At 39.5% G+C, this 72,089-nt stretch overlaps 1 protein-coding gene across 2 annotated transcripts; it reads right to left on the reverse strand.

The window, feature by feature from the left end:
- Nucleotides 1–3,836: 3,836 nt before the first annotated feature.
- On the reverse strand, nt 3,837–46,333 carry PCSK1 (proprotein convertase subtilisin/kexin type 1). Of its 2 annotated transcripts, XM_027607209.2 has the most exons (14): nt 45,885–46,333; nt 42,963–43,067; nt 39,383–39,493; nt 36,839–36,985; nt 35,443–35,519; nt 30,082–30,170; nt 27,002–27,174; nt 25,713–25,925; nt 23,116–23,216; nt 14,962–15,195; nt 12,332–12,489; nt 10,529–10,662; nt 8,629–8,790; nt 3,837–6,945 (listed from the first exon to the last, which is right to left on the reverse strand). In XM_027607209.2, exons 1-14 carry the CDS (start codon nt 46,062–46,064, stop codon nt 6,568–6,570), a joined length of 2,262 nt encoding a protein of 753 aa, XP_027463010.1. In that variant the 5' UTR covers nt 46,065–46,333; the 3' UTR covers nt 3,837–6,567. The 2 variants fall into 2 exon arrangements, with proteins under 2 accessions (XP_027463010.1, XP_027463011.1); XM_027607210.2 differs by lacking the exon at nt 25,713–25,925 and having other exon boundaries at nt 45,885–46,283.
- Between the last annotated feature and the right edge of the window lie 25,756 nt (nt 46,334–72,089).

Consider the following 72,089-nt stretch of genomic DNA (forward strand, 5'->3'; position numbering starts at 1 on the left):
TTCAAATAGAAAAGAGTTGATAGTGTAAGATGTACAGTGCTCATTTGATTTATCATAATATAAATATCTTTTAAAATGTTACGTCACCTTTGTCTTGCTAACATAAGGTATACAACCTGGATTCTGGAATAACTGCCCAGTTAAAATCTTGTCTCTACCACTGAGTATCTGTGTGACCTTGAACAAACCACATTACCTCTCATTGCCTCAACTTTCTTTTATACAATTCAGGGACAATAACATTATTTATCTCCTATTTGTTTTATAATCTTTAAGAGAATTCGGTTAGAAAAGGTACTGTGCTGTGAATATAGTTAAGAATTCATTACTTTTCATTGTTTTTAATATCAATACTTCTCAATGCTGGATAAAATGTTTATATTTGAAAACTGATACTCCAACTCATTACACAAGAAAAAGATTGAAAATAAGACAAAATTAAACAAATGACTTCCTTTTCTTGATACCTCCTTGTTCTTTACTTTTCAGCTCTGGCTTTTCCTGGCCTAGGGTAACTGCTCTTTTAGTGCCAACTGTCACTCTGAGCACTCTCTTGTCATTGCAGTCACTCTACATTGCTACTATTAAATGGATTCCAGTGTGACCTTAGGAGAAGTTTCGCATTGGAATGACAGTTGCCCAAGCAACACCATCTTGACCAGTGATGGTATTCCTGCCTTTTTCACTGATGCCAATATTTTCTTTTGTATTGAATTTGTAGATAAGAGCTACAAATTCGAATCTGTTTGGCTCAAAGTCCATTTTCTTTTCATGACACTACGATAATAAGAGCAGCAGTCTCACTAATAATAAAAACTAACATTTATTGAACTTTTACTAGGTCCAGGAGCTGCACTAAATTATTTATCTGCACTGTCTTATTCAATCCTAATAGCAAACCTCTAAGTGGTAGACTTCTTTGTTATAGATGAGGAAATAAGGCCCAGTGAGATGAAGTAACCTGTTCAAGGGCACACAACTGGGAGATGAGAGAGCCAGGATTCAGATTCACTTGTGGCTGGCTCTAGAGCCCACACCTCTAGCCACTTTGTGTTGGTGTTACATTTTCAGACTTTTGGGGGGGCCTTTAATGATTAGAACAATATCATTTACATCAATCAATTGATAAGCTTAAGGCTGATGGCCTTTTGGTTTCTGTAAGTAAATAGAACATCATTAGCCAAGTGGCAGCAGATTCAGGACCATTCATTCATGTTTAGTAGATGCTAGTGAGGAATGATCAGAGCCACAGAGTGAATGTTCAGATAAACAAGGTGGGCTTGATCTACCTGTTAGAACTCTGTTGGAAAAGATAAGATCTCACCAGTGGGTTTTCTTCATTCTGGTTCTCTCTGGTAAGATAACTTGAAATAGTCCAACATTTCTCTTTCACTTCAAGTCCCTTAAAAATTTTGGTTCAAAATTTGTACTATCCAAAAAGTGCTACATCTTCCAAAACAAACTGGCACACTACTGTGGAACACCCAAGTGACACCTGCTATAAACTGAAAATTGTGCATGAAGTAGGGAGAGTGCTAGACCCTCTCCAAGAATGAGTTTTGGGCTGGGCCCTGGTGGTGTCTGGAAAAGAAGTGATGATGTGGGGCATCTGGGTGGCTCAGTTGCTTAAATGTCTGCCTTCAGCTCAGGTCATGATCCCAGCATCCCGGGATTGAGCCCTACGTTGGGCTCCCAGCTCAGGGTGGAGTCTGCTTCTCCCTCTCCCTCTGTCCCCTGGCTCGTGCTCTCTCTGTCTCATAGATAAATAAAATCTTTTTAAAAAAAGAAAACAGGGAAGTGATTTCTGCTTCCCTCAGACATGCCATGAGTAATAACTATAGTCAATTCCTTGTCATACATTGATGATAGAGTAACGCTTTCATAATATCTATATATAGTAATATTCAGGTAATGCAGACTATACAAATACACAGACTGCAAGCCAAAACCCAGGTGAGGAAAAATAACTTCATTTTTTTATAAGAGATCTTTGTTTCTATTAAGTATTACCTTTCTAATAAGTAGTGTAAACTTGATCTGAGCCAATCAAGTTTTTTTTCCTTGCCCTAAGGTTGCATCTAAATTCTGAGAGAGAATAATGGAAGCATCAAGACATTGGATGGTGTAGGAATGGGGGAGTAAGGAGAGCACAGGTGTTGGTTCTGAATTACCTTCTACCAATGCCATTATCAGTTGAAACATCAGTTCTAGTCTTTGGGAGGTCCTGGGCTGATAAGTGTCACTTCATGCAAGTCTCAGGTATGTGTGAGTCACTTCTCTCTACTATTATCTCCCAAATAAATTACCCGTACAAAAGTCATTCATTATCTTAGCTCTGATTTCAGGATGAACTAAGCTAAGGCATACCTTTTAAAAATGAAAATTTCAAAGTTTGGGCAAGGTCTTTCTTTAGTTATGGGATCAGCATTCAGAGGTGTATGATTTAATGTTAGCTCTTTTTTGTGTGTGTGCTCTAGACTCAGGAAGGCACAATTTGAAAGAGAGGGATGGTATTGGTAATAGAATGAACAAATGGAAGTTTTATTGTATTAGTCCGTTTTGTTGGCTCAGTAAGGCTGCATGACAAACTACCTCAAGACTCAAGTATTTATTTTCATTCTCCTAAGTTGCCATAGTGACAAGTTCAACTTATTTAGGCAGCCCTCATCTGGACCGCTCTGTTGCGTGCGGTGAATTGGCTGGATTTGGTTGATAATGTGGGTCTGCTCCATATACTTTTGTTCTGGAAACAGGCTGTTGGGGCAGTAATTCCCTGGGGCATATACTCCTCTCATAGCACTAGAACACTGGAAAGCAACAGCCAAGCCAAACTGTGCAAGCACATCGAAGGTCTTTGCTTGCATCACGTCCATTGGCCGGCCAAAACAAATCACAGGGTCAAGCTCAACCTAGATGGCCCAGGAAACTACACTCTGTCTGCGGGGGCTGTGTGGGGTCGAGTAAATCATTATCATCATCATATGTATTAGTACTATAGCCTTGAAAAATTAGGAGGCAGTTAGGGAAACCTTACTCTTCTTCCTTATGGATTTGAAATTGTATTTAAGAATTAACATTTATCTTAGTATATATTTGGATTTGTACTTGCAGCCTGCACATGGCTAATGTAAAAGTTACCTCATGGGCATTCAGAAGAAAATAGCTATCTTCAGCCCTCGTAGTGGGGAGACTTTGAAGATGGCTGGATTTCAAGGACAAAAGCCAGATAGAACCATTCTTCTGGAATTCTTGAAAAATCATTTAGTTTGAGTATTTATGATTTGGGAGAAAGGAATGGAGTCTGAGGAAAAACCAACCCCCCTGGGAGGAAGAGGTCAGATTCTGAAGTAGCAGGGTGGACATCCTAGTGATGGAGATTTGAAGCAAGAGAGGAATGTGGGCCTGAGGATGGGAGATCAAAGTTGGAAGTTGGAAATTTCTAATGAAGTGACCTCCAGGGAGAGTTGAATGTTGAGGTACTGTATCTGGCCTTTAAATAAGTCATTTCTGAGGAATTGTTGCAAGTCCTTTCTCTCACACATAGTCAGTCCCTTTAGTTTTCGTTTTTCTTTTTTTCCTCAACACTTCAGTGAAGGCTCAGTCATACAAGTTTGAATGTTCTGAAAAAAGTAAAAGACTGAGCTATGAAGGAAAATGAAACATACTTATTAAAGTAAATTCTTAAATTGCCTTTGAGAAAGCCCATTTTTCTCAAAAGGAATTAACATCTTAATATAAACTTTCAACTTTTCTTTTTTTACAGTTCATTTGGGAAACACAGTAAGAGGAGATCTTTGTTGGAAACATGAACTTTTTTCCTTTTTGACTTAGTGAGAAACCATTTATTCTTCTGATGTATAAGCATATTTTTACATATTCTGGTTAATACATCAAGTGTATAATGTGGGAGTTCCCTTAAAGATGCTAAGACCACACATGTTGAACTCAGCTATACACATTGTATTAGGCTATTAGACAAATTTCACTTTTAATATCACAACACATATACATATTATACTTTTTTTTTCACTGACAGAGGAACATGCCTTTCAAAAATATTTTATTGGATGAAACTTTCTTATTCTCAGGAAATTTTTGGTTCTTTAATATAATTTATTATGCCTTTTAAAATTCTGATAAAAGCATCGGTACATTATAAATACCTGTAAAGAAAATAGAGTTTAAAATTCTGAGGGAAATATTATATGTTTCCTCTTTTACATTTTCACAAAAATCCACACAGGCACTAAGAAAGACTGACAAAAATATTTTATGCCTGAACAATATACTCCAGGTTGGAAACATTCAAACATGACTTTATTTAAATATTAAAGCTTCTCTAGAGTGAACCTTTGGCTACAGTCCAATGAGTTGGTTGGGGTTTCAACCAGGAATAGATAGTTAGAAGGTTAAAAAAGAAAGCTTCATATAGTGAGCATGAGAGTAGGAAAGGGGAAACGATGAGTTTTTGTTTATTACCATTCATTGGCCTCTCTGGGCCTTAGCTTTGTTTTTTAGTTGACAACTTATCTAATAAATCTCTGATCCTTTTTGGCTTTAATAGTTTTTTGATGTGCTGCAGTTTTCAAAATTCTGTCCAACACTCTGTATCAAACAACATGTGGAACTTCTAAGGATAGAGTGACACTACAGTTGTTTTAGGAGAACATCCTCGAAGCATCCTGGGGATTGCTCTGCAAATACTTCACTTGTGCACAAATACAAATTGTAGGCTAGGAGGTGAAACTTGGTCTTACCCACCACACTTCAAGCCATAGCAAGTTGACAGACTCTAGTGTTCTCTTTCTGGTCTAGTTCATGTGTGGTTTTCTGAAGTTCCAACTTTAGGGAAGAATTACAAACAGCAAACGCAATGGGAGAATGCCGACATTGTAGATGACTGGAATCTTTGTGAGCGCCTAGAAATTGGGAAGCTAGGGGTTAGCAGTTAATGAATTCAGTATAAATGGCATCAAGGGGAGGCGAGATGAAACAAATATATCAAGCTAGATTTCAGAGGTACTTTCCGGGGTCTCAAATACCATATTTCCCCACCTATAAATTAACTGGATCATGGCAAGTTCTCATAGTTATTGGTTATACATATCCTACCTGAAAGAAGTAGATGTTTGTTTGTTTGTTTGTTTGTTTCCTGAATGCATTTACACTTCGTGTTGTTTCGTGCAGCAGTGGCAAAAAATGAAATTCTTGTTGGGTGACCGGTAAGGTAGCCACTGTGAGCAACACGGAGCAGGACACCTTGGGGACCTTGCACTCAAATCTAGCTGGGCAGATTTCAATGCTATTCAACATTAGCCAGCTGTTGCCAGGAGGGAAAATGGGTCTGAGAATCAAGTTTGATGTGAAATTTCATATTTTCAGTAATCACTCATATTTTTAAATCATTTGACATGCCGAACAAAATCTGCCTGAGGGACAAATGGGGCCTGTGGACTGCCAGTTTGTGTCCTCTTGAGTTGAATCCTGGAAGCAATTGGGTAAATATTTGAATGCTATCAGTTGTAACATTGGGAAAGAGCTGTTAGTGGTAAGGAATGAACACTTAGTTTTAAAGATCCAGAAAAACCTATTCGAATGAATACAATTTAAAACAACAAAATCTTCCCTTGGCTCTCTCCATCATAAATATTTTCCTGTTTACATTGGTTCTCTGTGTCATGAGTGGTTTCCTGTTAGTATCGTTGAAAAAATATGACTAGGAATTTGCCAAGTCCCAAGTATAAGTTTTATTCTAAGAAAGTAATATGAATTAGTTCTCTCAGTATTCAGCTTGTGGCTGAGAAAGGAAATAGGTAACAAAAAACCTCCATAAGGGGAAAGGGAGGAAGACCAAAGCACACACAAGTCCCGGTCACCTTCAGAGTCACAGTAGGCCTCTACACAGCACACCAAGCCAAGAAAAATGGTCTAAAACTGCTCGTACCATGTAACACAGATTTGGAGGACTGTTTCTGGATCTCAATGACTCAGCTTCTCCCCAAAATGACCAAATGGCCACTCCCTGAATGAGCAGTACTAGGGGGTAGAAAAGCCAAGGGTATGGGTCTAATTGAAACTCTTTCATTAGAAACTTTCCAACGCTGTTGGGCTTCACAACTCAAAGAACCACGTGGCAAAGACAGGAGACAAGTTATAGGAGCAGTTTTCTTTGCTCTCAATCTTTGCAGATTACTTCTTCAAATGAATCTCTGACCCAGGGGATGACTTTTCTTTTGAGAAATGAAATGGGAGGGTTCAAGGAAGCATTCTAGTGTGGCGTGAGGACCACAAGCGAAATGAACTGTGGGTCCAGAAAGAACAAAACATTTCACTTGTGCATGCAGGGAAGATGTGTTTTGAAGGAGTCATGATCAATTCAGGAAGTGGAATTTTTGACCTGAGCTCATCCCTTTCACATGTCTAGTTTGGGGAGCAAAAGCAAAAGTACCACAAAAGGATATTATAAGCATAAGAACCAACGGCCAAAACAACCACTTCAGACACAGGCAAAAATCTAAGGGGAAGGAGGAAGCATGAATATTTCCAACTCAGGACCACACACTGATGTCAATTTTCTTCCCTCAGAATGTCCACCAATGCCTGCAGCAGCCGGTCATCTCTGTGCTTGTAAGGTTTCGTGTTATAGAAAACATCAACATAGTCGTTATATAGACTGTCCTCAGAGTCTTTAAGCTGGGAAGGCTTGTTCAGCTTTTCCAGGGCTTCATAGAAATTTTCATAAGGGATATGGAGCTTTGCACTTGGAGACTTCTTTGGTGATTGCTTTGGGGATGAGTTTTTGCTGAAAGCACTTTGTAGGAGTCTCAGCATGGCCTCGGATGGGGCTGCCTTCACCAGCTCATCCCTTCTGCTCCCTGAACTGCCGCCACTGGGGCTTTTTGATGTGAGGGGGCTCTTTTTCAGGTTCTCTTGTGTGGGCTGCTCCTAAAACACAGAATGCCACCGGCAAAAGAAAGAAGATTCCTCTTTAGAGCCAAGCAAGCCAGATGCATTCCATGCCCACTGCCTACTCCTTGGGAGACTGTTGGAGAAGCAGACAGAGCGTGAGGCCTAAGAAACATCCTAACTCGGGGTTCGGTCCTCATTTTTATACTTACTGATGTACCCCTGACACCTGTTTTATCTCCCTGAACTTCGCCTATAAAATGGGGACAAGAATACTTTCATGTCTGGTGGTTTTGAAGACTGAATGAGATGATGTATGTATTGCTCTCCTTCACTTGTCCACCTGCTATAGTAGAATTCATTTTAGGGAATTTAATAAATTTGAATTCTATAATTTAAGTTGATAAATTTTGGATGAAAGAAAAAAAATTAAAAATAATACAGCTTCATCTTATGAAAAGTAAATAGCTGACCTTTCCCACTCCCTTTCCTCCCTGCCCATGTTTTGGGAGGAAGCTGATATTAAAATATTTAATAAGTCACACAGAAGGCACTAACCATGCTTCATGTGCAAGAAGTTTCCTGGAGGCCCCTTGTTCTGTCAGGAGCTACCCTTTCAGCCTCTGAGTTTTAAAAAGAGGTCTTGGGAGAGACGAGGGTGATGAACCGGGTAGGGCAGAACTGGAGATAGTGGAGAAGCAGCTCTTTGTCAACCATCGTGGAAGTATTCAACATTTTCACAACTACCAGGTCTTATTAATAGCCCTTAAGGAATCTTGGAGGGAGAAATACTCATCAAGTCAACTTGCCTCTGGGATAGTGAAGAGAGGCCCTTGGGTGGGGCCCCCGGTCAGGGGGAAGCTACTTTGCAGAATATAAATGGATCCAGAATCTGAGCTGAGGACTTCACACAGCTAGTTTAGAAGTTTCTTAAATAAATTTTATGCCTTTGTGTCTTCCAAAATACCCGTCACTGAGTCAGATGTCAGGAAAGCTCATTCTGGGAATTCTGATAACCTACCTCCTACATCTGAGGCACTGTGTTAGATGCTGGGGGATTAAGAGATAAAGAAAATGGGGTGCCTGCCCACTGTCTGATAAGGGAGAAGCCCATAATCTCAGTGGGCTGAGACACAGGAATGGGAATGACTGACTAGATATCCTATGAAATTTTCTCAGAGAAATTGTGATTCAGTAGCTTCCCTCAGAGCTGCCAAGAAAGGTCCGTTAAGGAATTAGTAAACAGAAGCTTACAGGACTTGGTCACTTGAGCCTTTCTGGAAAATGGTCACTGGTTTTCTTTCTGGAAAATGAACATACTAATGCCTGTCTTCTCTAGGTTACAGGGATCATTGATTAAATGAGACAATGTAAAAAAAAAAATACTTAAAAACTAAGTATAATACAGACGTTGGGCATATGTGATCGTGCATAAAGAGAGCTGGCTTTACAATTTGTTATGTCATAAATGGAGAAAAGTCATGTTAGAGAATTTCATAATTTTGAATTTAGTAATTTAAGTTTCTAAATGCTGGACAAAAGAATGAACTTAAAAATATTAGACTTTTACGGAAAATAGTTTAGCACTCCCTTCCCTTTCCTCCCCACCCATACTTGACTCGCTCCCTGCTTGAAAGTTAGATCTAGCTCCCCTCACTACATTTTGACTATGGTTCAAAGAAAGAGTGTGCCAAGAACGCTCAAGAACAGAGCCACACGGACCTGCCCTGGATCCACCATTTTCTCCACCCCTCTTCTGTCATTCTGAACGGTGTTGTAGGATGTGTACACACGAGGCTGTTTCATGTGTTCTGGCTGAGAAGAGGTCCCATGCAAAATCAGCTTCCAGTTGACAATTCTTCCTTCATTTTGCATTCTTCCAGACTAATGAATAAGCATACACATAATTTTAGGGTGTGTTCTAAGAAACATCAAACTCTGTAGGAATAACTATAAAATCTAATTTAAAAATTCAGCACATTGCATGGGTAGAGCACTATGTACAAAGAAGCAAGTCACTGGATTCACTGTTGCCATGAAAATGGCAGTTTACAGATTTAAGGATTTAAAGCCTGATTATTTGCTTCATTTGATTAAAAAAGCAAAACTCTTTATATGAATGTTCTATTCTGTTCTTGGAAAGTTGACTGTACCTTCTATAAATAGAATGATATTTAATAATTATCAACTTGTAGAAACATTCCAATGGGGGGAAAAAAGCCTCTACAGAGTCCTGTGAATAGCCTTCAATATTAACCAGCCCTTGAAAGCTGTATATTTATGGGCAGAGTAATAATTTTCAGACACTCAACAATTATGCTAAAAATAATATGCTGAAATGTAAAATATCTAAAAAAAAAAATCCAGAAATGTAGAGTCAGATTTTACAGACTTGATATAAAGTAGTCTCATCTTGATAAACAGATTTTCTTAGTTTTCTTAAAAATTGAGTTGGGGTGCCTGGGTGGCACAGTCAGTTAGGCATCTGACTCTTGGTTTTGGCTTAGGTCATGATCTCAGGATGCTGAGATGGAGCCCCGCAATGGGCTCCGTGCTCAGTGAGGAGTCTGCTTGAGATTCTGTCTTCCTCTCCCTCTGTACCCCCCTACTCCTGCTCGCTCATTCTGTCTAAAATAAATAAATAAACCTTAAAAACGTTGAGTTAAAGAACAGAGGTCAAGTTCAAGAATAGGACCACTTCCTAAGAACATTTTCTTGCTCTCCTTAGGGAAGCAGGAATTTTACAGATTCTGGTTCTAAATCACAATTTTAGCAGTCTTTAGGAGAAAGCTATTCTCAAATTAAAAAGGGAACAATGACTATAGAACTTGTATTAATTTAATGGAAATTTTCAGGAATTTAAAATAAATTCTTTTTAAATAGTTATATAGACTTTGAAATCTGGTGCTGATACTTGTAACACTTCTATCTTGGGAAGACCCAGAGCCCTATTCATTTATGTGCTTAGCCTGTAGAAAATGCTGGAGAAATGATCAAAAGTAGATAATTCAGATGTTTTTGGCTTTTTGTTCAGACAATCCTTACTCTATTTTTGTCACTGTGAGTTACAATTTTAGAAAGATACCAAAGAGTATTAGTAAACAGAGTGAAAGAGAAATGAGAAATGCTTTTCAGTTTGTTTCATAACAAGCAAAACAAGACAAATAAGTCATATTAAGTAACACATCTTGTCTAACAAGTAAACAGCCACCGCAGTAAATATTCGTAAGAGTTTCTTCATGTGACCCCAGCAGAATGTAGTAGCAAAGCTGCTGTAACATTTAACTATCTTTGTGAGTACAGGTGATTCTGGTGGCTGAGCAGGTCCTGTGGCTGGCTGCATTCTGACATTGGAACACTTGGATTTGTTACACTGTAACATTATTAACCAGTGTATCTTCTTTTCTTTCTTATAGTATGGCTTATTTATTTATTTAATCAATCAATTCAACCAATCTATAAAGCCAAGTGGGCAGAGATTGAAACACTACACCTTTTCCTTACTTTACTAGGGGGTGACCAGAGTTCCTTAGGGCCTTGATTAATGATGATACCAACCTTAAAGTACTTCAAACTGTTTAAAAGTGAGCCTGTGGTTGTCCATCTTTTCATTTATACTTACCATGTCTGTAATTCGCAAAGTCCAGGTGCCTATGGGATTCTCTCCCCACGTGTGAACAGACATGAAGTCCCAATTCTTAAAGCCATTAGGAGATGTATCCCGTTCTCTTTCAGCCAACAGTACAGTGCTGGTCCCTATTTTCATGCAACAAACATCAGTTAATGAATGTCCTAACGACTCTGAGAATAGGATCTGCTAGCATCTGCTAATTGAAAATGAAAAATGGGAGAGATTAGCCCTCCTAATTTTCCCTTTTTGTATAAGACCAAGATAGAGACATTCATTAAAAAAATGTTTTTATCCATAACAATTAGCATATTGCCTGGCATATAGTTAATTCTCAATAAATATTTTGGCAAAATATTGAATGAATTTATTGATTTAGGTTTATCTGAATAAGAAGAGCTCATAGAAATACATTTATAAACTATAGAGTCAAAGACCTTTAGTGGAACTAGCATTTTTAAATTTAAGAGGAAGTCTTGAAAATTTAACTGGTGCCTGAGCCTATAATTCAGTGTAGACCTAAAAAAATAAAGCTATATCAATTTAGTAATCTCTTGTCATATAGAAACTAGTAGTAGTTGTTAACTCTCAATTTTCAAATTCAAGGGGCTCTCTCTATATCTAAGTGAAATGGTCAAGTTAACGCTAGGGCCACCAATGAGAAGACATTCCACCCATACTTCAGGCCAACTCCAATATATCTAGAAAGCATAACTCCAAAATTAAGAGTCAAGTCCAAACCTCTAGGAAGTTTATATCCTCGAAGGAGATGATAAAGAGAGCTCATCCTTCCTCATACATAGCCTATAGCAATAAAATTTAGTCAGGTGAACCCTACTAAAACATGAAAGAGGATTAGGAAACATTTCCTGGTTGGATTATAGTTTATGGTTCATAAACTCTTCCCCATCCATGATCTAATCTGAGTTAGTACTTTCTCAGGAAAGGGCAATTGCCTGTATATAGTATCATATGGCCTTTATGATGTCATCATGGAATATTTGTTAGTTTTCTCAGTCCTCTTTCATGGATCAGAATTCCTAATTTTTCAGTTGATTCCTAGGATGTATCTGATATATCTGTCAGTGTTATTAATTAACTATCAGAGTAACTTTCACTAATGTGTTACCTAAGAGAAATGAATGATAGATCAGTGGTCTGGGAAAATGAAAACATTTTGAAAATGTGTAACTCCAGAAAGGTTTATTAATTGATATTATTTGAATAGACCTTATTCTTTGCTTATCAAAGGACCAGTGGGAATGAGGGGGCAGAGTTCTGATGCCAAGAAAAATGAAAAATAAGCATATTTTTTTAACTCCTGAAAAACATCTACTGGGAAACTCAGTAGTATAAATAAAAAGAAAATCATTGATTTAAAAATCATTCAATATAAGTCAAGCAGAGAAAGTCAATTATCATATAGTTTCACTTATTTGTGGAACATAAGGAATAGCGTGGAGGACATTAGGAGAAGGAAGGGAAAAATGAAGGGGGACAATCGGAGGGAGAGATGAACCATGAGAGACTATGGACTCCGAGAAACAAATTAAGGGTTTTAGAGGGGAGGGGGGTGGGGGGATGGGTTAGCCCAGTGATGGGTATTAAGGAGGGCATGTATTGCATGGAGCACTGGGTGTTATACGAAAACAATGAATCATGGAACACTACATCAAAAACTAATGATGTACTGTATGGTGACTAACATAATAAAATAAAATAAAATAAAAATCATTCAATATACTCTTAAAAATTTAAACAAATGATTTAAACTTGAGAAGTTTTTAAAAAGCTTACCAGCAGCAGAAGTGAGTGTAACATGAAGGTCTCCTCTTCGGGAATATTCAATCGTTGCTTCAAACTGCACATGTTCCAGGGACTTGAGGGCATTGTCTTGTCCTTCACAAGCTCTTGTTGGAATTTCAATGATAACTTCTCCATTACCTTTCAGGGCTCTAAATACATTTTTAAAAATCACTGAATAAAGTACATCTTTTCTTCTTTGCATTTTAGGCAAATATGTACACATTAGTCTTGACTAGATACTCAACTAAGCTTGTTGTCTCTCCCTGTTAATGAGTAGAACCCAATTCAGAAGTAGCTATAAATAAATTTTAAAGTATAAAAAAATGTAAGGTTCTCACAGAAATACAAAAAAAAATTCTACAATTTTTATGGATCACAGAAGACTACTAATAGCCAAAACAACCCTGAAAAAGAAGAACAAAGCTGAAGGCATTACACTTCCTCATTTGAAAATATATTTCAAAACTACAGTAATCAAAACAGTGTGGTACTGGCATAAAGACAGACATACAAACCAATGTAACAGAATCTCTATAAAGTTAGAATTATACTCATGCATATATGGTCAACTAATCTTCAAGGATGCCAAGAATACTCAATGGGGAAAGAAGAGTCTCTTCAGCAAAGGGTGTTGGGAAAACTGGATATCCACATGCAAAATAATGAAATCAGACGCATATCTAATGCCATACACAAAAATCAACTCAAAATGGAGTAAAGACTTAAACATAAGACCTGAAATTGTAAGTCTAGAAGAAAACATAGGGGAGAAGCTTCATGACATTGGTCTTGGCAGTGATTTCATGGTTAAGACGCCAAAAGCACAGGCAATGAAAACAAGTGGGAACACGTCAAGGTAAAAATCTTCTGCATAGCAAAGGAAACCATCAACCAAATGAAAAGGCAACCTACAAAACAGGAGAAAATATTGCAAATGATGTATCTGATAAAGGGTTAATTTATAAAGTATATAAGGAACTCCTCAGCTCAATAGCAAAAAAAAATAAAATAAAATAAAAAAATAACCTGACTAAAAAATGAGCCAAGTACTTAAAGAGACATTTCTCTAAAAAAGACATACCAATGGCCGATAGGTATATGAAAAAATTTTCAACTTCACTAATCATCAGGAAAATGCAAATCCAAACACCTGTCAGGATGGCTGTCACCAAAAAAAGCAAAAGACAACAAGTGTTGGAGAAGATGTGGAGAAATTGGAACCCTTGAACAATTGGTGGGAATGCAAAGTAGTATAGCCACTATTGAAAACAGTATAGAGGCTTCTCAAAAAATTAAAAAGAGAACTACCATATGATTCAGCAATACCACCTCTGGATATTTATCCAAAATAATTAAAAACAGGATCTTGAAGAGATCTCATGTTCATTGCAGCACTATTCACAATGCCAAGATGTGGAAGTAACCTAAAAGTCTATCAACAGATGAAAGGATAAAGAAAATGTGGTATATACACACAATGGAATATTAGCTTTAAAAAAAGGATATTCTTCAATGTACAATAATATGGATAAACCTTGAAGACATTATGCTAGGTGAAATAAACAGGCCACAGAGAGAGAAATACTGCATAATTCCACTTACGTGAGGTATCTAATATAGTCAAATTCATAGATTCAAAAAGTGGAATTGTGGTTGCATGGGAGTAGGGGAAGGGGAAAATGGAGAGTTACTAATCAATGGGCATGAAGTTTCAGTTAAGATGAATACGTTCTAGAGATCAGCTATACAACAACTGTACTTAGAATCAACAATAATGTGTTGTACACTTAAAAATTAAAGAGGGTAGATCTCATGGTAAGTGTTCTTACCACAATAAGATAAAATAGAAAAGAAAATGGTAAGGAGCACAGATACAAGAATACAATGCTTTTTGCTGTGGAATTGAATTCAGCCAGGTTTGCCTTGGGCCCATCAAAAAGTAGTCCATTATTACTCCAATTGACCCTCTTAAGAAATGATACTATCTCCATAATGAATGTTCCCCAGGGCTCCCACCCTCAGATATTTTGTGTGAGTGGGTCTTTAGTAAAATCATGGTTGCCTTGATAGAATCAACGAAACAATTATTCCAGATTCTGCTTCTTTGGCCAGATCTGGTAGGCTGGATATAGTCTCTGTAAAAGCAGTATGATAGAGGATCCTTCACAAAAGAGAAATCATGAATCACACAGTACTGTGGCATGAAGTGAGGCTCTTATGGAAATAGGTTTTGGATAATACTGGTTGACAAGTACTACCTTTAATCAATTCTAAGATGCATTTTTTGAAAAAATTACCATAACATCTTTGAATTTGGGATTAATCTTACAACTGATCATTGGTAATAGTTTGACAGTGATTTTTCTTAGTAATATATAAAACAATGTTACATCTTGAACTGAATATAGATAGGCCAGGAAATGGAAAATGTAAATATGCCAACATGAATTGCAGATTTCCCATCTCTCATTGATTCCCATGGACCCACAGGGAACTATGGCAAATGCTATTTCCATCTACTTCAGAAGAGTAGGTGAGAAAAAAATTAGGCAGAGTGACAAACGTTATAATCAAATATTGCCATGGGCACACATTTCTTTAAAATTCCTGAAGACACTTACCTTGGCTCAAAGTCATTGTCCTTTACCACACACTCTTTCTTCTCAGGCACACTGGTCCAGGTCCTGGGATCAGCCAAATCCACCAGAGCTTTGGCATTTAGCAACCCAAATCCAAATCGACTATTCACCATCAAGCCTGCTCCATTCTTTTTCCACCCAGGGTTATTGGCCAGTGGGTCATACTCAGAGGTCCAGACAACCAAGTGTTGCATGTCTCGCCAGGTGAGATTTGGACTGGAGGAGAAGTGACCCAGAATATTTTTCAGGGACAAAATTATGTTTCCTTGTGCAAGTAAGTGTTAAAAACAAGCATCTTCTATTTGTAGATAATGAAGTGCCTTTTGCAAGTATACTTACATAATTCTGGTATGTATTTCTTTTGGAATGTCTTTTCATTCAGAATTTAAAATACAGTACTGAAAACTTCTCCCATCTAAGTTAAGCTCCTACTATGAGTAAAATTTGGTCTTCAATAGAGTAGAAATGTGAGATTTGGTCCCTGATTTTAATTACTTAAATTTAAGTGGAACAAAAATTTTAAATGACAACACTTCCTTTATGTCTTCAGTCTTCTGCTGTCTATTAACAGCCTTGGCACTTTCAACATTATGTACCCTGATGAGGCCTTGAATTTTTCTTAGGGAGAGTCAGATTTTAAAGACACAGTCTGGTTACCTATCCTTAAATACTTTTGCCTCTTTTCCTTATATATCAAAATTAAGAGTATCCTTATCTTGATGAGCACTGAGTAGTACATAGAACTGTCGAATCACTATATTTCACACCTGAAACTCATATAACATGGTATGTTAACTATACTGGAATTAAAATTTAAGACAAACAAATTGTCAAGAAACTCTTAGCTGCTTGAGATCACTCTTGCAAGGTACTATGCTGAATACTTTAAGGATATCAAAGGAGGTGGTTCCTGTCTTTAGGAAGATTACAATCCAGCAAAGGAACTAAGTCTTTGTATAACTCTAATGTATCTACTGAATGCAGTATTCATGGAGTCATGTATTACAGGAATTAGAGGAGGAAGAGCTCTGGGGATGGAAGATCTGGGAAAGCTTTGCTGGAAGGAAGTGTTCTGTCTGAATTTTGAAGATAGGGTAGAATGTCAGGGAGTGGAGAGATGGAAAAGGGATGGGGCAAGAGAACAAAACCTACAAGGTGGAAAGTGCAGGCTGTGTCCAGAGTACAGTGAGTAGTCTGGTTGGTGGGAGCAGGGAAGAGTCGATAGAGTACTGAGCCCGATAGTGAAGACCTTGCACGCCAGGAAAAGGAGCTTATACTTTATTCCCTGGGCAATGGGGAATCAAGGATTTTTGAGCAAGGACATGGTATAATCAGAAGTTTTGGTAAGATTAATTTATCTGCATTGTAAGATACATCAGACATATTTGGGAATGTTGGGTCCATTAAAATGAAGATGCAGCCTTCCCAGATCACTCTATTTAAAATTTCAGTTCTCCTCACAAACTACTGAGCTCCCTTATCCTGGTTCTTTTCTTTTATGGTACTTATCACCTTCTAACACACTGTGCAACTCATCTGTTTTGTATTTTATTAATGTCTGTCTCCCTTGCTAGAAACAGCTGTAAGAAGGGCTGGGATTCTTATCTATCTAATTCTCTAATGTGTACCATTCAGAAGAATGCCAGGCCTAGGGTATATGCTGAATGAAACATTGGTTGGTTGAATGATTGAGTGTGCCTAAGTGTTAGGTGGCCCCAATAATTTTAAAAACTTATTGTTATTAGTCATTAGATTCTTCCAAGATCACAAGTTTTTCCTTAGCTTTGAGACCTGTGTTGTTTCTATCAAGCCAATCAAGTGTTATTTAACACATAAATACCCAAGTGTGTAGTCTTTAGGTTTTCCATCTTAGCACTAAGTTGTGTAACAACCATCAGGGGAATTTGGCTCAATTTGCTATCTTTCCCCAGAGCCCAAAATGTACTGGTTAATCAATCCCCTGGTGACAAGAAAGAGGCAGCATACCTCCTTAAACATTGAGGAGTCTGGTTCTTGGTTAAAATCCCACATGTGATTTTCAGATCTCTTTAGAGGCATGACAAAGGCTCTACCTGGCAGGCTTTATGGGGAAACTGCCCTCCCCACACCAGCCTGGATGCACAGCCCATGCATTGTGGTCTCTGGAAGGAGTTGTCATCAAGGACTTAGGCCCCTTACCCAGTCAAGCTCTTCCCATGTTTATATGCCCACCCTTTGTGCCTTCATTCCTAGGTCTCCTTATCTGAGGTGGGGGGTAGAGGTCTTCTCTACGTGTCTCCCTCTGCCCAAGGCCTCCTTATGGGGGAGGGAGGAGGAAACCTTGAAGACACTTTTACCCACTCTGACTCAGTACCCAGTGCCTTCTTTTCAGCCTTCACTCTTGCCCCACCCCCACCCTAGAGTCAATAAGACTAGCAGGGCCTTAGGTTGGGGTTCCCTCAACAGTGACATGACCCCCATGTCTACTGCTACTTCACCTCCTCCTCAACTGGTGCACTCTTCCAGGGGGGAAAATGGAACAGGGGAGTCAGCATTTCCTCTGATTTTTGACTCTTGCTTAAAACATTGTAGTAAACAATTAAAGGCTTAACTCTTTGATTTCTGATTTATTGCTTTAATAGGCTATTCTGATAGCTGGCAGCTTAGTTCTCTCTCTCTTTCCTCTCAGCTCCTGATAAACATAACAATTAACTCTGGGGAATGACTGATGGAGTGCATAGAGACTATAGGTCAGTGATTCTTATAGGTCCCAGACCACTTGCATCATAATTACCTGTTACACTTGTAAATAGTGAAAATTCCTAAATCCCACCCTAAATGTATTATATCAAAATATCTATGGGTGGGACATGATTTTTATATTTATATGTCAAAAAACTGTCCAGCCAATTCTATGTCAAAGCTAAAATAATAGAAGTAGGAAGAAAGCATACAGGCATATAACCAATTCAGACAATTAGAAGTTATTTCAAATCATGAGGTCAGAATAGGGAGTAACAGAAAGCACATCAAACCATTTCCTGCCAAAGACCTATGTGATCTTCAGCAAGTCACTTCATTTCCCTGGGCCTGAGGTGACTCCTCTGTAAGACTAGAGGGTTGAGCATGATCATCTTCAGAATTCTTTACAATTCAGACCTCCTATCTGTCCAATATCATAAATACTTCATTTAGATTGTGTTTCCATGTTGGCCAACCCACATTAAGGAATAATTAACTAGCTTAGCAGAAGTGGCTATTTTCTCAATGCAGAAACAAATTCTGTTCTATGAAGCATCTTATTAAAATTCTTGCTTCCTTCCAGTTTTTTTAAAGGAAGTTTTAGGTAAAAGCCTCTTATCAATGTGGTCAATGGGAAACACATCAATTTCCCATTTGGACCATCAGTGAGAGCAGGTGTGTATATGGAAGTTGGGAAGAGGAAGTGTACTAGCGAGGTATTAAGGAAGGCAGGGTTATAATAATCAAACACAAAGCATAGACTTTCTATAGCAGAACATTTACTGTATATTTAGTTGCAGGTTTTATTATTTTTATTTTCTTTTACCTATTCTTTGCAAAATATTCAAGGGAGCTTCGCTGTCATGCAATTAGGAAAATTAAGCTTGTTTTCCTAACAGAGTTATTCTTCATTTGTGTGATTGCATTTCAGAAATGAAAAGGAGCTGCTAACAATAGTGCATCTCATTCCTGACAGCCTTCCTTTGTTAATTAGTTCTCAACAGCATCCACAATAATTAAATTTTTTAAAACTGCATTAGGTTGCTAATCAAGGATATGTTTATAGAAAATAAGGGTTATGGAATTAAACATTGAAATTAAGCATTGCTTCTCATTAGTGTAGGTAAAGTAATCTGGAGACAAAATTCTAATGTGAAAAATCTTGCTACGTGGTTCAGCCTCTAAACACATGTAAGTACGCCTAGATATTAAAGATTTTCTAACCTGGAGACTTTCCAACATTGCACAATTCTGAGTCAAGGATTTCTTTCATGTGCTTTATCCAAAGGTTTTATGTAGCATTGAAATCCTATTTCCCTTCCTCTAGCCTTTCATGAAAACAGAAGATTGGCTCATCTGTATGTTTAATACCTCCATGGGTATAAAGGGACTCAGTGTTTTACTTCAGAATTTTTGTTCTCTATTAAAAATTATTCTGATTCCTTTGCTCTCTCTTCAGAAGACTGGGGTTATTGCCTGCTATCTTTCTTAGGTACACTGACTGCTTAACAATAATGGTGTCAGAGGCATTAGTCCAAGGAATTCCTGTCTCTCATTGTATATATCTATAAATATATATATAATACACCTATTCAGTACCTTATCGAGCATCTTTACAACCACAGCTGGATGAGATTATAGGAAAACTTCTTTACAGCAGTTTCTCGAAATTTGTGAAGGTACATTAAAACTGGCTGGGATACTTGTTAAAAATGGGCATTCCTAGGCCACACACGATACTTAGGAATCTGAGTGGCTGGCATTAGGATTTAGGAGTCTGTCTACTAATTAAACTCCTAAGGTGATTGATTATGCTGGTGTTCAAGAAACACTCCTCCAGGAAGGGAAAGTACTCCTCTACACATATTTGAGCCAGGAGCCATTCTTTCTCCTTCCTTCTCCTCTTCCCATTCCCTGGCATTCCAGCTATGTCTTCTTTAATGTAGCATAATAAGTAATCTGCTTGTGACAAGGAACCATTTATGAGAAACTCAGGAGCACGTGAGTTATGGCGGTCCTTGATCAGCATCAGTCTTCTTAACGCCCCTTTCTTTGAGGGGATGGCAGACTGCCATTGAGCATCTCCTCTCTCTTGCAGGGCTGTGGGAGGCGGTGTGGGACAGTAGTTCATGGCTCGGGTTTGAGGTGGCCTGAACTTGTACCTCTTTGCGGGCTCTTGGTTACATTCCTCAACCTCTTTAAGCCTCAGTTTCTTCTTTTATAGAATGCAACTAATAATTTCTTTTTCACAAGGCTGTTGTAAGGGTTTGAATTAGTATTGCACACAAAGAGGTTAGTGCAGTGTCCAGCCCATAGGAAGAACCTGACAAATCCTAATGTTATTATTCTTGATAAATTTAGCCCACCGTTGTTCTTCAGTATCCATAGTTGTTCCTTGAGCAGCACTTGGTTAAATTTTTTCTCCCAATCTTGTTTATCTAGGGGCACTTCTAGAAATACTGGCATTCAGAATTTCTGAAATAATCATCTCTGTATAGACAATTGAATAGGGTTCAGAAAACCATCTATTTGAGAACGGACACTTCAAGAATTTCCCTGTACTTTGGCATGAAGTATATGAAATGTAAGCTAGATTATGTCTATCTTACTAATGATTGAATACAAAAGAAAGGAATTAAATTCTTATTATATGCGCCAGGGAGATCATGGATTCTTAATCTCTCTTAAATCATGAACAGTGTGAGAATCTGATGGACCCTACAAACCATTCCTTCAGAAAAATGTCATATACACACAAACAATTCTGCATCTAGTTTCAAAGTTCATGAACTGCTGGAAACTCATCCATGTTATTTCAGAGCAATCCATGAAGCTCCTGCTTTAAAACAAACCTATTAAAAATTAACTGAAGTTAATGAGGCTAGATGATTCTTAGATCGTGTTCTCCTTGCACAGAAAAAAGTTTGAATTTTAGAAATCAGAGGTTACAATTTTAAATTTTTCGGTTCTTACATGAAATTAATATTATATCTGTTCAGTGCGATGGGTGTTTCTATTATACTGATCACTAGACAAGGATGGCTTAGGCCTGGCCAGTTACATTTACATGCATCTGATAGGTGTTGGGTAGAGAAGACTTGAAATTTTAAGGATTTTTTTTTAATAGCTCCTTGGAATTAACAGCTTATATCCTCCAATCATAAATATCCTAAGACTATTTTACCACCTGTGTGAAACTGCTTGCCTTCATTGAAACTTCTTTTCTTCTACTCTGGACTTTTCACCACCAAACTCAACAATTCATGTTGGATGATCTTTATTTGCTGATACCTTCAATTTCAAATCAGAGAATCTTATAAAGGAAAGAGGTTTGAAAAAAATGGTATGATCCAACTCCTCCATTTTCTAGATGGTCAATTAAGCCCTCAATTGGAGATTAACTTGCCTAAGGTCACATAGCTAGTGATATGCCTAGAACTTGAAGCCATGGGTTCCTTGCACTTTTGAGTGCTTAGATTATTTTTCCTTGAATCCAAATTCAAGGATCTGCTGACGCCATTTTCCCTTGTGTTCATAGACTCTGCCCCCTGTCCATTCCCTTCCTGTTACAAATAAACTCACATTCTGAATTTAGCTCTTCTGCTGGGCCCCAGAACTTCCAGTGTCCCTGTTTCCGACTGAGCCCCTGGATTTGCTCTTCCCTTACCAGACATCTTCCCAGCCCCTCCAAGTAGGTGAATTCTTGGTACAAACCTTGCTAGGCCTGTCTTTCTTAGCCACTGTGGCCATCTCATAGCTGAGGTACCAGGACAAAACTACAACTCCACAAGTGGCCCCAGGGCTCTTGAATCTACGTTGGACTCTCCAGAACAAAGACTTAGCAACTTCGGGGTTTTTCCAGCTATGGCAGCGGCTAAGGTATTCTACTTTTCAGCTATTATGAACCTTGTCTACTGAATATGACGTGAGGAGAATGCTTTGTTCTCTCTCTAGAGAATATAGATATTCTTCTAGGATAACCTTCTGATTAGGAAGGATAATAGTAACTTACAAATTTAACCAATTCCTCTATCATGCAACCAGAGCATCTGACTTGATGTTTAAAGTGTTCTCACCACCAGAAAGCAGAAACAAGGACAAATAAAAAGCTGTGGGTACACAGTGTGCAGCAGTTAGATATTTTTTCCTCTGCATTAAGAGGTGGACTACTGGGTAACCAATATGAGGAACAAAATACTGTTAAATATACTGTTAAATCCCTTTTTAACATCACACACTAAAATTCCAGGGGAATTTAAACTTAAATATGGTAAAGGAACCATAATAAAAGGCATATAAATAAATGTTTATCGAATTTGGGGTTGTAAATATTTTTCTGAGCATGAAAGCAAAGGAAAATGGCTTAAAGAAAAGGACGGACAAATATATCTGTATACATACTAACTTCATTGCAATAAAAATTACTTATAAATAAAATTAAAACGTAAATGTCAAACTAACCAAGCATTAATAGCTTCTTGAAACTAAGGCCATAAAACAAAATCAAGGTCATAAACGAGCAATCACAGATGACAAATGGCCAAAGAATATAAGATACTGAGCTTCATTGCTAGTGAAATGAAAGCATATAAAGTTGAAATACCATTTTCCCCTATCAAAATAGCAAACATTTAAAAGATGATAAAAGTAACGTTGGTAAGGGAACTGGCGCTTTTACACATACAGAGTTGGTGGGAAAATAAAATGATACAATCTTTCTGAACAGTAACTTGTCAGTGTGTACCAAAATCATTAAAACATGCCACACCCTTTGACCCAGAAATTCTAATCAGGGGTGTTTGTCCTGAGGAAATTACCAATATTTATGGATGAAAGAGGGTATCTAAACATAACTCAATGACTTTAATGTAATTTGCATTTATATAATGGGATACTACAAAAAGATAAAAATTCTGTTTTTACTTCTCATGTCCTCTGAGATGTTAGATCAGCTCTAGGACTGGGCTTATATAATCTGAAAAAAAAAAAAAAAAGGAAGTTCTATAAGCTTGTTGTTCCCAGCACTACCCACAGGAAGTTATCTGCACAAAGTCTTTCCTGGTGGGAAGAAACAGAAGTGAAAAGACCTTGCAGCTGAGTGCGAGGGAAATTGGGAGGAAGGCATGAATTTGTAAAGGTCAAGGAACATTGATTTAGCCATGAGAACGTGCTCTTAAAAGATTATAGGGTAGATTTAAAAAAATTACAATTATGTGTATGCGGAGGTCCCAATTTTGTAAGATGTGTGTGTGTTAAATCTACATTGAGAGGTTAACAGGAAGAGAGCTTATTTTTATGATTATTTTTTATAGTTTCCTAAGTTTTCTATTGTAACCATAATTCAGAAAACAAGATATGTTGTTAATAAGAAGAAGGAGAGGCAGCAAAGGTGATTACAAGTTTCCTGGACCTTACTTTGCTTCCAGCGCTAGAGCGAAGATGCCAGCAGCCAGGGGTGCCGAGGCCGAGGTGCCCGTGTGGGTCTCTGTGCAGTCGTTGTGCAGGTCAGCACTTGTCTGGGTAGCATCCGGAGGGAAAGAAATGTGGGAGAACATGTGAGGAGGGTGCCCTGGCCCTGGGGGTTAACCCTACCTATGGCCGCATATGCTATGATCAGGAAACTCAGCTGATTCGCTTCCCTACTTCCTCCTCTAAACCACAGGCGGATGTTTGCCATCTGCTGATATTTTAGTTCATGCTCCTCTATATGCAACTTGTCTATAATTCTGGCATCAGGCTGCCTTTTCTGGGGATGAAGTACTCCCACTATGAATATTTTCTCTTCCGAGTTTCCCAAACGAAACGCTGTCTGTGAAGAAGGGACAGTTTCAAAATCACTGTGAATCATGCTGGCCCATTAATCATCAGGTCCATTGTGTGTGGTCTGGCATATTTAGAAATTCTGCCTCATGCAAAATTCCCTTTTGCCTTCAGAATTGACATTCGACTGTCTCTTCGGCACAAGGATGCAAAGCCATCTGATTTGGGCCACTTGAGCTACTTGCACAAAATGTGCACAAAGTGTGTAGTTTGCGCTCACTGTTGACATGATTTGATGGCCCTGAGTTAGCATATTTGCACTTTGGTGAAAATGGTGTTTTTCAACCAAAGAGTGTGCTAGACTCTGATCTGTTTTCAAATTGTAAAACTGCTACTCAGTAGATGTGTCCCATGGGCATGTCACTTGGTTTCCCCATCTGTAGAATGAGGTTGACATTTCCTGACTCCTATTCTGAGGTCGAAATGAGATCCTGTCTGTGAAAGCATTCTTACACAATATTACTGCATGTAAGGAATTACCCGGGCTAATGTTAGCTTAATGAAGAGGTTGCCAAGACTGAAGGGAAGAAACCAAAAAGACTTCCGATCAGGCTGCCTTAAGGACCACAGTGGTGCTGGTTGAGCAAGTCACCAGGCCAAAGGATTACTAACAAGACACCCACCTGGGCTCCCACATTATCATTTTCAGCTAGAGATTTCAATGTGTGGGAGGGAGGTGTAAAAAAATAATTTGTTCTATTATCACCTCCTTTGGCTTCCCACTTGGAGTCGCTGAATTTCGCAAGTTATGGTGGCACTGCTCCTTAGAGGGCTGAGGAAGCAAGGCTGCCCTTTTTCCCTACTGACGCACGTAAGCCCCCAGAGCTGACTGAGCTGAGGATGGGGTTTGCGTAAGACAAAGGCTATGTTATTGCCAGTGTCTCAAATAGAATCCACCAGCTGTCGCTCCTCTGGCTGATGTACCTAAGAAGAGATCTTTACGAAGATGGAAACTTCCTCGGGCTTCAGAGTGCAGTAGCTCAGCTGAGGGCCAGTCTGTGCAATGCTGACCGAAATGCCTACCAGGCCATTTTTAGCCTGCAAAGCAGGCTAAAGCAAAGCAACTTTAGACACCCCCAGGGGCTCTGAAAACAAGGGGGACACATGTCTGATACACCTCTTTCAAAGGCTAGCAACTACTCCTGTCGTAAACAATTCCTGGAGAGAACATCACCATCTATTATTTGAGTAATTGAATATAAGGGCATAAGAAGGGGGCCAGTGCTTTTAAGTTGAGCCTAGGGTTTTACTGTCTAAACTAGAGTGAGTTGCAGAAATGGACAGAGTTCCAGAATAGTGATCCTGTATGAAAAAAGAGTACTGACAATTTTCTTTGAGATGCCATTCAGAGGAATTTTATACACATTCCGATGTCTAATTATTATGGGGTTCACCCACACTCTCATTGAATCATGACCTATTATTCCACTGAGATTACAATCTACAGGCTTTAGCCGGTTGTTCTTTCTATATCAGGAGTTAAGTTTGGGGCCATACATTTTAGAATTAGAAGTCCCTCTCTTTGTTCTCAGAGCCGCCGGATGGCCCTTCATCACTGTGCCCTTGAAGGGAAATCCAATAATTGCCCTTGGCAGTCTGACTCACAGAAGTGAAGGCACAGCCAAGTGTGGGCTAGAGATGCTCTCTGAGCATATAACCTTCCCGAGCTGTTTATTCAGACGCTGAGAAGTTCATCTTGGGGAAAATTTAGACTGTTATTTTCCTGCAGGTCATCCATTCTTAGGAGATGTGGCTAGTGTGTGCTCTGTATTTTTATCATCCGCTAAAGGGCAAGTCAGACAATGTCCCTGCTATTAAAGGATCACCAAGTACAAGGGTGGGAAAGCCGCTGCAACCCTGAAATCTCCTTTAAGGCTCTTTTCAGGGAGGCGTCACACAAGCAGAAAAATCATTTGGATTCTTGGCTGTATGTAATGACAACTTAGTGGCTTCTCAGGGCTGAGTTTAAAAATGACAGAGAGGCAACATCGTCTTGGCAGAGGCGTCATTATCCTTGAGAGAGAAAACTTCCCACTAGATGCCAGCCTTTCGGGTGAGTACAGTGCGAGTCTCTCCAACTGAGTCCTCAAACTTAAGCAAATCAATTTGACCAGAGGTACCGCCCAAAGGGTCTTGTTGAACGCAAGCCGCGCTCTCCTACCTAAGCAGAGGAGCCAGACAAAACAACGTACGATTCGCTGGTCGGTGTAATCGCCGCTGCTGTACGAGGTGGCCAGGGTGGAGGAGCACTTCTCAGCGTACCAGGGGGACAGGCCTTGCTGTGAGGCGCTGCTGATGGAGATGGTGTAGATGCTGTCCGTGTAGCCGTCGCAGTCACAGTTATCGCCCTGACGCCCCCCGTTCCCAGAAGCCCACACGAAGATGGAGCCCTTTCCTTGTCTCCCCTAAAGGAAAAGCCAGACTAGATCACATCTGTCATTGGTTGGGATCACTGGAACACCCCGGTGAAACCCCCCACAAATACATGCATGAGGTTCTCAGAGTTATTTGGAGTCCGTTTCAACTCTAGGTCCTCCAGCCTCCCTATGGGAAGCCTCAGGAGACTGCATATGAGAAGTCCCTGGGCTGTGACTCTGCCAGTCTTCCCTCCCTTGGGCCCTCCCTGGCATGGGTCTGAGTGAGTGCTTTTCATTCTTTTCCTTACTGTGCAGGTCCATACTCTGGCCTTTAGCACTCGCTCATATTTTTGCACTCTTCCCTTGGCTTATGTCGCCGTGTTTGAATCTTTGAACTTCCTCTCTTTCTTCCTGCTTGCATCTTCTGGCTGACTGATTGACAAAATCAGGCATTATTCAGATCTGTTTTGCAGCTGCATTAAAAGGGCCTCTTCAATTGAATGCAACTCGTCAAGGCTACTCTTTCTATGACTTCTCAATCTGTGCTCTCCAAAGTTTCTACTTTTGTTTGATCCTGTGCAGAACGAGGCCTTAGAATCCTGCTAAGAATGCAGTAAACAGAGCAACACCAGCAAGGCACAAGTCCGCACCGGGCACGTACAAAATGAGTAGTAGCACATAGGTATACTTAAGGATGCGTTTCCAGAGAGTTGAAAGAAGTCTGGGTAGTAGTGTCCCTAGTGTAAACATCCAAAAGCAGCAGGAAAATGAGAAAGGACATATCCAGAGTATTTCTTAATTTTATTTATTTATTTTCTGATTTACTTACTTGTGTTTATTTTTTAATTTTTAAAAATTTTATTTCCAGAGTATTTTTTTAAAGTAAATATTCTAAGAGCATAAAGAATCTCTGTTGAATGTCAGACCCAAATGGGGAAAACTCTCTTAACCCTTAACTTCTGTCCCTCCGAAGAATGATTTGGCTCTCTAAACGCATTTCAAAGTGTAGGCAACGACAAGAAATTCAAAGCCATTTCTTCCCATATAAGCTGAGTGCTCTTCCCTTTCCTTCATATCCAAATGGTCAGGTTTCATTTCAGGCGGGTCTGTGTTAAGCATCTTACCTGCTTGACACCATATTCAAAAGCCTTCTGGGCCAGTCGGCCAGGCCCCTCCACAGTTTTCCCGTCATCATTAGGGCCCCAGCTGGCACTGTAAATATCCACATGTCCGGGATTGAATCCAATTGAACTGGCTTCAATAGCATCAGTCACAATGCCATCCAGCATTCTTATGCCTGAGCAGTAAATCACACAAGAAGCAAGTAAGTGGATGTCAGCGTGTACATGCAGAATGGTATTATGCTCTTAATATTCATTTTATTTTTATTTTTTTAATAGTCATTTTATAGAAGACTCGAAAGAGTTAAAAACAGGGTAACCACTGGAGGTCTCAAGTGCCTGTGATCAGGCTGCTATGAGCACAGAAGGAAGATACAAGTCACTGCCTCCATAAGTTTTGGTATCTGCCCTCTAGAGATAACTATATGCACTAAGCAGGGACCATGATCTTTACTGATTACAAAATGTCCCCCCTCCCCTCGCTACCCCAATAACCTGAAAATGACAGGACAGCTTTTGGAAAGAGGTATTCAAACAGCCCTCCCTTGACCTGTCTGTTCATGACTGTACCACAAACGACTGTCGCCCAGCCTGTGCCCTACGAAGGATTCTGTATGGGACACTGTGCAGCTTGAAAAGATCTACCCACAATAGGAAACTAACAAATAGGGAAAGAATGCTTGTTTCTGAGCACTGATTAAAAGTAACCCAGAGGCCATTCTTTTATGTGTTTGCTGAGAAACATTTTCAAGGAACATGCTTCCTTTTCTTCCAAATAATCTCAAGGATGAAATCATTGCCATGGATTTTGCTCCTGAGGGGGAATCATTTTTCATTAGGAGAAGGCAGACGTGGTAGCTCTTTGTCCTTTCTAACAGGCTGTCACCTGTCATCAGACTCATGTGTTCAAGAGCCAGGAAGGCAAAAGCAATTTAGACAGATACAGGCAACTACCGGGTTATTCCTGGCTTCAGGCTGATCATGTAGTAGAGTGCACAGCCTTACATTTGCATGCTATTATTTACTATGGAGCATAGGTAAAAGAACATGCAATTAACGTAATTAGCAGAAGTCATATTGATTAAAACAAAACTGGTTAAGAATTTATTTTGGAAAAAAGAAAAAATCCCAGCTCTACTTACTAGCTGTGTGATCTTGGGCAAGCCACTTAACCTCTTGTGCCTCAGTTTCTTCAATTTTTAAAATGGGGATAATAGCAGCTGATGTGCCTTGAGGATATACTATATGCAGCTACCATGCTGAGGCCTTAAACATATGGATTCCTCTATCTTTAGGACAACCATTTGAGATGGGTGCCATGATTTTTCCCTTTTTACAGGTGGACTATAAGTCCAGAGAGGGACAATGACTTGCTCAGGGTCACACAACTTGAAACTGGGGAGGTGGGACTTGAATCCCAGAAATTTGGCACCCATATCCAACCTGTTAACTTACAGAGTACACCACCTATAATGTGTTGTAGAGTCAGTGGTGCCTAATAAGTGAAAAGTATTATTTAAAAATGCATTTGGGGCTAGACCGTCAAAGGGTGGAATAATGAAAAAAATCTCAGTAGACTTGGAATCAGAAGTCTTGTGTTCTAGTTTTGCGCTGCCACAAACTAGCTATTGCCTTGAGAATCTTCCTTCTGATTGCTCCTCTATAAAGTGAAGGGATCAGAAGATTGTCTCACAAACTATAGCTAGATAGTTCATCATGACTTAAAAAGGGAAGTATTTCTCTAGGTGATTACCTGATTTGTGCTCTGCCTTCATTTTTTAAAAGTTAACACAGCACTTAAAAAAAGGGGGGGGGACACACAGAATTTTGACAATGCTGGTATCAGAGGGATCAGGAGTGTCACAAAATGTAATAGTGTGCTGAATTAGGGAGAGATTCATTATATGTGCCACAATGCGTGTTCATTTGATTTCTTACAAGGAAGTCATAATCAAATTCAAGGTATACTTATGCAGAGTTTAAAGGAGCTTTACTGTCATTGGCATGTTCTACAGATGATCTTTTCTATTGTAGCTTGGAAAACAAACTAAGCTCAGAGTTGTTAGCATAACTGTGAAAGCCCAAGGTAGGGATAGTGAAAAGCGGAGAGGCAATGATTATATTCTCTGTGAGCCCCTGCCGGTCCACCGTCCACCCATCCTCACAGGAACGTGGACTGCATCACTGGGTTCTCTTGCCTTCCCACTGGCATCAGTCAGCAGGAAGATGGCAGCAGGAGGCTGGGGGATGAGGGGAGAGCAAGATACTCATTCCCTGGGCTCCTCCTTGCCTAGAAGAAGCCCTGTTGCTGCATTCAGGGCCACAGCTCCTGTCCAGTGGTTCTCTCCTATGGCCCCAACTTTCTCCAGTTGCCACTGACCTCTCCTTCCCCTTGGTCCTTTAGGCCCAAAGGTGATTAACATCTGTCTTCACTTGTTGTTCCTTATTGGTTTCCCTTTACTCTTTTTTTTTTAAAGTTTTTATTTTAATTCCAGTTAGTTAACACAGTGTCATATTAGTTTCAGGTGTACCCTATAGTGATAATTTCCCTTAAGTCTTGTAAATAGTTCCTCTATTAAATTGCCCCAATGGAACTTAGTATGTTTCCCCACAAAGACACAGACTCTGAATCTGTGCTGTCAAAGATAACCTTTGGCTTCTTCATGTAACCAGTATGTATTCTCTTATTTTCTTAAGACACTTATTTGCTATGAAATGAAGAATGACAGAATTGAGAGGCAGGGAAATTCTTTGCCTAAATTTACCTCCTCCTTCTGTTCCCTTAGCAAGCACTCGATAACAAACCCTTGTAAATTAGCACACAGAGAAAATTAGCTTTGGTTTAAAAGCTTTTCAACATTTCCATTTTTCTCCCCACAAAGATGTGTAGGCTATATTCAGCTATCATTTTTTAGGAACCCAGACCTATTGATTTGTTTGCAAATCACACTTAAATCCTGAAGCATATTTTACATGGAATTCATTTCTTCCTCTGGTTGTTGAAAGCCCCCTTCCCCCCCTTATTTACACCAGGTGATGCAAGACTCAAAGTTCACAACTCTAGGAGCAACCCTCTGCTTTACCTCCAACTTTGGAATTGTATGCAACTCCGACCCCACACTTGTGATTATTTGCTTGCATGGCAATTTCTCCTGCACATCTGGTCCCATGTCTGAAGATTAAAAATAGGTATTATAAAACATAAATGAGGGCAAGCTGTCATTTGCACATGAATCCTTGGTACGTGGCCACACCAACTTTTTGTCAGCCTTGTTGCCAGTTCCCTGCCCATCAGTATTAGATGAAGTGTAGGTGTCAGATGATACAGGTACTGGAGCCAAAGTATGTGATTCACCTTCCAGCTTCTGCCACTGACTAGTGGTGTGACGTTGGGTAAGTTATCTGTCCTCAACGGTTTTGTGGCAACATATGAGATATTGCATGCAGGGCACTTAGAGTGGCGGCTGGTATCATGATAGAACTCGGGAAGTGTTAGCTGTGGATACTGTCATGAGCAGCTCTGACACTTTCTGAAGCCATTTCAAAGAAATGACGTCTGCTCCATATATGTTTTGGTGAAGTTGCTCCTCACTCTCTGTCTGGTGACTTCCTTGGATTAGGTTATCCTAGACCAATCCTAGCAGGATAAGTAGAACAGAATTCTCTCAAGCCCTCTTCCCCTCCTCTAACCATCCTCCACCAAACTAAAGCAACTGAGGGTTTGCTGGTACCAAGGAGAGTTTGAGATTTTAGCTGGTTAATTGGGAAACCAGGGCCGTCCTGCAACTCTGACTGGGGCCAGAAGCCTGAACAAGACTGGTTTTGCCATCAGGCAAAGAGGGTAATTTATGATTTCAGAGTATCTGGAGGGAAAAGTCCATCTCTAAAACAGAGCCGAGTCCACCATTCAAGCATCAATTCTGAAAATCTGAGGATAATAATCTTTTCCCACCCTCACCCCCCCAACCTTAGGAGGGTCAATAAGTCAAGAGAACTTTAATGTGAATTTATTTCATGATTTCATTCCATTGTGGAAGCCCCTGAGAGCCATGGAGAGGCTGTTGGTGTTTTGGAGGAGCTGACATAGGAAAGAGGGGAAGAGTTAGTTCTGAGCAACACTGTCAGCCACCTAGTTTTAGACATCACTACACTAGACATCTATTAATTTAGCCCAGCAGGGAATATACAAATGCTAAATTGACTATCCAAAATGATTCCTTTTCACTTCTCTCTCTCTTTTTTTTTTTTTTTCCTGAAGTACCAAAGATGATTTCTTGGTCACCTTTTACTAAAGGATGTTTCTGCTTTTTCATGTTAATACTGGAGAGGAATCCTAAGTCAGAACAATATAATTATCTTTAATTCAAAGTCTTTCCTAATGCAGCAGACATCTGCTGCTTCTTTTTTTCCTCCTAGCATTTTCTCCTCTAGGGAGGTAGCTTTTCCTCATTCCTTGTGAGTCTATCATGAGCCTCTTCTTCCCAGACAGCTTTCAAGGATTGTTGCAATATTCTGGGGAAGAGAATTCTATTCTTTTTCTGGAATCTACAGCTTTAAGTTCCATGGGCCATGTGGATCTTGCTGCCAGGCAAGATTTTTTTTTTTTTTTTTTTTTTGAGAATGAAGCTAATTGGAGGTAAGTAGTTAAGAGATGGAGACGGTGATTGGGGTCCTAATCCTAAGAGTATATTATTTGAGCTCCTGGATCTTGGAATGCCTGAAGCTAGACCATCCCTTGGGTAATTTTTTTTTTAATCCCCATTTTACTTCATCTTTGAATTAGGATTCTCTCACTTGCAACCGAAGCTGCCCTGACCAACACACCCATTCTCTGAGAATTGTGTGCACATCGAACACGTAAAGAGAATCTTATGCTTCCTTGATGGATTAACTCTCTTTGCTTTTGTAGAAGGAGAAACTGAGTTGTCCCGCTCTGGAAACTGTGTTCCCAGAAGTCACCACCACCTGTATTTCCATGTACACAGGACAGGAGATAGGGCCAGGATAGCAGAATCTCCAGCTTGAGCCAATAGAATCAAACTGTTGGCAGACTTTCCCAGCACAGCACCTCTGTCCTAAGAATGGTGCAATGTGACACTGCCTATGATTTCTCTTTCTTTACATGTTGAAAATTATTTTCTTGAAAGGTACAGTAGGATCATGTACAAAAAAGATTGATATTTTTTCCCTCCTCTTACCGTCACTTCCCACCTCCACACCTTGAGAAAAACGGAAGGCTTTATCAAAGTGGTACTATGTCATTCTTTGTAGACCTGCAGCTTTTTTTCTTTCCTTAAATTAATCTCTGAGATAAAAGAACCCTTTATTATCTTAGAACAATGGTAGTAACTGGCGTTTAAACAAATTGATTTTTTAAAAATTTTTCCACAAGATAGTTTAAAGACTACTATTATCCTAGTTAAAATACCCCTGCCACACATGTTATTTAATAGAAAGATAATCTGTAATCGGTATTGAAATTCTGAATATAGATTCATGCCAGCTTAATAGTAAGAGTTACCTGCTCTTTTGAGATTTTATTATTTAGTGATTCCTCTTTTGATTTGCAGAGGAGAATTCAAATGCAGCTCCTATTAATCTCATTTACATGGTAATAACAAACAACACAGAAGCAACATAGATAGTTTGGGGAGATAATGCCCTTGGAATTGGGAGATAATAGTCTCTAACTGCTATAAAGTCCAAGACAAAATGGAGCCATTCATTTTCTAAACCTAAGGGATTTATTTCTGACAACATGCTAGAAGGGCAACACTATTTTTTATTATACCTTTTGATAAATGATAGGGATGCTACCTTTTTGGTTGACAGTCAAGAGGACCCTGAGAGGTAGTTACTTATTGTGTAATTTTCAAACAGCAGATTCTGTATTGGCTCAGAAAATTGACTTGTCTCTGTCTCTGCTCCTCTCAGATGGTATTATTCTTGTCATGTTGATTTTTTACCATAAGTCGACCTATCTTAGTTGCTAAATGTGAAGCCTTGATGATGATGATGCTCATCATCATAGCAAATACTTTGCAGACACTATACAAGCCAATTACATATATAAACTCATTTAATCCCCATAATAACCCAAAGAAGTAGCTACTGTTATTATTCTTTTTTAATAGATGATAAAACTGAGGCAAAAAAGCAGTTAAATAATTTGTTCAAGGTCACCCAGCTGTTAAGTGGCAGAGCTAATATTTAATCTAAATCTAGCTGCAAAGCTTATACTCTTAGCTGTTTGGCTGTGTCACGTTAACTCTACACTATGTGGGAGGTCCATGGCAGGCTATGCTCTGGAAACTCAGAGTTTTCAGGCACAAAATAAGTACCATTATATAGGCTACTTCTTTGAAGGCTTTGGAGCTCTGTGAATTGGGGAAAATGTGGCTACTGAATTGGCTATCCAGTCTTATGAATGCTGGATAGAAGACTCCTCCTTTTGGGGGGAACAAAAAGGGAAAATCTGAGTCCCCTCTTCTCATGAGTAGAGAACCTCTAGAGAATATCATTTTACCAAGTATTTGGCTATCAAGCAGCCACTACACAATTTATCATCCACACTGCATCCTGGGGCCCCACCTAGAGGACACTGCCTAGGAAGAAGGCTAGCACCTCCAGCTAACAGTCTCCTCAGCTGCACCCATATGGCTGAGAGCAGATTTCTCTTTTGGTCTTGACCAAGGAGGTGGAATAAGAGTTGTCATTTTTACTTTATTCTAACTTCTTAGAATAAAGTGCCCCTTTTGTCCAAGAACTTATTGCCCATTTCCTTAGGAAGTTCCGTTTAGGAGGGTAGAAAGCAAGTGCATTATCATCCATTTTAAGAGACAAAATGAAAAATAGAGGCAGAGAGAGGTAAGTGATTTCCTCAAGGTCACCTTCTATACTGATAATTGGCAAAGCCATGACTACCAGCCAGGATAACATTACAAGGTCATGCTCCAAAAGAGCACATTGTCCTCCTGGCCCTGCACTGCCTTGACTTAGAAATATGGCTGAAGATTTGTCTGGGGCTCCTGTCATAAGTTCCTGAGATATCTAACTTTCCTCCAAGTGTACCCCCTGGTGGTTCTCGTTGTACTGTTACTGGAATATTCTAACTTCTAGGCATTGTTTGTAGTTAACCCCTTTAAGAAATAAGCCCTAGAAGTAAATGGTACTGAAAGAGGCAGTATCTTGGAACCATCCCCAAGCCTCCCCTTCTCCCCAAGGAGGAAATATACACCCAGAGGTTGAGGCTAAGTGCATGAGCCTCAGCTCTCTTCCTGGTGTTTGTTGGCCTTCTGGAGAGGGGACCTGTCCAAAGAAACAACTTTAGGTCAGCATTACTGCACCAGCCACATGGGAATTCTGAGTGAGAATAAGAGAGAAAGGAAGAGGGAAAGAGGGAAAAAGAGAGCAAGAGAGGGAGAATTCAATTGACCCAAGTTGGGTAATAGTCCAAGAGAGAAAAAGCCACACAGAGAGAAAATTAACCCCTTTATGTAGAATCTTTCCATTCCAATCGTAGCAACAAGGCCTCATTTTGCCTTGGCTTTGATCTATTTTGGCGCAAGTCTCTTCTGGGTGGAGCAAATGAAGAAGAAAGTACAGAAGTCTTCTTGAGGTTATGAGAGATGTTGCAAAAGAAGACTTCTGACATGGGTATGGACACTTGAGGCCATGTGGCTAGAGGGTGAAGTTTCTTTGCAGCTAGGAAAAAAGGTTAAGAAGTCTCTTGGCTCTGGCTCTTTATTTGGCCTCTTGCTTTGTCAGTTCTGGCTCTTGGCCTCCCTCATCACATTGTGGTTGCTAGGGAGAATTATTTTAGGAGTCAGAAGATACTCTTTTTCTCTTCCCTTTAGCTTTACAATACCCAGCAGAAACTCTGGGAGAGACTACGGACTCATCCAATGCCCCCAGAAAATGTGATGGATTTGAGGGCCAGGCCTCAGAGTACATCTCTGTTGCCTGGTAACTGGCCATACTTTGCTGAGGGAACTGGTGAGCATGGTTGTGGCCGCCAAAAGAAGTCATGGGGATTTGTTATCTTTGTCCTCTCTTTTTATTTCCACAACAAACATCAAATATGTTGCTAATAGGAAAGGATTCATAGACAAATTGGGGTTGGAGAAGATGGTCTGGAGGATTTTACTCTTTATAACCCAAATATTCTTTCTAAAGCTATAACTATTCAGTACCATTTGAAGTACCAATGAAGCATTTCATAACATAGAAAGAAAGCTTAATTAAAATATGACCCCATAAGCCAAAAGAAATACAGAAATAGAAGCACTGGTTTCTGCTTTAAAAGCAACAAAATATTGTGGTGTGGATGGTGTGCATGAAAACTTTTCTGAGAGCTGAAATGTGAATCATATTTATAGTGTAATTTTCTCAAATAAGATAAAAGCATTTTAAAGTACATATCCCCCCCATCCACATTTACTCACTTGTTCTCATTTGTGGGATCATAACGGGGAAATGGATCATGGTCATTATCGTTAAAATCATAACTAGCCTCTGGATCCTAAAGAGACAATAGAAATAACCCTGTAGCATCATTAAAAAAAAAAAAAAGTAGCACTTCCCAAGCCTTCTGCCCCTACCCCCTCCATCCTGGCTGATAGCTCAGAAGTCTGCATTTCAGAGTTCCTGGCCCAGTGGCTGATCATTTATTATACCCATAAACCAGGCATAAATGATGTACCTAGGAAAGTGAGCAAGCATCCAATTCTCAGTAAATGTTACCAAACCTGTATCTCTTGGAAGCTCATAGGATATTGGAACCAGAAGGAATCAGAGTTTACTTAGTTTGACCACCTCATTTTTTAAATGAGAAAACTGAGACCCAGAGAGGTTGAATGACTTAACTAAGCTCTAGAGCTAGTTAGCTACACTTGGACACTCATCTCTCACGATTATGGGTGCAAATAAGTGACTGTGGGGTGGGGCTCAAGTCCACAGTGATCTCCTTCAGCCTTCCCCAGTTACACAAAATAAACATGTAATTTAATTAAAGAGAGTGTGCTTGAAATTGAAGACAAGCTTCTAGGTCCCACCTCCTTTTCCAAACAGATTGTTATACTTACACATCTCCCACATAGGAGTTTTGTTACCAGTATGGTCTCTTCTCTACATTTTCCATATCTTTCAATAACTCCTACTTTCTACTAATCTTTTTATCTCTCCTTTTTCTTCCCTTATCTTTTGCTCTTTAGCTGGAGAATTTTGAAGGAATGGAAAAGATGACAGAAAGACAAGGGACGATCATAAAGATGAAACACTGATCTTAAGGCCTAAGATATCACGTAGTACTTAATAGACAATTAAGTAGTTTTCATCTACTTCTTTTCCATTCATAATAAACATTTCTTTTCTCAGCTTGCCATTTTTTACACTATGTGTGTACATTTGAATTTGCATGGAAGGACTCTCATTCATATAATTTCACAATGTCAGAGATATTCACTTATAAAGGATGTGAGGAAGAAGACTGTGAAAATGAGCTCAGGCATTATTCTTGATTTGATTGCTTTAATGCCGCCAAATACTGAGTGATGTAGAGTCTGAATGGCTTTTAATAATTTAGCTGGTATAGGTGCCTCCCCCCTTCCTCAACACACATGCTTTTGTAAAATCCTTGGCTCCACTGAATTCTTTCAGTGCCCACTGATACAAAAAAAGTTCTTATGTGCTGGCAGGAGGGTAAGAGAAAGAGCAAAACCGTGGCCCATAATTCCTGGGGCCAACATCAGAGCAGTCTTCCACTTGAGAAAAGGAAAGCCTTAACAATGTGTCTTTGTAGACATCTCCCTAAGTTGTAGTCATGGGAGGGCCCAGACTCACATAATTTTCATAGATGTCTGTGTGATTCCACTCCAAGCCATCGTCCAGTACTGTGATAACAACTCCTTTGCCTGTGATGCCTTTTTGCCAAACAGGTATCACATGGAGATCCAGCTTGGGCAGGACTGCAGTCATTCTAGTATCTTGCTGGTAAAGAAAAACAAAGAATTGGTAAACTCATGATTTACTAGCTGCAAAATGAGAACTGAATCTCAAGTCTGGAGACCCATCTCCCCCCCATCTCCCACCGCCCCCAGGGTCACTCTACTTTTTAGAAGGAGGTGAAATAAACAACAAAGTTGATGGTAGAGCCAAGTGAATTCATCGGAGTGCTATTCTTTTCCCAGTTGTTCTGATGGAAAATCACCTGAAACAATGAATCGCTCTGTGCCCTTCTCACTGAGCTTCACGGCTTCTAAGAAGAAGTTTATCCCCAAGTTTCATTCATTTATAATGACACACTCAAGCTTTTTATCTACCAGAGTTTTATTTGGTGTTGCATATTCCCATCTCTCCCAAATCCTGAGCTGCCCTTGCCACACTGAACCTACTTTATATTGTCTGGTTCATAGTCATTCATGAATGTTTTAATAACTTTTCAAAAAGCAGAACCCGGAATGTCTAGGAGGCTGCCATCTCACCAAGACTTGCAATTTAATTGCCTATTTCCAAGTATGAGTGATGTATTTTTTTTTTCAAGTATCAGTGATTTAGAGAGGAAGTATCTATGAGAGGAGATTTGGAGTTTTGCTTTTCAGGTAGATTTTCTGATAGTTACAGTGTGTGGGACTATAAGTGAGAAGAGCTGGACAGCAAGGGAATAGAGAGATGAGCACATTTCCAAGCATTTGAGGGAGATGCTTTAGAAAAGTACCAGGTTTCTGGTGAAAGGGACAGTAAGAAATTTATAAATAATAACAGCCAAAAGTATCAGTGAATGAATTTCCCCTGGCTGATTCTTCTCAGAAAGAAGTAGGAGAAAACTTTTTTTTTTTAAGGATGTCTTCATCCACTTTAGAGAGAGCAAGCCCATGCAAGTGAGGGGAGGTGCAGAGGGAGAGAATCTCCAAGCAGACTCTCCGCTGGGCACAGAGCCCTAAATAGGGCTGATCCCACAACCTGTAAGATCTTGACCTGAGCTGAAACCAAAAGTTGGACACTCAACCAACTGAGCCACCAAAGTGCCCCAGTAGGGGAAACCTCTTAAAAGAACTTACAAGGCCAACATGAAGCTAAATCACAGGAGGTTGGAACTACACATAGATTTTTGGCCAAAGCCAGAGAAGATCTCTATGTCAGTTGCAAGAACAATCACACAGTGTGGTGGTTAAGAGTATGACCTCTGGAGCCATGAATTATGGCCCTACCACTGGTAACCAGATGACTTTGGCAAGTTACTAAACTTGCCCATGTCTTTGTCTCTTCATCTGCTAAATGGGTATAATCATTGTATCTACAATATGATGTGAAAACTAAATGAGTTCATTCATGTCAAACACTTAGAATAGTATTTGACATACAGTCAATGCACAAATGTTAATGAGTCTCTTCTACTGCAATGAACAAGTATTGCCTAGGTTAAGAGAATGTCAGGAGGAATCGATCCCTTTTCCCATCCTTTATGCAACAAAGACGTCTAAGCCTTAGCTTATGGTTGTCATGAAAACTTATCTTTTATAGTATTCTCAACAAAAAAACACTTCTATCAACATGTATTACTGCCATAGAGCCTTAATATTAGAATGGAAGGGAGAACACTCTGCAGGCAAGAAGGGGCACTTAAAATTTCTCTACTCAGGGGGCTCTGGGTGGCTCAGTCAGTTAAGCATCTGCCTTCAGCTCAAGTTCAAGTCATGATCTCAGGGTCCTGGGATCGAGCCCCGTCTCAGGCTCCCTGCTCAGCAAGGAGTCTGCTTCTCCCTCTCCCTCTGACCCTCCTCCCCTCTTGTGCTCTCGCTCTCTCTCAAATAAATAAATAAATAAATAATCTTTTAAAAAAATTTCTCTACGCAACACCCACATACCAATGAGGATTTGGTATCCCTAAAAGTAAAACAGTTTGCAAGTCTAGACATCTGCTTGTAGATGTCTTTTGTCTCTCCTTGTGTTCCTTTAGTTTGGTTCAGAAATTCTCACTTTTAGCATGTAAGAACTGCCACTCAGGGCTGTATATACTGAATCATGTTCACTGTGCCTTTTGGATGATTTAAAGGTTCTCAAGAATAACTGACCAAATGTGATTTTTGCCATGATTACTGTTTTGGAACTCTTAACTTGCAAGACATGATTCTTCTGCATTTGCTCCAGATAAGCTTAAGAGAAGAAAGTAACAATCCTTCTTCTCATAGAGGCTAAACATCTGTGTTTCAGACACTTTCACCTAGTAAAACAGGAGATCCAGATCATGGAAGATACCATCAGCCCTAATCTCCAGGTAACATAGCCCTCTACTGAATTATCTATCATTTAAGAAACAAAATCTATTTTGCAGATGTAACAAAGTAAATAGCCCAGGTCCTATACAGTCCTTCTGTAAGTACTTACCAAGTACCACTGCTGATTCCACATTGGATCATTGAAGAGATTTAGTGCTGAGTCTCTTAAAACTGAACGTTTACTTCTCTCTTTTTCATACTGTTGTTCAGCCCATATTACCTACAAGGAGTTTTATAGCAAGAAAATCAGCGGTCAGATAGTCACCTCTGTGTAACCATCTTCCCTCTAACTAGCTCCAGTACCCTCCCCATCAGAGTTGAGGCAGTTCAAAAATGTTTTCATTTGATTGCAGATCAAACTGGCAGCTCAGTGAGAAGAATGCATTGCCCACTGGGGAAATGAACATTTCCTCTATTACAGTAAACTGTACCTTTAGGGGGAAGGGAAGGAATCAGTGAAGTGATGATTCCCTCAAATTATTTACACTATGATTCCAGTGGAGGTAAAAGTTCAGCCTACTTTAATCAGCAAATGGACCATAATACTGATTTTTTATTGCGGTCTGAGGGTTTTGTAGCAGAAAATTTGTCCATTTTCATGTAATGAGTCGACAAGCTAAGAGATTCCAGAGACTGCTGTTGTGGTGCTCTTACAGCTTAATTTCTCTTTCTTTACACGCAAAAGGTAGAAATTGCAAATGTTCTGCCAGACAAGAAAGGTGCTGTGTCTTTGCAAATCTGAAACTCTGGCTCCCCTGTGCTTCAAGCTCCTGCTTAAGAGTATTTAATATGAGAAACAGATCCAGGGTGATGAATGAGTATTACTGACCATGCACACTTACCATTAATTTAGTCTCATGTATTATGCAAAGAGATCTGACAATACAAAAATTACCTTTCCCACATTTATGGCATAATCCTATTATACTTGAGACCCTGAGAGGGTGAGGGACTGCCTTGTGGTTATATTCATTATGTAATAATACCATGCTCTTATTTCACTGAGCAACATGACTGTTTCTTACCCAAAACATATTCTCTCTGTTGTACACATGATGACAGTCCAGTGTCTGGTGGGATGTTGTTAATGTGAGAATACTCATGAGTCAGATCCAAAAATAAAAACTAAAAAATAATTTGTTGCTAAAGGATAAATCCATCCACTAAGACTGTCCTGAATTTTCAATTAGAAAATCTATGGCAAACCTATTATAAATATTGGGAGGGACTTGAAAGCTAGACATTAGTTGCTATAATTTATTTATTTATTTTTTTTTAAAGATTTTATTTATTTATTCATGAGAGACAGAGAGAGAGAGAGAGAGAGAGGCAGAGGGAGAAGCAGGCTCCCAAGGAGCAGGGAGCCCGATGCGGGACTCGATCCCAGGACCCTGGGATCATGACCTGAGCCGAAGGCAGATGCTTAACCATCTGAGCCACCCAGGCGCCCCGCTATAATTTATTTTTAAAGAGCCTGTAGGTTCAAGCTTAATTGTTTTGGCTTAAAATACCTCAATGCTTGTAATATACAACCTGTCATCTGAGTTGGTCTTTGGAAGCTGGCTGCTAGGGAACAAGTACTAATCTTTGATAGAGAGAGTCACTTACAGTTGGAGATTTTATTAACAGACTTGTAAAGATAGCCTATTGCAGCATTTCAGAAGGCTATTTTGAAAGAATATTATCCCCCATCAAAAAAAAAGAGCAATAAAATGAAAACCAAAAGCAATTTTTAAAAAAGGGAACATAAGAATAGGCAGTCTGCCATCTGATCAGATAAACATTCAATTGTTGGAAACTGTTATGATTAATGTCATTAACTCCAAATCCCATATTAAGCTGTATAAGACCAGACCAAATGAATAGAGGAAATTAGTGGTATCTTTCTTTTGTGTATGTAATAGGTATCATGTACTTAAATGTAAATAATCCTTTTGATTTGGGAAGAGCATTAAAGATCATCTAGTCCAACTTTCCACTGCTAGCTTCTATGGGTTCTAGGATTTTTTCTAAAATAAATGAATCTGGGGATAACTTTTCATAAGATTATATGGATTCTTTTTTTTATGAAGTTATGTTGGAGATTAAATTCTTAGCCTTTCTTCATTATCACTTGAGATTTTTGCTCCAAAATCATCTATTAAAGAAATATCTGAAAATAGAACTGGGTCATTAGTTCACTTTAGTGAGATACTTGTAGTAATAATAACAGGTATTTCTCCACTCTGTCCAATTTTCTTCTGTGAAGATGAGAAGGGAGGTCAGTTTGACTTCCTTGTGCATTAGTGTCAGGCATGCATTTAGGCAGACAAGGAAATCTCTTGCTTTGCTCAAGGACTAAGCTTAGCCAGAGTCTTGGAAGTTGTCCTACTTTTCACAGCCCATACAATGAGTCATCTGCTTTGGGATGGCAAAAGGAAGATTTCACTGGACAAGAAACTCTTCAAGTAATCTTGAGCCTCTGATTTGGTCTCACACATCTAGCCACTAACCTGAGTAAAAGCTAGCTATGGGTGCCTAGGAGCCGTGGTCGCTGTCCATGGTCCTGATATAGCGTTCTTTGCCTAGGTGTGGTGCCTCATAACCCAGGCCCAGTCATTCTCTACCCTGATAATTTGCCTTTTTATTCTTCCTTTTAAAATTCTATCAGTTTAAGAACAAAACAAATAGCAAATTATTTCACAGGGTTTATAAATTCCATGTACTTTCAATAGTTTTATCACCTTTCTGTCACTTATATTTTCTTTCTAGCAAGTTGAAAGGGTGTATCCTATCTCTCACAAAGCTTCCATAATTCTCTGGAGTGTCCTAGGCAACAGAAATCATAATAACAGAAAACAGGCCAGCCAGGATAAATTTCTACCAGTATGGCACATTCTTGAGAAAAGGCAACATTGTGTATGCAAATTTCAATACTCCCAATATAGTCACCATTTCTATTGATATGTTTGCTGATCTTGAAAACAGACTCCAAAAATCAATAGGTACACTAGATATACATTCAAATTGTCCTCACACTATTTACCTATATTCATTCTAGACATTTCCTGCTCTTGCCTAATCATTGAATATGTATACAAACCAGGGTAAAAAGAGATCTAATGCTTTCAGTGAAACAATACAATACTTATGGAAACATTTGGCTCATAAAGACATGGAATTAAAGCTCACTCATTAGCACTAGTTCCCCATATAACCAAACCACACAGAAATGGTAAAATGTGTTTTCAGTTATGCTGAAATTTATTAAAATCAATGTTCATATGTTAAATTTCTTTGGCATCCTCACATTGGACATTAAAGTGCTCATAAATAATAGGTATATAATAAAAGGTTGTTAATTGATTGTATTGGCAAATATTTTTATTAGAGCTGCAATTTAATTTTCAATATTCATTTTCATGTTCTTTGTCTCGATTTGTGAGCTAATATTTTAAACATATATTTTTACATAATATATAAAATTTATTTAACTTGGTCTATCCAGTCCAATCCAGTTATTATTATGTGCCTTGTGGTTATATTCCTATAGAATTATAACCCTATAGAAATAACAAGAAACACTACAGACAGATAATTGTGACCACAATAAAAAATAATCACATTTGCAAAGTGTTTTTTGCTCTTGTTGGAAATCATAAAGCAGATAAGTCAGGTTATTAGTTTGAAGACAAATGCACAACACTTACACGGTCATCATCAGATAATCTCTTAGTAATATGAAGGGCACTCCTTCGAGACCTTCGGGGATGGTTTTTATGTTTGAATAAGTAGTGATTTTCAAGTGATCCAATCTATAAAGGAAAAAATATTAAAAATCCACTTTATCCAAAATAAGTACATATGGGTTAGATTGAAACCCATGCAACTTAGAGACAGGCAATTTTTATTAAGCCCATTCTTTATGAGGAAGACACTGATAGAAGCCTTCGCTCTCTTGTCACTGTGTTAAGTAAGTTGAGCTTACATTATTATCACTTGGGCTCACTGTATACTTGGGGGCTAGTGATATCTCTTTTTCACAGATTTCAGGGGAACTAAATTTGTTTCTGTGTGACAATATTGTGTAGGTAGACAATTCTTTAAAAAAAAAATCCCACTTTATCCTGTCAGAGAAGAATAGTTTGTGGAAAGCTAGCAAACCCTTTGGGTACTCTATATGGTCAGGGTTACATTCAGCTAAAATGATTTGTCATTGTTATAAAATATAGCCATTGAAGCTATAGTGATAATTGTTATAAGCTACTAGTAGAGAACATTTGACTTTCCACTAATTCAAGGCGCTCCATACATGGAGCTGGGGAGAGGGAAAAGTAGCCCTAAGAAAAGATCATCAAGGTTTAGCTCTTCCTCTGTCAACTGGTTTTGCTTCTGGTCACCTCTCTAATTCTGTCTTTATCCTGAGGCCTTCAGGAGCTCAGGGTAGCTAAATTACTGCAAACAAAGGGAAAAATAAACAATCAAAGCACTATCAATCTTTTACAAAGAATAATTATTTTAAAAATGTTTGTTAGTAATGCCATTTTAGCTGGAAATGGCTAGAGAAAATATAGCACATGCAAATCATATGTAAATACAGATTTCCCCCCCACTATTTCTTAAAGTTTCTTGTGACCATTCCTTCCTTTCTTTGAAGATCCTACCAAGAATACTGATTTATTATTTTTTGGTTTGGGATTTGTGATTTTGAAAGCAATTCCCATAATGAATGGTCCAGGTTTGGAAATATGTCTGGGGCTAACAGGTGAGAAAAGAAAAAAGGGATATTTTTGCTCTCTTATCCAATCTCTTTCCACACAGTTACCAGTGCTATTTAGCTGCCCAAAGGATATAGGATTAATTCCCCAGTTATTCCCTCCTTAGGACACACAAGATTTCCATGATGCCCACAGGAGCTACCATTGCAATTCCACCTACTGCTCACACTCTCCTCAGATCCCAACAATTCCTTGCAGTTTCTTCTAAGCTGCTTTCTTTGTATCTTCCTTGTTTCCTACCATCTGTTTTCTATGCCTTGAGTGCCTTCTACAATCTCACCATGTTCTCCTGGCAAACTTGACTCTTCTTCCTAAACCCTCGGCAAATGTTTCCTCCCCTGGGCTGTCTTTTTTTCACTCCTCAATTCATGTCCCTCTTCAATCCCTCAATCAACAAATATTGAGAATCCAGGTGCAATTTCTATTACAGCAATTACATGCAATTCCAATTGTTTGTTACTAAACCAGTCTCCTCTAGATTCTTGATTCCTTGAAAGTTGCTTTTCCTCCCATTATTCCTCAGCCCCTAACACGGAGCCTGGCACAGAACAAAATCTGGGCAAAAGCAAAAAGTCTTGTTCGGCTCCTGGGACACGGAGAAGTCAATCTGCGTATTGTCTTTTCTGCTGGGCATTTTAAAGACAATTTGGCTGGTAAAGTTGGGGAATGAAGCCTCTGGCAAGGAGAGGCGTATTCCTCAGCGGATTCGATCTATGGAATCGCCAACGCCCACGGCGATTACTCATCCGTGACTTCAGCGGCATCTCTACAACCACCTCCAGAAAAAACGCGCCAAAATGTTTTACAACTCCCTCCTCCCCCGCTTTGAGGCACAGTTCCAAGGCAAGGGGCGAGGGCTTGATTCTGAGCCAAGGAAAAGGAAAGCTTAGATTAGAAATCACACCCCCTGGGGTTCCCCCCCCCCCCCGGGAATCGCACACCTAACCTGTCACTCTAGTATTGCCTTAACGCCCTTACCCTCCCCCCAGCTATCTATTAAACCAGCTCTCCCTTGGACAGGCAAGTTTTTATCACAAGCTGAAACCCTCGGGGAAGCTATTAGGCATTTGGCTGAATAACAAGAAGGAAAGAAAACCTTTCCCCACAGTCATTTCGGCAGCTTGACCCTTCAGGGGGACTGACCCAGCAAAGTTGTGAAGCTCAGACTTTGCAAGTTCCCGGTGAAGACCCGAACCTCCCAGTAGAGGCGAGGGGAGTTGGTCCCGTGTCTTTCACCCACCTCTTCTCCCGGCCCCTCCCCAGGCCACTCCTCGGGCCCCCAGCCTCTGGGTCGTGAGTCCGGGCCTCTGGCGCTCTTCCAATGCCCTGGGCGTGCCCGAAAGGCCGCGGGCGGACATCACCAAGCCTATTTGACCCCTTGCATCAGGATTGAGATCTGATGCTGCCATATTGAAAAAAAAAAAAAAAAAAAAAAGGAAACAGCCGGCTCCTGACGCAGAGACCAGCTGAGTCCCAGGGGACAGAGCGCAATGCCTCTCCCGGGGGCGCTTGGTTGGTAAGAGCCTGCGTGCATCTCAAGTTCGGCGAACAAGCGTGGAGGGATTTGTCTCCCAAACCACGCGGGAATGGATTTAAATGCCAAAGCGGACGACAGCAAGAATAAGCTTTACCCAGCTGCAGCGGCTTCGTTCTGCCTGGCTGCTTCCAGCCCAAACAATAAATAATGCAAGCCTTCTTTCTCCAAGCGCGCCAGGGGCGAGAGCTGCAGAAGCTTCTGCTCTTTGCCACGGGGCTCAGGAGAGTGCGACCTGGGGCTTCCACTTGGGAGATCGCGCGTCAGTCCCGCCAGTCCCCGTGGGCCCCAGAAAGTTTCTGGAAAGTGCAAACTCTTACCTGACCCAAAAGGTCATAGCCCAGCTCCTTCGCTATGGCCGAAGCTGCCTCCGGTCCCCCGGGGATCTCCGCCGCCCATTCATTTACAAACTGCCTCTTCGCTTTTACACTGTTCAGTGCACACCAAGCGCAAAAGAGAGCGAAAGCAGTACACTGCAGAGTCCAGGCTCTTCGCTCCATGGCTCACACACTCGCTTGCACACAAGTCGGAAGGAGATGGGGGAAAGAAGCAAGAAAAGAAGCAAGAAAGGAGAAAAGCCAGAAACACTAGCCCTTTTCACCCTCGGACTCTGGACCACTTCTCGCTCCCGGTGGCTCTGCTAAGAGATAGGAGGCGCGCGAGGAGAGGCTGGGCGGTGGCGAGCGCTCTTTGGTCTCCTGGCTGAGTGGAGCCCCAGCCCTTCCAAGCCGGAATGGAAATGAGTGTTTACACGTCAAATCGACGAAAGCCATCTCTTGACGTCAGATCTACCTGGACTAAGATCTGGATGGTATTCCCGGCGGGGTGGAGAAGCGGCTAAAATAAGCAGAGAAGGATTAAGGAAAGAAAGGAACCGTTTGCTGGGATCAGTTAAGTCGGCTCCCTGACTGACTGTAAATTCTGTAGCCATGAGAAACACCTTCACTTCTCAAAGAGAAGTGCCCCTATTTGAATATCACTACCAAGAACCAAAGGCTGGAAGTTACAGTACACTGTGATTCCTCCTGTCCGTTTTCTTTACATTTACTTAATTATCTCATGGGTTGGGGGGCAGGGAGGGGGGTGAATTCTTATAATAGCCCTGTGGATATCAGCCCCTGCTGTGAAGAACAGGGGTCTTAAGTCTGAAATTGGACAGAGACGGGTAGAGCAGAGAGGAGGGAAGCTTCTATTGCCCAGATTCTGATCTAAATTGCCTAAGAAAATAAGCACGTCTGGAAGACATTGTTAAAGCAATACTTTTAAAAATGTATTTTTAACTAACATTGAAACCACCTAAAAAAAAAAAAAACCCAGTTTAGTTCCTCCTCTCCTCACTTTCTCAACTTAGTAAAACGATATCTAAAATTCTATTCTAGATATTGCAAAGCCTAGTATCACCCCCCCTTTACTGTGCTCATCTGAAAATGATTAATCACATGATTTTTAAAAGAAAATTATTTTCTTTAACCATCAACAAGGGTGTCTAGGGACACAAACCCTGTTGTGTTAACTCAGGGAGAGAAAGAGCGGGTTTCATTAACTCTGAACTTTTGATTTTTTCTTCAGTAGAGCTCCTCACTTTCGTTTTGAGCTGAAGCTGTGTCATTACTTTTCCATAAAATGCACAGTGTCACTCTGTGGAAGAACATTTTTTTCGTGGAAAGAGAACTAGCAAAAGTCTAAATGGCCCCCCGCACCTCCCACCCACCCCCACACAGACCCCGAAAATGGATTCAGTCTACCTTGGCTGACTGAACCTATCTCAATCCTCAGGGGTTGAACCAGGTTGGAAAAGCCCCAGTGCGTACTATTCAGCACTAAAGAATGGACAGCGCCACACGCGGCTGTGGCCAGAGTGGCCCTTCGGTTTGAGCCTCAGAAACTGCTGTCTTTTTGCAACTAGCCAGAACCAAGCTGTTTCTCATCTGATCTGTGTCTTTCCCCTCTTTTAAATAGAAAAAAATAGGAAATTGACTGCAGGGGGGAACTGTGGTTAGGTTCCTGATCGTGACTACTTGCATCGAGCATGTTGGACGCATCCCAAAAGTGAAATTGTGGAGGCTTAAAAGTCTTGTCTGTGAAAGGTCTTTCTTCTTTTTCCCTTTTCCTTCCTTCTTCCTTCCTTCCTTCCTTCCCTTTTTTTTTTTTTTAAAGCTTCCAACCACCGGGGGGCGCAGCCTATTACAGAGAAAGAAGAAGAAGGATAAGATTGGAAAGAAGGCATATGAGATTGAGGAGAAAGGAAGTGAGAGATATTCTCTACAGGAAGCAAATAAGACTCGGTGGAGGATGAGACTGAGTAGTGATAATTCTTCCTCTGCTTTCATTTTTGCAGAAATGTAGACTAGATTGATAATTTCTTTAAAAATAAAGCTTAACAAAAACAAATGTCAATGTTAATAAGCCAAGTGATCCAGTTGAGTGTATAATAATACTGTGTAACTCTCACATGAGATGGTGTTGAATGGGCTGAGATTAATAACTCTTTTGTCTGCTCTGTAAATTCACATGTGTGAGTGTTGATGGCTGGGTGAGCTTTCTTTTTTTCCCTTTCATGTCTCAGCCCAAGTTTTGGCCTCAAGCTCTCTAGGGTATTTCATTCTCACAGCAGACAGATGCTAACTGTGTGCTAGCAAGGCAAAAGAAACTCATGGCACATATTTAATAAAGGTAGGTATGGCTACAGCAGGAATATATTTACCCCTTTCTTACTATTGTTCAAGTAAATCAGTTTGGCAGAGCATTGGCAATGAGTGTCACATTAATGGGGCATTTGTGTTAAATTGAGCACTGTACAAATGAAGAGTAAACATTTGATTGATATGCCTAATAGGGTAAACTAAATTCTCACAGCAAAAGCAGAATATTCCCATCCAAACTGTATAAATACTCTCAGTAATTTGTTTTGAAATTGCCTCAATTTATCTTATGGACCTTATTTGCCACAATTTCTGGGATGCAGAAGAAGTGAATGTTTGCCAAAGCTAAAGATGCAAATAGGTATAGAATTCATCTTTGTCGTACCAAGGGCTAGCCCTATTCTGCTTTGTGCATCATAGTAATAACCTCCCGGCCCATCAGTGTTGTATTTTATACCATGAATTAAAAGAGCCATTTATCACCTTTAAGTTGGTTTGAATAGCATTAGATTCATCTGATTAATTTATATAAAAACAGGATAATTCAGAAACTGAAGAAAACTGTGTTTCTATTATGAATTATCTAGTGAGTGTTATGCCTTTCATGACCTCCCCAACTGCCGAGTGATAAAGTTAATCATTTATTACATTTTCTTGGAGAGAAATAAAACCAAGGCTAGTATAAGCAGGAAGTAAGAATATACTCAGAGATCTATAATCACCATATCTTTTTAGTATTAGAAAACAAAAATTTTAAAAACTTTTGTTACTATGAAATAAAATACGTACACTAAAGGGCACAAAACAATGTGTGCCATGATTTATCACAAAGTGAACACTGTGTAACCATTCAGGTCAAGGAAAAGAACATTGCTAACCCTTCAGAACAATATCCCAATGTTTTCAAGTTGCATAGGAGGAGTAAGGAAGTAACTTAGGCTTAACAATTTTAGTTGTTATGTATATGTACTTGTTTTCCTTTGAGTAACAGTAACTATATATTAACACTAGCTTGTAATTAATTAGTCTGTGATTTAAGTAGAAGATGCTTGGTAAAAGAACATATTATAGAAGCAAATCTACCTATTGCAGTGTTTCCCAACATAGAAAATAGCAATATTTGTATGGCAAACGAGTAAACTAGGGGAAATTTGGGGCCATATGTACGGAATTCTGTAGAGAGATTCATTACATTATCTTCCCTATGATAGAATTTTGATAAGAAAATAAAATAGATTTTTTAAAGAAAGATATAAAATTAAATGTAGATAACCTTAAATTTAGAAATATGAATATACTTCCATCAATATAACTTTTTGTCTCAGTTTTTGTGTTTGAAAGCTTATATATCATTCTAATCAAAACATTTTAACAATGATGTTTTCAAATTTATTTATAGCTGCTGTCAACAAAAAAATTATATTTGCACAAGTAGAGAATAAAAATTTTGAAACAACTTTTACAACCATTAAAATTTTTTCAACATTTGATTTTAAATATAGCAATTCTTTTGTTTATTTCCTTTCCAAATTTACCATTAGAATTTCATGGGGATGCTATATATTTAAAATTTACCTAGATTTTATATGTCAAGTATTACAAAATAATACTGAAATTCTAAATTAGAAAATACATGTCCTTTAGAGATGTTATCATGCATCTACATTGCCACAAATGGGTAAAAGTATTTAATGTAGGGGAAGATACACCTACCAGGAGCTCCTGGCTTTCTTTCTCATTATCTGTTCTTCTATGGCCAAATTTTGGTAGGCATGCTATGCTAATTAAGCATGTAGAACAAGAATTCCTTCAGCAAATCCACAGATCCCTTTCTCATGATGCAAAGGGACATGCTTGCAGCAAGCTGCTGAAGTAGGTATCAAGGTGCTAGACACTCAGCTAGGTTGAGCTCACTACCCTGAGGCCAGACCAATGAGTAATAATCATGATTGCCTAAATGCCAATCTAGTTGGGTCTTTCTCTTAGGAGCCCAGGATAAAGCTATTTGCATGGCCTTCCCAATGGTTGAGAAGACAAATATCTTGAAGGACGTCTATAATTCCATTTGGAAAGCTCTGATCTACAGAAAAGGAAGTAAGAGAAAAATAAAGCAAAGTGTGTACACGGAAAGACTTTGAGGTGGATGAATAATTACGAAGGACTTTGGTTGAATAAACTAGACAGAGTTTTGACTTCAATATAGAATTGAATTATTAAAATTGAAGAAATACATGCTATTAATTCCAAATATTAAAAATTATTGGTGTTTCTAGTGAAAGTAGATAATTAAATGTAGTCATGTGCAAGTATTTATCAACAATCTTTCTTTAGAACAGTTATTTTTTTATTTTTTATTTTTTTTAAGATTTTATTTATTTGACAGAGAGAGACACAGCGAGAGAGGGAACACAAGCAGAGGGAGTGGGAGAAGGAGAAGCAGGCTCCCTGCTGAGCAAGGAGCCCGATGAGGGGCTCGATCCCAGGATCACGACCTGAGCCGAAGGCAGACGCTCAACCGACTGAGCCACCCAGGCATCCCTAGAACAGTTCTTTTAAAACATGCATTCACTGACTGAGTTTTGGAGTACTCCTGCTTCCATTTCCAAGCATGCTCCTGCTTCCTTTATGCTCTCAAACACTGACATTTTTATAAGGAAAGTCCAAGATATAACTGCTTTCTAGGTTCCTGAAGTGCATTTTTCGATGAGAATTGTAGACTCTCAGTAGTGAGAAGTGATCTTAAAAGTATCTAGTTCCTTGGTTCTCAGAGTGTGGTCCACATACCAGCATGATAGGCATTACTTTGGAGCTTGTTAGAAATTCAGTCTCTCAGCGCCCATCCCAGAACTACTGAATCAGAATTTGCATTTTTGATAAGTCCCTGGTGATTCATATGCAATTAAAGTCTGAGAAGCATTGATCTAGTTAAGTCTCCCACCCGCCCCAATATATGACATTCCTTGGGAATATTCCTGTCAAGAGTGAGGTAATTCATGGTCTCCCAAAACAGTCCTTTCTTTAGTTTGAATTGGCTCAAGTGGTTACAGAGTCCTTCCTTATAATGGCATAAATCTTCCCTCATTACCTACTTCCAGTCAAGCATGCTAATTTTGCCCTGTAGCACCACACGGATAAGTCTCAATCTCTTTTATATATGACAGCTCTTCAGACTTTGAAGACAGATTATTATGTCTTGCCTAAAATTTTCCTACCCTAGGTTAAACACCCTCAGTCTTTTTAATGATTTTTGAATCCTGGTTGGTCTTTTCTGGACAGGATCTCTTTGTATATACTTTTTGAAATATGGCGTGTGAAATGTAATATAGTACTATTGGCTAAATCCATGCCAATTAGGGCAAGAATCTCACCTCTTTTTGGGAACTATCCTTCTGCCACTCTAGCCTAAAATTGAGTTAGCTTTATTTTTTTCTTATTGAACTTGACTAGGATCTTTATTCATGGTCACATGTACTGCTAAGTCACATTTTCACCCAAACTTGTACATTTTTTGTGTTTTTGTTATCTGTGTGTATGGAGGCAGGGGTCTAAGTGTAAGACTCATTTCAGCCTCTCACGATATCTTGAATCTTGATTTCATCATCCAGTTATTCTCTCCTGGCTTTATGCTATATACAGATATAGTCAGTTTTCCACTGGTGTCTTCATTCAGGCTATTAATAAAAAGATTTGCAAAGCTAGGACAGAAGATAGAGCCACCAGAAACTTCCCTACAAGTTAACTGACTTAATAATTATTAGGCATTAGAAGCAGTTACTAATTTACCTAATTAATTTATTAAAAGGATAGCAGAAAGACCTTGTCACGTGACATGGTGAAGTCCAGATACATAGTGACTATAGCACTAATTCTCACTGGCATTAGTATGACTTGCTCTATGTCATGCTAGGTGCCAGTGATCAATATTTATTTTGTGAGTAATAGAAACCAAAATTTTAATAATTCGTTCTGAAATTAATGGTAGTCCACTGATCTAGTTCATGGAATTTTCCTTCTTTTTATTCTTGAAACTGAGAATTTTTGACCACATCTAGTCTTTCAGTACTGATCCGTGTTCTGCTTTCTAATATTCGTCAGTGATCTCTGACACCAAGTTCAGGTGCTTCCCTTTTAGAATGAATTTATTCTTGAATTGAAATTTACCCATATTACCTGCCTCCTCCTCCTGAATCAGCCCCAAGTAGTTGTAGTATAACAGTATCACCTGATACATATAACATTTTCATCTATCAAAACAAAAGTCATCTTGTAGGAATCAAAATTATTTTGGTTTAAAAAGACAAAGAGGTGTATCCTAACTGAAACTGGCTTCAGCAGGAAAAAAGAAATTTCTTGGTTTGTGTAATTGAAGCATGAAAAAAGAGTTGGTCAAGGACAGTGTACCCAGAGACTTAAATAGCATTAGCAAGTGTCTCTCTCTCTCTTTCCTTCTTCCATTCTCTCTCTCTCCCTCACTTCTCAGGTTCTACATCTTTGTAGCTCTCATTTCTCAGTCTCTCCCACAGGGTGAATACGTGACTGTTGGCGCTTCTGGGATCAGGAGCTTTCCAGTTGATAATACAAGGAGAAAAAGAGGACCTCTTTTCCATGCTCAATATGAAAGTCCCCGAGAAAAACTCAAGGTGCTAGGCTTGACCGATATGTTCACCCTGGACCAATCACTGTAGCCAGGAAGTGTTCCTATTGTGATTGGCCAGATGTAGGCCATGAGGCCAACCTTGTTTTTGAACGTGGGAGGACTGTATTACTTTCACTAGGATTTACAGCCACATCGTGTGTTTTCTGTAAGAAAAGAGCAATTCCCCCAAGGAAGGAAGTCCCTATAATAATGGAAGGAAGAGTGTTTTGGAACACAAACAACAATCACCATGCCCTTCGGCAGGCAGAAAGTATGTAAAGAATAGGCATTGACAATCCTCATTTTTCCATCCTGAATATTATTCCTCCTATAGTTCATGCACTTAAGCATCATTCAGAATTTAAAAGTAAATATCAATGTTGAATTAATTTAGATAATATCTAATTTAAAGTTATTTAAAGTGGACTTAAGGGTAGGGTTATGGAAAAAAGCTAATTTCTTTTTCTTACATTTAAGTTGAAATAATTTTAGATTCACAAAAAGTTGCAAAAATAGTACCCAGAGCACCTACATATCCTTCATTCAGTTTTCTCGAAGGTTTACATCTTACCTGTGGTACGGTGTTAAACACATTTCAAGTTTCCTCATGACTAGATTGGAGTTCAACACACTTTTTAGCAAGAAGTGGTGTTATTCTCACTGCCTTGCATCAGGAGGCATAGCTATCCACATGTCTAATTACTCGTGAGGCTGGTTCTGATTGCTTGGTCAAGGTGGCATTGGCCAGGCTATTCTCCACTGTGAAATTAGTATTTGAGAAAGAATATTTCGGTGCAAAAACAATTGTTGAACGGATGATGAGAAGAGCCACAGTATATTAGTAATATCTAAATTTGTATTTTTTAGATAAAATGAAAGTAATTTCACTTGCATAGATATTTGTGTTTATGACCCTAACTAGTTATTATTCTGCACGTCAGGAGATTGCTTCTCGGTCTTGCTGATTGTATTTCTTGCTCGTCATATCTGGGATCAGATTGACCCACCCTTTTAACCACAATTAGAGACAATTGTTTGAGGCCTGCTTTTCCTTGCGGGTTTACAATAGCTTCAGTGCAATCCTTCAAGGATTGCCATTTATCAAACGATAAGCAGATTAATTCCAACATTCACATTCACAGGAGGGAGATGAGAGGCAAAGGGAAAGTTAGGTTCAGTCCATTGTTGCATGTCCCTCAGCAGCCTTGCTAGAAAGAAAGCCTAAAGAAGACCAGTCTGATGGGGGTGGGGGGACTCAGCAGCTTCCTACTCTAGCACAGGCAACTCAGTTCTCAGCTGCTTATCTCTGGTCTCCTCTCCTGGGCCTCTTTGACCACCACCTACTGGAAAGAGAAAACAAACCCATGAAAGCAGAATCAGTCCACAGCACATTATTTTAAAAATTCTAAATTGGTTTCTGACAAACTCAAGAGATGTTTCATAAAAACCTGGAAAATAGAAGTTTGAATTCCCTCACAACAACAGGAATCCCCATCCTTCTCTCACACAAGGAGACCAAGTATCAATTTCTGCAGTTCTGTTTACCCTCCACTTTTTTTTTCTTATGGTCGAGTTCAGGTATTCTTAACTCTATCAAAAGTGGGAAAACAAAACACAGCAGGGGGAACCAAGTGTTTGAAGACAAGATTCTCTTAAGCCTGACTTACTCCATTCAGTTATGGTATCTGCCTGTCTCCTCTGAATATTTGTGTCTGCAACCCTTTCCCCAGAGCTACCCGCAGACTCTTTCCTTTACTGCTCAGACTTGGCCCTGCTGTATCCTTATCCTAGCAGGAAAGAGGCAAAGATCAGTGGGTCAAATATCTTAAGCAAACATGAATTAGCCGGGTCTGGGTTGTTACATCCCAGGGAGAAACTAACAGGGGGCCAAGAGTTCATTCCCAGGCCCTGAATTTAGGAAAGAAATGAGCTTATGGGTGGGGGTGTGTGAAGGATTTTAGCAAGGCAAAGAGGTCAATTTAAGGCTATTTACATTCTTCTGACTCTGCACTCCAGATTTATCAGGGATCCAGGGAGGGGCCACACCTACACGTGGGGGAATGTGGTGTTTTGGCGGTGGGAAAGCTGGGGGCAAAATGGGTGTGAGAAAATGTTTTGTGGGGTATCGTGGCTGGCGATCCACTTTCTGTTCTCCTTATGCCCTGTTGCTGGACACAGCAGAAGCAGTGGCCTTAATTTTATTTGCAAGGTTAGTTGAGAGTTCACTGGAAAACTGGCATCATTTGACAAACTGGGCCCAAACTCTCGATGGACACAATTTCAAAAAGCAGTAAGCACAGAAATGAGAGCAGACCCCAGAGCCAGATTGCCTGGGTTTGAATCCCAGTTCTGCCACTTAGCAGCTGGGGATGTTTGGATGTGTTTTTGACCCTTCTTTGCTTTAGTTCCCTCCTTTATAAAATGGGGCTACAATAGAAGCTTTCTTGATGCAGTTATTATATATAACATACCTACAACATTTTCCAGTGCAAATAAATAAGTTATTTTTACTGAGAAAATAGCAGGCTGAAAACACCTGTTTGTTATAAAAGTGGTTTTCAAATGGAGAGGAGTTTGTGGGGTTGCGCTGGCACAGTGGATAGGGAGATGATTTCAGAGCTGAAGCCTGCCTAGCTCACCTCTCATATCCCCCTCCTCTTTTCCTACTCACTAGTTTCCAGCATGCTCCTCTTCCTCTTTTATTTCTTTCTATCATAGTCTTGCATAGTCTCGGTTTTTCTCATAAGCCTGCTGAGAGAAGCAGGATAGCTTTGATGAGCTCCAGCTCACTGAAATGCAGAAGAGGGAAGTAATTTCCCCACAGCTCACACAGCCACCTGTGGGTAGCAGATCCTTCCTCTGAACATTTGGCATTTGATTTCATGGGGGAAGAGAAACAGTGACAGAATTCAAGGTAATGGGAAGACCTAGAGAGTTGCTCCTTCTAAACACGTTCTGTAAAAATGGCACCTTAAACAAAATAGGATACTATGTTGACTCAGTGTTGTCAAGTACGCTGGAAAGGAATTGTGTGAAAGCATGAGTCAGTGTGTCCAACGGTCACCATTAAGAGCGGCCGTCAGACCTCGAGGCACACGAAGAAAATAGACAAAGGGGGCACCTTTTTAAAAAAAAATTTACCCCTTCACCTTGTCCTTCTGGTATTAGAACCAGCCTGTGATTCTCTCTGTGTGATTGAGTAGTCACACAGTTCCCTCATTTTTACTTCCTAACTTCGTGTGGGAAGGGTTAGATCTGGCTCACACGAGCCGTGGTTACAGGAATATAACGACAATCGACATTTATATGGTCCTTTACACTTTTCACAAAGATTTTATAGCTACCCCCTTCTCACTCCATCATTATTCCCATTCTCATTTCACAGAAAAATACCCCAAGTCGCAGACAGGGAGGCCAAGAGTTTGCCTAATTCATCGGACAGAGCTAAAGCTAACAACGCAGGTCGGCAGGGCTTCTCTGCCCATTTGCACAGAATAGTTGGCGGTGCCACAGTTTAAGCAGTGGAGGGCGAGGCTTCTGCCCCTTACTCCTGTTGGTAATTAGCATAACTTACTTACCCTGAAGCTTCAGCCGCCTCCTCTGTGCGGCTGGGAAGATATTACCGAGAACCGCTTCTGAGACCTGAGGGTGACCACCTCCTGTCAGTCACTTAGGACGGGGTTCAGCACAGGGCACGTGCTCAGGCTAACCGTTGTGATTACTGGTCTGTCTTCTCTTGTCACTTTACTGGCTTCACATCAAAGAGAACTGCCCATGGTCTGAGATTAATCCCAGAAGCACTATGTCCCTGGATTTATGTTATCTCAAAATATGATTGCCCTTTGTTGTTTTGGAAGGCTGGAAGCTTAAAAAAATAAATGGGTTATATTGGATAGCATCCCTGGCATTAGTAGGCAGCCTATAGTCAGCCAATAATTTTCAGCTTGTAATGCATAAAACTCACCCGGGGAGCTTGTTGAAAATGAACATTCCTAAGCATCCCTCTTTCCATCATGATTTGGGGATAGTGTGGGGCCTAGGAATCTGCAGACTTCAGCAAATACCCTGAGAGATCCTGAGAAACATGTGAAAGGCCCTTACCGGGAGTCGGCCCAGCTCCCCACTCCTTCGCCCCCCACCCCCCCCCCCCGTTGTGGTCATGTCATCACAACCTCTTCATCCCTTCATCCTCCTCTTCTCGCTTCCTGCCTTCCTTTCTTCTTTTCTCTCTCTCTCTCTCTCTTTTTTAAGCATTTGAAATAGACTGCCTGAGGTTATTTTCCAGTATTAGGCTAGCTCTATTATTATCTCTTTAGAGAAAATGCCACGGAACCTGGGGGAAAAGTACAGAGTAATTACTCAAAGGAAAATATATATATATATAACGTCCCTGAACCAACCAGAAAGACAGTCATTAGGTTGAAGTGATCATTTGCTCACACTTCACTGTGGGGCTCCAGCCCTCTCACAAGGAGGAAAATAGCCCATGTTTGTGCCCAGAGCTTGCTAATGTTAGACCCAAATGTAATGCCCTGACATTAAGTTTTAAACTCTTTCCTATAAAGATGCATAACTAGACATAGAATCATTATTCATTGTCACTTTATTGGCAGTCCAACAGAAATCTTACGTATCTTTTGCTTCAAGTCAGCCAGACACTCCAAGAAAGATGTTGTCAGTCCCTACTTCTCACCCCAACCCCCACCTGCTTGCACCTAAGTGCTGGGAAACTAGAGGGCCCAGTGCCAAATATGAAACCACTTAAACTAACAAAATGTGGTCACCTATTTGGGCACTATATCTACAACTTCCAAAAAAAGTAGGTATTTGGCAATAACTGGCTTTTAAAGAAATAAAAATAGCCAATGCCAAGCACAGGCTTCCAAGTGTTTTTTTTTTAGCCTCAATTATAGATTCGATTATCAGTGGTTGTCAATTCTTACTGCACATTAGAATCATTTGAAGAGCTTTTAAGCAGCATTGCTGGCACACCCAGAGATTAAGATTGAATTGGTATGGCATAGAGTGTTCTAGGTGATTCCACTGAGCATCAGTGCAAAACTGTGAATATACATGAATCAGATTTACTTGACAATTGCCTGCTCTCTGCACCCCTCTGCAAGGTATTGACATTGATTAAGGATAGAAGGAAAACAAAGCAGAGAATTTTAAGAACATTTTAGTCTCCATTCCTGCATATTTTAGGGAAAGTGAAATATTAGGTCTAGGATTTCTTCCTAATTGTCTCAGTTCTTCATTTTATTTTGCTAGAGTATACTTGATCTTGTCAAAATACTCTCAGTAACTAATAACATATAGAACCTCACAGAATTCCAAATGAATCTTGACAATATATAGAATGAAGGTAAAAAAGTTAAGTCTGTTGGTTAATAATTTCTCTTGGCTGAATCACAGTAGTCATAGGAGAAGCCAGGGGAGTTGAGAGTTTATTCACACACACACACACACACACACACACACACACACACACACACACACACACTTTTTGGAGCTTGTAAAGACTAGCTGGGCAGATTTACATAAAGAGGGTATTCTTTATACTTGTCTGCATTTCTGGTTTAGGCCTTTTCAGTTCTCATCAAAAATAGGTGCATTGAGGTCATGATTAGCCAATAAGCCTTATGTAACAGATTTTTTTTTATTTTGTTGTTGCCAGGTATAAAATTTGTTTAATTTAGAAAGATTGCTAATAGAGTTCTAGTACCTGCTTTTCTGTATTTTTAAATACCTTTTAGAAGTTAAATTCTTTTCTGATTTTATCTCATGCTACAAAATCTGCTGGTTTATATATTTAAAAATCTTTCTCCTAATATTTTCATCAAATCATTGTCTATAATACATAAAAATTTTCTTTTCTCTCTCATTTACAATCCTTTTTCTTTTGCTGTTATTTCTGGGAAATTTTTCTTAATTTATATTCCATTCTTTCCACTGACTTTTTCATTTTCATTTTTGCCATCATACTGTTTATTTCCAAGGAATCTTTTTTGTTTGTTTGTCTTAGGAATATTCCTTTTTGTTTGTCCCTGTTTTTCTCATGGTTGCACTATTTTTTCCCTGTCTTTGAGAATATTCATACCAGGTTTTTTGGGTTTTTTTGTTTGTTTGTTTGTTTGTTTGAAGTTTTCCTTCCCCTGTGCAGCCCACCAAGTTATTTTTTCCTGTTGGATTTCAGCTCCCTCTGTCATAACAAAGTCATTCCTCTGATCTCTGGTGATCCTTGGTTGCTGGGCCTTGTTTAAGTATTAGGTAAGGGGGATGCCTGGGTGGCTTTGTTGATTGGGCACCTGTCTTAGGCTCTGGTCATGATCCCAGGACCCTGGGATTGAGTCCTGCATCTGGCTCCCTGCTCAGTGGGGACCCTGCTTCTCCCTCTGCCTGCCTCTCCCCCTACTTGTGCTCTCTCTCTGTGTCTCTCTTTCTCTGACAAATATATAAATAAAATCTTTAAAAAAAAAAGAATTAGGTAAGGAAAGGCCAATTAGAAGTCGTGATCATTTCAATGAGGACTGACAATGGCAAGCTTTGCTTTTGAATGGGCTAGCCAAATTGAGTGGAGAAAATTTGGAACTCAGGGTCTTTAAATTGTTCCTCTTGGGTCAGTCAGGTCCTACAGAGAAGACTTACTAATCCTCAGTATGGAGGCAGAGGGGTTGGCTGCCAGAGGGAAGAGAAGCCTGGAGAACTCAGGATTCGTTAGACCTCACTTAGTTCCGTATGAAACCTCCAGCTTTAACTGTGACTGTGAATCCCTGTTTTACTCTCTCGGGAAGAAACCTTCTCTCTGTGGCTAGGGTCGCAAGTGACTGGTTTCCTGGCAGTGGAGAGTGATGAGGGGAGCCAGGGGTCTGGGTGCTTCTAAAACAGACTTTCAAGTAGTCCTTTTTATTTTAACATCTCTTTTTGTTCCAGCTTCCAATGTAAATTAGACTGTTATAAATATAAGTTATGTATAATCTATGCAATCACAAAGCAAAAACCTATAGTAAATACACAAAAGATAAGGAGAAAGAAATATAAATATACCACTAAAAAAAGTCATCAAGCACAAAAGAAGAGAGCTAGAGAAAAGGAAAGGAACAGTGAGGAACTACAAAAAACAGCCAGTAAACAATTAACAAAATGGCAGTAAGTACATATCTACATTAATTACTTTAAATGTAAATAGGACTAAATTATCCAATCAAAATGCATAGAGTGCTTCAATGGATTTAAAAAGATCCATCTATATTTGGCCTCTAAGAGACTTGCTTCAGGTGTAAGGACACACACAGACTGAAAGCAAAGGGATGGAAAAAGATATTCCATGCAAATGGAAACCAAAAGAAAGCTGGAGTAGCTGTACTTAGACAAGAAAGACTTTACAACAAAGACAGGAATAAGAGACCAAGACAGGTGTTACATAATGATAAAGAGGTCAGTCCAACAAGAGGCTGTAAAATTTGTAAATATTTATGCATCTACCATAGGAACACCTAAATATATAAAACAATATTAACAGATTTAGAAGGAGAAATAAACAGAAATACAATAATAGTACAGGATTTTAATATCCCACTTACATTAATAGATAGATTATCCAGATAGAAAATCAACAAGGAAACATCAGCCTTAAATGACATATTAGACCAGATGGACATAATGGATATATACAGAACATTACATCCAAAAGCAACAGAAAACACATTCTTCTCAAGTGCACAAGGAACATTTTTCAGGGTAGATCACATGTTAGGCCACAAAATAAGTCTTAATAAGTTTAAGAGGACTGAAATCATATCAAGCATCTTTTCTGAACACAATTGTATGAAATTTGAAAATAATTATATGGAGGCATCTGAGTGGCTCAACTGGTTGGGAGACTGATTCTTGATTTCAGCTCAGGTCATGATCTCAGAATTATGGGATTGAGCCCCACATTGGTCTCCACCCTCAGTGTGGAATCTGCTTGAGATTCTCTCTCTTCCTCTACCTGTCCCCAGCTTGTGCACTCTCTCTCTCTCTTGCTGTCTGTCTCTCTCTCAAAATAAGCAAATAAATAAAATCCTTAAAGAAATTAATTATATGAACAAAACTGGAAAATTCACAAATATGTGGAGATTAAACAGTCTGTTACTTAAAAAACAGTGGGTCAAAGAAGAAACCAAAAGAGAAATAAAAAATATCTTGATGGAAATACAAAAATGGAAATATACCAGAATTTGTGGGATGCAGGGAAAGGTAGTTGTAAGGGGGAAGTTTGTAGCAATAAACGCCTTCTGGAACAAACAACAAAAGTCTCAAATAAACAACCCAACTTTATAGCTAAAGGAACTAGAAAAAGAAAAAAAAAAAACAAAGCTCAATTTTAGTAAGAGGAAGGAAATAAAAGGATCAGAATGGAAATAAATGAAATAGACTAAAAAAAAAGATCAATGAAACTAAGAGCTGGCTCTTTGAAAAGATAAATAATATTCACAAACCTTTAGTCAGATGCCTCAAAAAAAAAAAGACTACGATAAATGAAATCAGAAATAAAAGGGGAGACATTACAATTGATCCCACAAAAATACAAAGGATCATAATGCTATTATGAACAATTATATGCCAACAAATTGAATAACCTAGAAGAAATGGATAAATTCCTGGAAACATACAATCTTCTAAGACTAAATTATAATGAAATACACAATCTGAACAGACTGATTACTAGTAAGGAGATTGAGTCCGTAATCAAAAACCTCCTAACAAAAAAAAAGTCCAGCGGGGCGCCTGGGTGGCTCAGTTGGTTAAGCGACTGCCTTCGACTCAGGTCATGATCCTGGAGTCCTGGGATCAAGTCCCACATCGGGCTCCCTGCCTAGCAGGGAGTCTGCTTCTCCCTCTGACCCTCTTCCCTCTCGTGCTCTCTATCTCTCATTCTCTCTCTCTCTCTCAAATAAATAAATAAAATCTTAAAAAAAAAAAAAGTCCAGGACCAGATGACTTCACTGGTAAATTCTACAAAACATTCAAAGAATAATCAATACCAGTCTTTCTTATACTCTTTCAAACAATGGAATAGAAGAGAACTCTTTCAAACTCATTTTAGGAGACCAGCATGATCTTGATATCAATACCAGATAAGGACATCATAAGAAAAGAAAATTATAGGTGAATATCCATGCTGAACATAGATGTAAAAATCCTCAACAAAATATTAGCAACCCAAATTTAAGAGCACATTAAAAAGATTATACACCATAATCAAGTGGCATTTATTCCAGTGATGCAACATTCGCAAATCAATCAATGTGGTATGCCATATTAACAACCTTAAGGATAAATTCATATGGTCATCTCAATAAATGCCGAAAAAGCATTTGACAAGAATCAGCATCCATTTATGATAAAAATCTCTAAACAAAGTTGGTATAGAGGGAAGATACCTCAACATAAGAGAAAAGCCATATATGACAAACCCGTAGCTAATATCATTCTCAATCATGAAAAGCTGAAAGCCTTTCCTAAGATCAGGAACAACACAAGAATACCTTCTCTCACCACCTTATTTCGACATGGTATTAGAAGTTCTAGCCAGAGCAATTAGGAAGGAAGGAAGAAAAGGGAGGGAGGAAGGAAGGAAGTAAGGAAGGAAGGGAGGAAGGGAGGGAGGAAGGAAGGAAGGGAGGAAGAGAGGGAGGAAGGAAGGAAGGAAAGAAGAAAAGAAGGAAGGAAGAAGAAAAGGAAGGGATGAAGGAAGAAAGGATAGAGAGGGAGGGAGGGAGGAAGGAAGAGAAAGAGAGAGAGAGAAAGAAAGAAGAAAAGGAAGGAAGGAAGGAAGGAAGGAAGAAAGAAAGAAAGAAAGAAAGAAAGAAAGAAAGAAAGAAAGAAAGAAAGAAAGGAAAAGAAAAAAGAAAAGAAAAGAAAGAAAAGAAAGAAAGAAAGAAAAAGAAAGGGGAAGGGGAAAGGGAAGAGGAAGGGAAGGGAAGGAAGGAAAGGGAAAGGAAGGGGAAGGGAGGAAGGAAGAAAGAAAGGGAGAGAGAGAAAAGGCATTCTATTGGAAAGGAAGGAGTTCAATTATTACTATTTGCATAAATTGATTATAATAATAATAATAGAAAACCCTGAAGGCTCCATTAAAACTCTTAGGACTAATTAATGAATTCAGTAAAGTTGATACAAAATCAATACACAAAAATCTGCTGCATTTCTATATACCAATAACGAACTATCAGAAAGAGAAATCAAGAAAACAATTCCATTTACAATTGCATCAAAAAGAATAAAATACTTAAGAATAGATTTAACCAAGGGGATGAAAGACTTGTCTGTTGAAAACTACAAGACATTAATGAAAGAAATTGAAGAAGACCTAAATACATGGAAAGATACTCCATGCTCATGGATTAAAAGAATACATATTGTTAAAATGTCCCTACTACCCAAAGCAATCTACAGATTCAATGCAATCCATATCAAATTTCCAATGCAATTTCTCAAGGAAATTGAATAATCCTAAAATTTGTATGATACCATCAAAAAACCCCAAATAGCCATAGCAATCTTGAGAAAGAAAGACAGCCCTGGAGGCATCACATGTCCTGACTTCAACTATATTACAAAGCTACAGTAGTTAAAACAGTATAGTATTGAAATAAAAACAGACCAAAGATTAAAGGAACAGAATAGAGAGCACAAGAATAAACCCATCGACATATGGTCAATTAATTTACACCTCAGGGGTCAAGAATATACAATGGAGAAAGGACAGTCTCTTCAATAAATGGTTTTGGAAAAACTGAATAGCCACATGCAAAAGAATGAAACTTGACCACTATCTTATACCATACACAAAAAATTAACTCAAAATGGATTAAAGACTTCTCTCTTGTGCTTATAAAATTCTTTCATTTTGTACAGTTCCTCAGAACTCTTTTCTATCTGTTAGTTGGGATGCTGCTCAATACACGAAACATTGAACAAAGCCAATACCATCTTTTAAAAAATAAAGTATTAAGGACTTGAATGTAAAACCTGAAACCTTAAAATTCCTAGACAGACACATAGGCAATAAGCTCGACATAAATCTTAGTGAGATTTTTTGAATCTGACAGCAAAAGCAATATAAACAAAAATAAATGAGACTACATCATACTAAAAAGCTTCTGCATGGCAAAGGAAACCATTAAAGTGAAAAGGCAACCTGCAGAATGGGAGAAGATATTTGTAAATCATATATCTGATAAAGGCGTTCTATCCAAAATATATAAAGAACTAATACAACTCAATAGTAAAACCAAACAACAACAGCAACAACCACAGAAACTAACCTGATTAAAAAATGGGCAGAGAATCTAAAGAGACATTTTTCCAAAGAAGACATACAGATGGCCAACAGGTATATGAAAAATTGCTCAACATAATTAATCATCAAGGAAATGCAAATCAAAACCACAATGAGAGATTGCCTCACAGCTGTTAGGATGACTATTATAAAGCAGACAAGAAATAGCAAGTGTTGGCAAGAATGTGGAAAAAAAGGGAACCCTCATGCACTGTTCATTGGAATCTAAATTGATGCAACAATTGTGAAAATTACCTCAAAAAATTAAATATAGAACCATATGACCTAGCAATTCCACTTCTGGGTATTTACCCAAAGAAAATGAAAATACTAACTTGAAAAAATATATGCATCCCCATGTTTGTTGTCACAGTATTTACAATAGCATCATTTATAATATTTACAGTTCATAACCTTGTAATAATGGGCGCAATAGTCTAAGTGCCTGTCAATGGATGAATGGGTAAAGAAATTGTGGTATATATACAGTAGAATATTATTTAGCCATAAAGAAATACTGAAATCTTGCCATTTGTGACAACATGGATGGACCTTGAGGGCATTGTGCTAAGTGAAATAAGTCAGAGGAAGACAAGACTGTATTATTTCTCTTATATGTGGAATCTAAAAACAAAACAAACAGCAACAAAAGACAAGCTCATAGATAGAACAGTTTGGTGGTTGGCAGAGGTGGGGGCAGAGGATGGGAGAAACGGGTGAAAGGGGTCAAAAGGTAAAAAGGAAAAATTGGGAAATATGCTGATTACTAATCAACAACAACAAAAAATGAAACAGAGTCTTAACTGACTCAAGTTGTTTGTCATGTGTAAAAGCAATAGATTTTCAGTTGTGTAAGAACACATACATATCCATCTTGAAAAAAAAAGTGAGGGGTGCCTGGGTGGCTCAGTGGGTTAAGCATCTGACTTCATTCAGCTCAGGTCATGATCTCAGGGTCCTGGGATCGAGCCCCGCATTGGGCTCCCTGCCCAGTGGGGAGCCTGCTTCTCCCTCTCTCTCTCTGTCTCTCCCCTTCACTCGTGCTTGCCCTCTCTCTCTCTCTCTCGCAAGTAAATAAATAAAATCTTTAAAAAACAAGTGAGAAAAGAGCTGGCTCATCCGCTCTTGGGACTGTATCAAGCAAGTGTGGTCCAATACACATGGAATAGGTATAGGTCGTCGTAACAATTGTTCAGGGGCCTCAGGTGGATTTGGAGGTAAGGCAAGTGAAACAATTAAGGCTCAGTCAACCTGCGGTCCCCTGAGTCTGAAGTGACTTCACACCCATGCTGGCCGCCTGTTCTCTTTGCGACCTGACTCTTCTGTTGGGCTCTTCATTCACATTGCTTCCCTTAGCAGAAACCGGCTTCCTTTTAGAGCTATTCTTTAAAATGAATTCCATTTTCTTAGGTCTGCTAAACTATTTGCTTTTCTGCTTCCACAATTTTCTTGCTATTGCTTCCACTTCTGTTCTCCCTGTATTTGAGTTTATGCTTTTAGGAAATCCCTTCACTGTAGTTTTTGAGAGATATTGGGAAGGAGTAAGTGTAGGCACAAAAATTTAATCCGCTAACTTTGCTTGGAAGCATGATAGCCAAGCAAGTAGGCGCAATCTAAATGACCCCCAATATTTGATTGGTTAAATAAACAATAGGGCACTCATATAATAGAAAACTTTTCAGTCATTAAAAATTAAGCCAATGAATACTGTTATTGACCTGGAAACATACTGATTTCCATGTGGAAAGTGGCAAGTTAATAACAATTATGGTAGCTAACAAAGCACTTCCTCTGTCCTCACCATTCTGCTAAGGACTGTAATGGAGTTTTCCTGTAATTTCTCTCTCTCACACACACAAAATTCTGTAAAGTTACTACCATTTTGTCCATTTTATAGATGAGGAAACTGAGGCTCAGAGAGATTAAGAAATTTGCTCAAGGTCACAACGTCTTTAGTCCAGATTTGAGGAAACTAGAACTGGCTTCAAAAATGACAGAAATAGAACTCACAGGCACCAATACATTTTATTCGCAAGCTACATCACACATTGAAACAGTATGAGAACAATATTGACAAGGATGCCTCTGATCAAGCATAGGCTCCGGTGTTCCTCTTCTTCCCCCAGGGACAAGACAGTGGTCAGCAGCTTGAGAAGGTGAGAAATCTGACACCGAGGGGCCAGGGCAAAGAGTAGTCAGGCTTGTTTTCTTTCCTGCTTTTCAGTCTGTTTCATTGCCCAGAAACATTTCATTCTATCACGTAAGGTAAAAATGCTGTAATTTAATAATCCTGACATCTGGCTTTGTCCAGGTTCTCGGTACCGAGCTGCTTTTTGTGAAACACTTACGCGATTTACTTTATTCTACACCTGAATTATGGGAATCTTCCATGTATGTGCATTTAGTGGCTCTCCATAAGCAGGGCTGGCCACAGTCTCTTTTATAGAATTAATAAGCAAAGTTTATAGTGTATGATTTAATTTCTGTAAAATAAAAAGTGTGCATTCATAACCCATATGAAATTCTCTTTTTTTGAAATCCCACGGGGCATGTCACTAGCTCTCCTTGAGGGTTGCTTTGGGGTACTAGACACAGTATTACCAGTTTCCCCATTCCTGTGGATTGTCCTCTCTAATCCTGAGCCCCACAATGAACACATTTACCAATGTCCACGGAGGAAGGAAATTCTTCCCTTCCACTTTTAACTGCCACATGGCCACTGGCCCCTAGACTGAGCGTACATATGGATTTCTGGTAGTAAATTCAAAACATGCAGAGTGAGGCTGGTGGAGGATTGAAAAATAGGCTGGCTGTAGCTGCAGGTAGCTGCCTTACCTGCTTGCCCTACCCTTTCCCAGAAGAGAACCGGCCGCCTCGCCCAGACATGAGATGGCTCTCTTTTGAATTCTCACTAGGCTTCCAAAGGCTTTTGCTTTGAATTGTTTCTATTTCTTCAACCTCACCTTTCCTCTCTACCCTTACAGTCTACTCCTCTTGTAAACTCCATCTCCTCACCCAAAGTTCCACTCTTCTATTTTGGGAACATTCCATCTTCTTACTCTGGAATCCTCCCATTCCTAGTTCAGTCTTTGTCTTATAAATTTCCTCAAGCTCCTGACTTCTTTGCAGATCTCAGGCAATTTCTTCTCTGCCTCTTTTGATACTGGCTTCTAGGAAAGATGAGCTCATGTCCCATTGCTGTGTGTGAAACTAGGGTAGGGGTAAGAGTCGTTGGGATTATATTTGGAATTGCAAAATAATTTTAAGTATCCAAAAGAATATCAGAGAACTGCTAGGATTACCTTCCTGCCAAAATCTCTCATTGGGTCTCCATAAGAAACCCATCTTCCTTTGTTAACTTGATTTTATTATGGTATGAGAACTGTTTGCTCATTGACCACGGGTCACAGTACAAACTGCTCCACCATTAATCGGACTCTGAAGGGTACCATGGCCAGCTGCTTCTCTGTAATTTCTGGGCTTGCTTCTGTGTTTAAAAAAATGAGGGACTGGGCAGACATATAACTCTTATGGGTGTGGCAGGATAAAATTTTGAGACATTAGCCAGAATTCCCTCACTTCCTCTCCTATTTAGTGAATAGCAAGCATTGCTTCAGAGAGTATGTAGGTTTTATGCCAAGAACACAATACACACAAATAAACAGTCAGTGCTCAACTTTTGAATCTTTAAAAATAAAGTTTAGGGGGGCCTGGATGATTCAGTTGGTGGAGCGTGTGACTCTTGATCTTGAGGTCAGAGTTTGAGCCCCACATTGGGCATAGAGATTACTTAAGAAATAAAAAAAATAATAGAATAGAATTTAAACCTCACTGCAGAGAAGGTAATCTATGAAGTCAAGGGTATTGGTATTCAAGATTCAGTTTCTAGTGAGCTGCAAGAGGCCAAGCTCCAAAGGAAGCCAGGCCTAAAGTTTGTGACGTAAGCAGTAGAATGGAAAGAGAATAGATGAAGAGTCACAGTGTTCTACTCTGGAGACTCGATGAAGTTTGCCTAGCCTAGGGGGAACATGTCACCCTGAAGAAAGAGCAACAGTAGTATATGGATGTGGGACTTCAGCTCCTGTCCCCATCGGACTAACATCCAGGAGAGAGTAAGGGTAACTGAGGTTTCTGTCATTTGGGGGATCTGAGAGTAGAGTCAGCATTCTAAATATCTGACAACCAGAAGAGCACAAGTATTGGCCAATTAGAAGAGATGCTCAGTCAATCCAAATGATCATTCTGGTGCATGTTGGCTGAATAACAGACCTGGACGGAGACCTGGACATGACCAGGAGAAATACCTAATTCTCATTTGAGAATTCAGGGTGATGGCACCCTTGTGCATGCCTTTCAAAGGACAGTGGCAGGGGAAGAAGAAAATAAAACGAGCCAAGGCATAAGAAAACATGAGATACCTCTAAGTTTCTCTTGGACTTCCATTAATATGGTGATGGTTGAAAGTGTGCAGCCCCAGGGGGCTGGAAGTAGTTGAGAGTGCTGGAGACTCTAGGAAGCTTGAACTCCTGTTAGGACCTCAGGCAGTAGCAGAGGTAGTGGGCATTAGGACCAGCTTCCCAAGGGGGGACAAGACCATTTAAATAGCATCTTGACCATATACTCTCAGCACACACACACACACACACACACACACACACACACACACACACACACACACACACCCCTACACCTGCACAAGCCCTCTTTGAAATTTAAATGGTATTTAGCGGAGAAAATGAAGGGCAGAACCTTAAACATTGCCTGAGTTTGAAATTTAAAAAACTGAGCAATAATTTTACAGAGTTTACTTGGGAAAACGTGATCAGGATTTCTGCTTTTAAAAGGACATGTGGGTTTATGATAGAAATTACATTTTCTTTTTTTGTTAAATAAAGCTGCGTTTTCTTTATGGGGTGCCTACACAGGGGTGTGTGTGTGTGTGTGTGTGTGTGTGTGTGTGTGTGTATGTGAACTCACACATGTATATTAAACCTAGATGTCAGTTGAGGGGCCTTGTCCTTTGAGATTCTAATTAAAGTGGCTCAAATGCTGGCCATCGTGTGGTGAGATCCCATATCCTTTCCAACCTCTCCAAAAAATATTCAACAAGAGGCAGAACCCTGCTCTACTAGAGCAGCACATTCCTACTTCAGTGGTTTTCAAACATTTTAAGTGGTAGAGATGTTATTTTTGATGGAACTCTCATATATTAAAAAAAGATTTAAAAAACAAACAAACAACCCAGGCCTATTCTGACTGCAGGGATGCCTGGCCCAGAATCAGCCCAGAGCATCTCTCGCGACTATTTTCGTGGAATCAGAGTGCCTTTATAAAGAAAGCCATTCTGAAAACCATTGCTCTACTTCCTGCCACACTGGGTGTGTTATAGAAAATGTCTTAACTGGGGTGTGGGCTATAAATCTTAAAGGCCTAGGTTTAACTCCAAATGGAACAGGAGAATTTGTGCACAGAATGTTTCTAATTATTCTCCTTGGGCTTTTGACTGTCTAAATCCTTGCCTTAGTGGATTTAAAGAAGTGCAAGCAAGTAACCAAATATTTTACTCTGGCCTATGCAGACCTGTCAGCTGTGCAAAAAGCAACTGGCAATATTTCATTCATTCATTCAACTTTTGTTGTGTTTATGTTTATTATGTTTTTTATGCTTTAATCAAGTACCAACACTGTATGAGCTGGTATGCAAACCGTGTCCCTGTCCTGTGTTGACTGTTACATTTTTACATGAATTCTTGGAACTATAGAGGTTTCTGCTGCTTGATACCTTCTCAGATCAGAACAAGCTGTGAATGTCGGTATGTGTTTCTGTCAGTGCCCAAACTCTTGAAGTTCTGATGGATTTGGTCCCCTCCAGCAGGATCAGCTCAGAAACTTTCAATATCTAGAGCCTGCCCCGGTTATTATATTCACATTAAGACACATTAATGTGAATATTATAATACTCATATTAAGACACAGGGACACAAAGGTCATATCACTGATCGGAAAAGGTAAGCCAGCAGAGACCTTCACAGACTTTCTCTTTGCTGCTGAATTGGATCATCTACCCCTTAAAAAATGCAACTTTTCCCTAGACCTAGGTTCTTTAGATAAATTGTGAAGAAAAATAGTACCTTTAAAAATATCTGATGCCTTATCTATAGCAAGTTACGTACATGTTAGATCAGCCACTTCAGCCACGCTTTCCTGAACAGTCCTCCTCAGTCTGTCCCACTTCCATCTCCTCCAAGACAACCCTTCCTACGTTCTCAGCTTTCAGTATTTTACCTTCATTTTATTTCCATATCTCTAAATAATAATTTCTTTTTTCTTGATGTTTTACAGTTTTAAGTATCATCTGGCCTAAAAACACCTAGCTGTCTCACCACCGTTCTACTCCAGCCATGCACGGTAACTTCTTTCTCTTCGTACAATTTACGTCATGATCTTACTTGAACTTATACCCATAACTACTTCACATGATTGGACTAAGTCAAGTCTCTTCACCCCCGAGGGATGTTGCCTACCATGATAACCTTTCCCTTCTTATGCACTTTGTCATGTGTGTTCTTTGCTTATTTTTTTATATATTTATCACCATTTCATCTCTAAATTCTCCCCTGGTTGTGTCCAAATACGCCAGCCAGTCCATCGGTCTTATCTTTCTGGGTCCATCCTCTCAGAGCCTTCTGGCCTGGCCTATCTGGACAGGATTCTGCCCTTCATGCCTGGTGCACCTTTGGGTACCTTCATCATTATCAGCGACTCTCTTCACCACCCTCTTGAGTTGGAACCACTTTTCTGGACTCTGAATCTTTTGCCCTCTTGTTTTTGTAGAGCACTTCTTTTTTGTTTCCTTAAGATTTTATTTATTTATTTGACAGGGAGAGACACAGCGAAAGAGGGAACACAAGCAGAGAGAGTGGAGAGGGAGAAGCAGGCTCCCCGTTGAGCAGGGAGCCCGATGCGGGGCTCGATCCCAGGACCCTGGGACAGTGACCTGAGCCAAAGGCAGACGCTTAACGACTGAGCCACCCAGGTGCCCCATGTAGAGTACTTCTTTTAATAAAGTCCTGAAAAAGGGCACCTATCTACAAATGCCTTCAATCTACCCTCATATTGGACTGAGGATTTAGTTCCATTTATAATTATCTTTTGGAAAAATAATTTTTCTTGGAATATTGTAAACATTGTTCCATTGTCTTGCTGCTGTCAGAAGCCTTGTTGAGAAGTTCAAAGTTATTATGATTCCTGTTTTCTTTATTTTCTTTCTGGAGGTCTTAAATTTCCTTTTTAAAATTATCCCCAGGGCTCTAAAATTTCACGATGATGTGCCTCGGTGCAGGTCTACTTTCATCCATGGTGCTGGACATTCAGTATATCTTTCAATCTGGAAACTTGTGTTTCCATGGTTTCTTTTCCAGGGAATCTGAAGGACAGCCTAGAAACTTATTTCTTGGGATGCCTGGGTGGCTCAGTCGGTTAAGTGCCTGCCTTTGGCTCAGGTCATGATCCCAGCGTCCTGAGATCGAGTCCTGCTTCAGGAGCCTGCTTCTCCCTCTGCCTGCCGCTCCCACTGCTTGTGCTCTCTCTCTTTCTGACAAATAAATAAAATCTTAAAAAAAAAAAAAGAAGAAACTCATTTCCTTGCCATTAATATTATTTGTTCTCTTTTCCTGGGACTTCTGTTATTTAGATCTGGACCTCCTGTGCTGGTTATTCTTATGGGCAGGGGTTACTTCATATTCCTATCTTTTTTCTGTGGGAGATCATACAGAAATACCAACTTAGAACTGCTTAACATTCAGTTCTTTTAAAATTTCTTAATGTTTATTTTTTATTAAAGTGTAATTAATAGACAGTGTTATGTTAGTTTCAGGGGCACAATATGACTCAACAATTCTATACATTACTCAGTGCTCATC

This window comes from Zalophus californianus, chromosome 5, assembly GCF_009762305.2.
Source record: "Zalophus californianus isolate mZalCal1 chromosome 5, mZalCal1.pri.v2, whole genome shotgun sequence".
NCBI classification, from domain to species: Eukaryota; Metazoa; Chordata; class Mammalia; order Carnivora; family Otariidae; genus Zalophus; species Zalophus californianus.

Coding starts and splice junctions, on each gene's coding strand:
- PCSK1 (XM_027607209.2), bottom strand. CDS start 46,064: ATGGAGCGAAGAGCCTGGACTCTGCAGTGTACTGCTTTCGCTCTCTTT. Junction 30,171..35,442: donor GATCCCACAAATGAGAACAA/GTGAGTAAATGT, acceptor TTTAATCTTCAG/ACATGGGACCAGATGTGCAG. Junction 8,791..10,528: donor CTTTGCGAATTACAGACATG/GTAAGTATAAAT, acceptor CTTATTCATTAG/TCTGGAAGAATGCAAAATGA.